Source organism: Emys orbicularis, chromosome 1 (assembly GCF_028017835.1).
Source record: "Emys orbicularis isolate rEmyOrb1 chromosome 1, rEmyOrb1.hap1, whole genome shotgun sequence".
In the NCBI taxonomy this organism is placed as follows: Eukaryota; Metazoa; Chordata; order Testudines; family Emydidae; genus Emys; species Emys orbicularis.
This window is the reverse complement of record NC_088683.1, coordinates 346,317,817-346,389,905: the sequence shown is the minus strand read 5'-3', so window position 1 is coordinate 346,389,905 and position 72,089 is coordinate 346,317,817. Positions and strand designations below refer to the sequence as shown.

Here is a 72,089-nt window from a genome sequence, read left to right as displayed (position 1 = left end):
ATAAGATAATAGGATTTCTTATTTCTTTAATTCTTTCTTTCAGATCACAGGGACTGCAGCAGTTTTCAAGATGTGACAAATTAAAATGATACGAAAGTGGTGAGGGTAAGAAAATATTTTCACCTGCATCCAAAATGGTGGTTCTGAGGCCAGGTGATGAATTGCATTGCAAACACCTGTGACCAGAACAAATAAGACAGTGAAAGTGCTTTCTGTTCGAAAAATGGGCAGCCGTGGGGGGGGGGGAGGAGAAGGCTGCAGAATCACGCAATATGAGTCATACAGCCAGAGCAGATCGAAGAACCCCAAGTAAAGAGATTATGACTAGCCATCTGACTGCCTCAAGAAGATAAGTAGGAGAGGGGAGGAGGGGGAAAAAGGTCACCAGCCTCACCTAACACTCCAAAGTGAAGATGGGATGCTGATGCCCAGGCTTAAGAGACGAGGAGTCCTGGGGTGGGGAGGGGGGTTCCTGGGTGACCAATGGCGGACTGGAGCAATTGAAGAAGGGAGAGTGAGGTTGGTGCAGCCAGCAGTTGGGGGCATTTGGGGTGATCTTTAGGGTAGATGGATTTGGGTGCTGGGAGCAGCAGAAAGGCCCCGGGAGGGATGGGGAGAGTAAGGGGTGGTGGAGTGGCAGGGGTGAAAAGGGAGGTTGGAGGGAAGGAATGGTTTGGTATGGTGTGGATAGTGGGATAGGGAGTAGGGGAGATTTTAGGAGGTGGGTTTATCAGGGAATGGGGCTAGGAATATGGTGAACAATGTGGGGAGTTTGGAGAGGATTTTGGCAAAGTGATATTTGATGGAGGGCGTTTATTTGCAGGGTTATGGGATGGGTGGGTTTATTTGGGGAGATGAGGGTTAGTGTGGTGGGGAGGTGGGATGGGTGGGGGCAGTGGCTGGAGGAGATTTTGTGAGGTTTGGGTTTATTTGGGAGGGGTTTAGGGAGCAGGGGGTTTGATGTGTTTAAGTGGAGGCTGGGTGGGAGGGTTATTTGGGGTTGGATGGGGGCTGAAGGAGGAGGGTTGGGAGCTGTGAGGGGTGAGTTGGAATCTTCTAGTCTGACCTCCTGTGTATTACAGATCACCAACACCACCCAGCGCACTCACACTAACACCATTAACAAAAATACTACAGCCCACAGACAGCAAGACCCCCGCCATGGCAGGGAAATAATTAAGTGAGGTACACCCAGGTAATCATGGCAAATGACCTGGACCCACACACCGCAGAGGAAGGCAAAAAACCCAAAGCAACCCACGGTCATTGGCAATCTGATCTGGGGGGAAAATCTTTCCCAACCATGCGTCTGGTGATCGCATGTGAACAAGAACCAGCCAACCAAGCGCTTGCTTGGTGCCACCTCACAGCCCTGGCCCTCCCTGTCCAATGTCCCATCTCCAGCATGGCCATCCCTGTGGGGTATGAGGCTATGGCAGCGTGGGTTGGCTGGAGTGGGGGTTGGCTGAGGGGCTATGGTGGAGGACTGTGCGAGCAGAGTGGCTGGAAGTGCAAGGAGCTGTGTGGTGGTGCTGATGCTGGCTGGTCACAGAAGACTTTGACTGTGTCTGCCTCCCTCCTCCACATCCCCTCTCCTCTCCTTCCTCTGTCTCGCTCTTTCCCTCGCTGGCACCAGTCCCAGCTCTGCTCGCAGGCACGGGGGAGGGATGGACTCGCTGCTGTGCCAGGGACAAGGCTGGCTTGTCCTCCTGACAGACTGCTCACAGCACCATTCCAGGGCCTCGTGGACTCACCTGTCCACCGCTGGGCTCCAGGGATTCTCCCTGTTCATCTGGCCTTGGCACTGCCAAAGATGAGGGCTTCACCTGCTGAGCTGGGCTGTGCATGCAGGCAGGAGGGTGGCTCAGATATGGGGGGTGCTGAGCCTTACCCACCCACCTGTGCTTCTACCCTGTCTCTGTGTCTGTCTTTCTCTCTTATAAAACACTTATAGAATTTTTCATTCTGAAGGATCTGAATAAATATACAATATAAGTATTTTAATCTGCTAGTGCAATACAATGGATACATAGGACCTGTCCATGTTAGGTTAGGTTGTGGCAAATAAATAGTCTGATACACTTAATGCAGTGGAATATGGGAGGGTGAGAGTGTTGTATATTACTTTATAATGGAAAGATGAAAGAAACACTATGGGCTTGTCTACATGGGGAAATTAACCAGAAAAGCTATCCCAACCATTACGTAACTGCAGATAACTCTTCTGCAATAGCTATTCTGGAATAGCTTTCATGTGAACATTCTATTCTTGAATAAAAGTGACCTTATTTCAGAAAATAGTGTTCGTGTGGAAGAGTTATTCTGAAATAGCTGGGTTGGTCAAATTTTTTCACACTCATAAAGGGGTAACAGGGCCTGCCATACAAAAGATCCTGTCATGCATATGCATGGGAATGGGGTTGGTCATTTGAAATGTCTTGGCTATCTATAACCCTCTATAGTCTCTGACTAAGAGCCGTGGCTCAGCCAGGATGACATGAAGATAATACTGAAGATTAAGACCTTCACTATTATGAAGATAATAGGAGTGGATGATGAGGAGTGAAGTGAAAGAGCATAAAGATTGCAGGGATAATATAATCTCACAACACATAATGCTGTGTCTCCCCTGGGGCAGGAGGCAGAAAAATCTATGAAACAAAAAACTAGATGCACTTGAGATTGCAGCGCTCTTAGTAGCTGCTAAAGGTTCTTTGGAGAAGCTACGTATGGGTAGTGATTTGCAGCTGTGAGGAGTGTTTCTCCAGGCTGATATTTGAGGAAGATCTGGAGATGGGCTTCTTGACTGAGTGCGAAAATAACGTCACAAAACAAAGTTTTAAAAAGCAACAAACACAAAGGACAAACAACAAAGAAATATTTTACAGAAACAAAATCATGGCCTTCACCACCACTGCCCATGCGCCATGTCTCCACAACCCTAGTGATCTCATGGATGTGTCATTTTCACATCTCTGCTTTCCTTTAGATAACCCCCTCCTGTATCACATTAGCATCTTCAGTTATGTCTTTAATCGTGTGTAATGGAGTCTCTACCCCACACAGGCCCATAAGGAGTTAATAGAGCCCAAGGGAGGCTGCGCAGGAGGCAGCCAATTAGAGAGGGCCCTAGGGAGGCTGCTCAGGAAGCAGCCAACTAGAGAGGGCCTGCGAGGAGCAGCCAATCAGGGCCTGGCAGGCCCATATAAGAAGAGCTGCAGAGCAGAGCAGATTCAGTTGCTCTCTGGAGCTCCAGGAGGGAGCACTGGCTGCCTTGCAGGAGGAAGACCACTAGCACCTTGGACAGGGCAGTGCTGAGCAGGACCAGGGGAGTAAGAGCGAGCACCGGGCTGGCTGCTAAGTCTGGCATGTTGAGGCCCAGAGATAAGGGTGGAGATGGTGCTGGGGCTGTGAGGAAGTGGCCTAGGGAAGTAGACCGGGAGGTTGGAGGGGACGCAGCATGCAGCTGCCAGATACAGGGTCCCTAGGCCGGGACTCAGAGTAGTGGGCGGACCTGGGTCCCCACCCCCACTTTCCACTGAGGAAGTGGCTGGACCATTGGACTTTGGTACTGTCCCCCAGAAGCAGGGAGCACACACTGTGGCACAGCCGGAGGGCTGTGTCCTGAAGAGGACGCCGTGGTCCTTGGAGCAACATGGGTCCAGGAATAGAAATGATGGCAGGTGAGACACCACCGAGAGTGGGCGTACCGACCTGTGGAGCTGATCCACAAGAGGACCAGCAGGAGGCGCTAGTGTGGTGAGTTGCACCCCATCACATCGTGTAAATGAGATGTTCAGATGATGCAAGCTCTGCCACCTGAACAAACCAGTCTTTCAAAATTGATAAACAAGGAGCATGATTCTCCAGACTAAGGCAAATAGAACTACCCTGGCAGTTGAAAATCAGGTTTGGAAGGTTTTCCCTTTCTCGGATTCCATATCTTCACAGCACCCAGGGCAATTATGCACCAGGATTTGCAGTCTGCCAGGTTAGCTCCCTGATTCTTACACATCATTGTCTAGGAGACCACATGCAAACAACAGTACCATGGTCCAATCATTTCTGTGTGGTTTTAATCAGATTTTTTAAACTGTCAAATGTAATGTTTTCCTTCGCACTTTCCAAGTGATTTTATTACACTCTGCTTACAAATATGCCATATGTAACACAGTGTGTGTTAAAGGTTCCGGTGATAGATTAACTTCTGCAGAACTTCTCTATTTATCTTTAAAAGGTTGGTTTGGTTGTTTGTTTCTGCAGTGAGCAGGTTTTAAAATGATATAAAACCAGTAATGAAGCAATCAAGTGCTCCTGTGTGCTGAGTTCCTACTAAATTTAATGGGCGCACTGGAGCAGTTTATGGCAAGTATGGAAAGTTTACTGCTATTGTGCTGCAGATGTTGCTTGGAAAATATCGATCTTTAGAACTGCTGTTGGTGCTTTATGGGAATATTTTATAGAAATCTGTAAAGATTCGGGTGACACAAAATAATGACACCATTATCGCCTGAGAGCAGGGCATCATTAATGTATCTCAGCAGTAATGCAATGAGCTGCTAGCCATGGTGCAGCTGAAGGGGAGCACTGAGATGAAAACTGCAAGAGGTTCTACAATGAGCATGCAGATAATGGGTGCCACAAGGGGTCCAGTCACCCCTGTATGCTAATGTCTTATTTCCATTGTTGTTAATGTCTGAAATATAAACAGAAGCTCAGGCCAGATCCTCAAGTAGTATAAACTGCCATAGCTCCCCGGAAGTCACTGGAGTTATGCTGATTTCCACTAGCTGTGGATCTGGCCCTAGATTTCTGCAAATACAGTTGAACGGTGTCTGATTTTAAAAAAAAGGGCTGCATTGGATCATCTGTAGGATTTCACAGACATTTTGTGTTTCTTAGCGATTTCTCTTTTTCTACTGCATTACATTAGAAGTACTTGTTCATCAACTACTTTACAGGATTTCTCTCAGAAACATTGATTCTCTTCCCACTTACATTCACTCACTTCCCATCAACATTTTGCAAGTTGCCATTAGAGTGGTGGGTTGGGTGAGGCAGTGAGGAAGAATCTAAAGGTCAAAGAAAAATCTGAGCTGGTCTGCTGCCTGTACGCTGTCCATCCTCCTAGCTTTATTAGGTTCCTTTGGAGTGCCTCAGGCTTCTCCAACCTAAAATTGTTTGTGTGAGCTGCAGATGTTGTAGTTCACTCTTCACCCTCTTCCCCAGATCATTAACTATATTAAATAATACTAGTCCTAGCATGGTTCTTTGGAACAACAGATTATAACCTGAGGGCTTGAGACCCAAATCCTCAGAAGTTTAAATACTGTGAGGAGCTGAGTGTGGGTCCACAAACATGGAGCTTTCTCCCAGAAGAAGATGAAAGAAAGGAATCTATAGTAGGTGTGACCCAGGAACCCCATGACACAAACTGGGAAAGGGCACAAGGGTTGTATAGGGATCCCCTGGGTCAGATATGTATAATAGTTCATCAAAGGGTGGCATGTGAGGTCTCTACTGAGAGCCAATAGCCCACTGGTCATCATAATCAATGCAAAATGTATGTAGGGATAATATTGAAGGAGTTATGTATCTATGCTGAAAATTATGTTCTTAAGGTTTTGGAATTAAGACAGGTCTCCAGGAGGTGACATACCTTGGAGATGTTCATTTCAGGCAGGAGGTAACTGACACCTATCTCCCTGCCTGGCCATTTGTGTATTATATGCATCACTCTGTATGCCTATGTGCATAGTGAGCCCTGTGCGAATTGAGAGATTGTGCGATCTACAAGAGGAAATCTACAGGATGAAATGAACTGCACAGTGGTGTCCTGTTTATGGATAAAGACAAAGGATGGGTCTCAAAAGACCCTTCACCTAGGTGGCAAATTGACAGCGTGCATGTCTCAAGAAAGAAGGGTCACAGCCTGTCTGGCTGTAAAGCACGGCAGGGATTTGCGGTAAGCAATATTTTATTAGACACGAGAGTCGCTTGTTAATGAAGCCTAGGCTCTAGAATGCGTGTTATGATTTTATGTGTAACCATTTGTTTCCAATACTTCTACTTGCTATCACTTGAATCTCTGTGCTTTGTTAATTATACTTGACTTCACTATAAACATACCTCAGTGCTGAGCGTTAAGATGAGCAGCGATCGGGGGTAGAACTGGTAAGCTGGGATGTACTGTTTCTTTGGAAGCTGCGCATCTGTTAATACTGCAAGTGTCCGGAGGAACAGGGCTGGACACTTCAAGGAGATGCTCAGTGGGATTGGGGGTTGGTGCCGACTGCTAACCTGTACAGTGACTGCAGAGCTTGCGAGGCCCAGAGGGGGGTGCTTGTGATGCCTGTGACTGGTGGAGTTGGGGAGCTGAACCACAGCAAGCACAGACAAGGCTTCCCTGTGCTAAGGGCAGGTGGTAGCGAGATGTCTCACAGCCATGGGTACTCCTGGGAAGCATCACAGAAGGTTTCAGCATAAAACTAATTCCAAAGCCACTTATATGTTGATGGCAAGCTTCCTTCTCCTCATAATATCTCTGGGTGAGAAGCGGGAGTGATAATACCCCTTAATGGCCTATGCATTAGGGTCTCCTCAAGATTTGGCTAGAGGAAAACAATCACTCCCAAAGATGGCGTCATAAAGATCCACCATACTATACTAGTAATTGCTGTACTTCCTTGTCAAAGAATGAGACATCCCATTTGTGACCAGCAAAACCAAGATGCGTAAACTATTATCATGGCCAGTAGTGTCTACTTCTCCATGACTGTAATGTTACCAGTCTGACATTGGGAATTCAGTGAACCTGTACTGAGTTTTGAGTTTCTAATGAAACCTGAACCCAGAGGAGGTGTTGATGACTGTAGGTTTGTTGCAAACATTTTCTGGAGCACCAATTATTATAATCTGTTAATTTTAACTTTAAAAAACCCAAACCCTTTGTCTTTGTGGGTAATATAGACTCATATAATGTTGTGCCTATGTTATGATTTCCATCCTGGGTCATCACCAGTAACTGAACCTAAGCCCTCTAATGTGAAAATCATGAATCTCTACCAGGGAGCTGAAGGAGTAACCCCTCAACTTGGTAACCGTAGTAGATTATATCCTCTGGGACCAGCCACTGGGGGAAGATATAAAACATTGAACACTGGGTCACATGCTGCCCAGGTTGGGGAGCTCATTCTGTGGACTTGAAGTCCATGACAAGTTCAAATTCTGGATGAACCCCTATTTGTAACAGCTACCATATATAGTCATTACTGGAAACTGAACCTGAGACCTCCAGCAGTAGAAGCATAAGCCTCTGCTACTTGAACGTAAGGAGTAACTTCTTTAACTGCTAGCAGTAAACTCTTATAATCTTATGTGGGCCAGAAACTTGGAGGAAAACATAGCCTAAAAAGAACACAATCTGGGGTTTAGAAAGCAATGAAAGTCTTAATGGCTTTTACTGTAATATATTTATGTAGTAGGGGTCTATTTTAAAAACTATGTAGCACAACTGAGAATGCCAATCTCAGGTCAGGCTGTCAGAAAACAGGACAGATGCCCCAAACTGGTGGTATATTCTATAATTAGATTTCACCAAGCCAGTAACAGCTGTGCACTCCTGGATTACTATATTAATCTTATCATGGAGTCACAAACAGTCCCCTTTAGGCTCTCTGGAGCATCTTGCCACCCAGGCAAACTGGACTAAGAGATCTAAGAGATGAAAGGTTATTCAAACCAAAAATCACCTCACATTAGGTTTTTCCCAGCCCCAAAGGGCCAGTCACTTACCCTAGGTCAACGTATACTCAGGATCTCACACCAAAGCCAACACTGTAGACAATTTCTCTAGTAAACTAACTAAAGATGTATTAGCCAAGGAAAAAAAGAGAGTTATTGAGAGGTTAAAGCAGGTAGAATACATTACAGGTGAGTCAGAGTTTGTAAATCCAAATGATTAGCAGAGGTATAATAATCTGCTGGTGTTTCATAAGTCTCTCAGGGTTACCCAAAAGGCTTTGGGGACCTCTATCCAATCACTCAGGTTTCCCTCTGTCAGAATCCATCAGTCCAGAGAAGCAGAATCGCTCCCAGGGTTCCTTCTTATAGTTGAAAACAGTGTGGCAAATGCTCTCAGCATAGCATGGGCTCTTGCTTTGTTGACTAAATGCAGACAAAGTTTGTGGATTTTCCATTGTTGACTGCAGAGACCCATACTTTGATGTTAACATGTGACTTCATTTACAGTTCCAAGGCTCCAATCCCGTTTCGTGGGTAATTATACATAATGCATTTAGTTACAGCCATCCAGACAATCTTTCATTAGTTTACAGGAGTAATGTGATAGCCCGAAACAATCCTTCATTAGTTTTCAGGAAGTTTTACATATTAAGCGAACTCACATCTAAATGCTAATACAGCCATTTGATCTAGAGCTAACTAAATACAATGTAAATCAATAAGTTTCAGATGGGTGAAGACAATAACATTAGCATTTCACTAGTATTCAAGCATTTAGGGCAAAAGTAATTATCGGGCATATGCCATGTACATGTAATGTGATAACACCCCTCTTTTACCTATCCTAACAAGCGAATCAGCTTGAACACATTATGACCTTTTCTCATTTCTTTGGTTTCTATTAGCATGCGAGTGAATTAACCTGTTGCCTTGGTCTGAGCTGGCAGCCAGCTAGGTAGCATCATACTATGTAAAACCCGTTTCTTGGCAATTGGAGGTCTACATTTCTTTCCCTGGCTTTGAATTGCTTTCAGAAAGAGGAGGTCATTATACCTCCTGCCTTGGTTATCGAAAGCATGCCAACATGGTCATGGAATAATCAAGGCGATGCTTCTTAAATAGGAAACAGAGCTCTGACATGGTGGTACCTTCTGCTTCAGTGGATGTTGGACTAATTGTTTTCCTGTTGTTGCTCAGTTCAGGGTTTCATTGGCCTTGGCAGATTTTGTAGCCAATTACAGCATATTTTTAGTGCTGATGGACAACCATCATGCTGAAAATTATTAATAAGCAATGTTATGCATGCTATTCACAGTACATGCATAAAGTTATCTTCTTGGTAGATATGAGTTAGCAGATAGTAGTAATAATAATGTTAATTATATTTCATAGAATCATAGAATATCAGGGTTGGAAGGGACTGTGACGTTGCACTCTATATGATTTTATGAAAATATGCTAATGTAACTGGAATATGCTTCATGCAAAAGGTCTCTTGTAAGGTATCATTACAAAGCTTATAATCTACTGAGTGTGATCATCCTATTTGTATAAATGTACCACTCTTGTATCTGAAACTAGAAATATGAACTATAACTCTGAGGGCCTATTGTAATTATGCAAAGTGTGGGCCATTAATGGTGGTTTGGAATCTTGATGACTCCCATTAACCAGGATAATTGACTGCAGATGGCTCTGTTTTACCTGCAAAAAGAACAGGAGTACTTGTGGCACCTTAGAGACTAACAAATTTATTAGAGCATAAGCTTTCGTGGGCTACAGCCCACTTCCACGAAAGCTTATGCTCTAATAAATTTGTTAGTCTCTAAGGTGCCACAAGTACTCCTGTTCTTTTTGCGGATACAGACTAACACGGCTGCTACTCTGAAATCTGTTTTACCTGTAAGTCTTCCTGTATACGTGTGCTGACAAGCGGGTAATGAAGTCTCACAGGGACATGTGATCATGTCACCTGAACTGGAATCCATCTTTCCATTGAGAAGGTGGGGGGGACCAGAGAGGGACAAAGGATTCCCGCCTTATGCAAGATATATAAATGGGTGGAACAGAACAAAGAGAAGGGCTATCATGAGAAATCCCCTAGCTACCACCTGAGCTGGAACAAGGGCTGTACCAGGGGAAAGGATTGTGCCCAGACTAGGAAGGCATCCAATCTGTGAAAGAAATGTATTGAAACATCTTTCAGGGTGAGATATTATCTGTACTCAATTGTATTACTCTATTAGGCTTAGATTTGTGTGTTTTATTTTATTTTGCAAGGTAACTCACTTTGTTCTGTCTGTTACCACTTAAATCCTACTTTCTGTATTTAATAAAATCATTTTTTACTTATTAATTAACCCAGAGTATGTATTAATACCTCGGGGTGGGGCAAACAGCTGTGCATACCTCTCTATCAGTGTTATAGAGGGTGGACAATTCATGAGTTTACCCTGTATAAAGCTTATATAACAGATTTATTTGGGTATAGACCCCATTGGGAGTTGAGCATCTGAGTGTTAAAGACAAGAACACTTCTGTAAGCTGCTTTCAGTTAAGTCTGCAACTTCGGGGCAAGTAATTCAGACCCTGGGTCTTTGTTGGAGCAGACGGGTGTGTCTGGCTCAGCAAGACAGGGTGCTGGGGTCCCGAGCTGGCAGGGAAAGGAGGAGCAGAGGTAGTCTTGGCACAGCAGGTGGCAGCTCCCAAGAGGGGTTCTGTGATCTAACCCATCACAGGGACCTTTCAGGTAGTTGAAAGCAGCTATCAAATCCCCCCTCATTCTTCTCTTCTGCAGACTAAACAATCCCAGTTCCCTCAGCCTCTCCTCTGGAGATATTTAAGAGTAGGTTACATAAATGTCTATCAGGGATGATCTAGACAGTATTTGGTCCTGCCATGAGGGCAGGGGACTGGAATCGATGACCTCTTGAGGTCCCTTCCAGTCCTAGAATCTATGAATCTATAAGTCATGTGCTCCAGCCCCCTAGTCATTTTTGTTGCCCTCCACTGGACTCTTTCCAATTTTTCCACATCCTTCTTGTAGTGTGGGGCCCAAAACTGGAAACAGTACTCCAGATGAGGCCTCACCAATGCTGAATAGAGGGGAATGATCACATCCCTTGATCTGCTGGCAATGCCCCTACATATACAGCCCAACATGCCATTAGCCTTCTTGGCAACAAGGGCACACTGTTGACTCATATGGTAGTACTCTCCATTTTGAAAGATTCCCAAAAGACTTTACAAACTTAGGTCATGATCCTGAATCTGGATCTATGTGCGGAGGCTAAATAGAATCATAAAAGATTAGGGTTAGAAGAGACCTCAGGAGGTCATCTAGTACAACCCCCTGCTCAAAGCAGGGCCAACCCCAACTAAATCATCCCAGCCAGAGCTTTGTCAAGCCGGGCCTTAAAAACCTCTAAGGATGGAGATTCCACCACCTCCCTAGATAACCCATTCCAGTGCTTCACCACCCTCCTAGTGAAATCGTTTTTCCTAATATCCAACCTAAACCTCCCCAACTGCAACTTGAGACTATTGCTCCTTGTTCTGTCATCTGCCACCACTGAGAACAGCCGAGCTCCATCCTCTTTGGAACCCCCCTTTAGGTAGTTGAAGGCTGCTATCAAATCCCCCCTCACTCTTCTCTTCTGCAGATTAAATAACCCCAGTTCCCTCAGCCTCTTCTCATAAGTCATGTGCCCCAGCTCCCTAATCATTTTCGTTGCCCTCCGCTGGACTCTCTCCAATTTGTCCATATCGCTTCTGTAGTGGGGGGCCCAAAAATGGACACAATACTCCAGATGTGGCCTCATCAGTGCCAAATAGAGGGGAATAATCACTTCCCTCGAAATGCTGGCAATGCTCCTACTAATGCAGCCCAATATACTGTTAGCCTTCTTGGCAACAAGGGAACACTGTTGAGTCATATCCAGCTTCTCGTCCACTGTAATCCCCAGGTCCTTTTCTGCAGAACTGCCTCTTAGCTAGTCAGTCCCCAGCCTGTAGCAGTGCATGAGATTCTTCCGTCCTAAGTGAAGGACTCTGCACTTGTCCTTGTTGAACCTCATCAGATTTCTTTTAGCCCAATTCTCCAATTTGTCTAGGTCACTCTGGACCCTATCCCTACCCTACAGTATATCTACCTCTCCCCCCAGCTTAGTGTCATCCGTGAACTTGCTTAGGGTGCAATCCATCCCATCATTTAGATCATTAATGAAGATGTTGAACAAAACCAGCCCCAGGACAGACTCTGCCTGATACCGGCTGCCAACTAGACATCGAGCTGTTGATCACTACCCGTGGAGCCCGACGATCTAGCCAGCTTTCTATCCACTTTACACTCCTTTCCTCCAATCCATACTTCTTTAACTTGCTGGCAAGAATACTGTGGGAGACCGTATCAAAAGCTTTGCTAAAGGCAAGATATATCATGTCCACCGCTTTCCCCATTTGCACAGAGCCAGTTATCTCATCATAGAAGGCAATCAGGTTGGTCAGGCATGACTTGCCCTTGGTGAATCCATGTTGACTGTTCCTGATCACCTTCCTCTCCTCCAAGTGCTTCAAAATGGTTTCCTTGAGGACCTGCTCCATGATTTTTCCAGGGACTGAGGTGAGGCTGACCGGTCTGTAGCTCCCCAGATTCTCCTTCTTCCCTTTTTAAAGATGGGCACTATATTTGCCTTTTTCCAGTCATCCGGGACCTCCCCCGATCGCCACGACTTTTCAAAGATAATGGCCAATGGCTCTGCATAAGCCAACTCCCTCAGCACCCCGATGCATTAGATCCGGCCCCATGGACTTGTGCATGTCCAGCTTTTCTAAATAGTCCTTAACCTGTTCTTTCACCACTGAGGGCTGCTCACCTCCTCCCCATACTGTGCTTCCCAGTGCAGCAGTCTGGGAGCTGACCTTATCTGTGAAGACTGAGGCAAAAAAAGCATTGAGTACTTCAGCTTTTTCCACATCATCTGTCAATAGGTTGCCTCCCCCATTCAGTAAGGGTCCCACACTTTCCCTGACCTTCTTCTTGTTGCTAACATACCTGTAGTAACCCTCCTGGTTACCCTTCACATCCCTTGCTAGCTGCAACTCCAATTGTGCTTTGGCCTTCCTGATTGCACCCCTGAATGCTCGAACAATATTTTTATACTCCTCCCTAGTCATCTGTCCAAGTTTCCACTTCTTGTAAGCTTCCTTTTTGTGTTTAAGCTCACTGAAGATTTCTCTATTAAGCCAAGCTGGTCACCTGCCATATTTGCTATTCTTTCTGCACATAGGGATGGTTTGTTCCTGCACCCTCAATAAAGCTTCTTTAGAATACAGCCAGCTCTCCTGGACTCCTTTCCCCCTCATATTAGCCTCCCAGGGGATCCTGCCCATCGGTTCCCTGAGGGAGTCAAAGTCTGCTTTTCTGAAGTCCAGGGTCCATATTCTGCTGCTCTCCTTTCTTCCTTTTGTCATGATCCTGAACTTGACCATCTCATGGTCACTGCTGCCCAGGTTGCCACCCACTTCTACTTCCCCTACCAATTCTTCCCTGTTTGTGAGCAGCAGGTCAAGAGGAGCACGGCCCCTAGTTGGTTCCTCCTGCACTTGCACCAGGAAGTTGTCTCCAACACTCTCCAATAACTTCCTGGATTGTCTGTGCACTGCTGCATTGCTCTCCCAGCAGATGTCAGGGTGATTGAAGTCCCCCATGAGAACCAGGGCCTGTGATCTGGAAACTTCTGATAATTGTCCGAAGAAAGCCTCATCTACCTCATCCTCCTGGTCTGGTGGTCTGTAGCAGACGTCCATCACAACATCACCCTTGTTGCTCTCGCCTCTAAACTTAACCCAAAGCCTCTCAACAGGCTTTTCTCCAGTTTCATATTGTATATTCATACAGTTTCATAAATCAAGGGGTTAAATAGGGACGTAGCTTAGACAAATGCAGCTCTCATAAATAGATACAGTAGGTCTCTGTTGCCACAACACAACAAATTAATAGTCTCCTTCAAACACTGCTAGGGCAATTTCATGAGCTTACATAATTCTGGTTCTGCATGAATCAGCCATATCAAGTCTTTACTAGATGTCAATATACCACATTCATCCTTTTGTTTAAGGAGTCCAAAACATTTTCTCTCTGTCACTTTAATACATACAGTGGCTGCCTTTAAAAAGTCAACATTTATCAATTATTACACACAGCAGTATTTGAAAATGATCAGTTGTCACAGCTTGAGTAATGAGAAAGAGTTGAATTTTCTTCAGTGCTTATTTGGGTTTTTATCTGCCAGGGTCATACTTATATGCCAATGGTTTCTTTACAAGACCAGCAATATGCTTAGATAATTTTAGATAGATTCTTTGTCATGCACAACATTTAAATAGTTTAAATGGTAAGAAAGCAATCATTTCTCTAGCTTTCGTGCTTTGTAGATTGGCATGTCATATATTTATACAAGTTAGTGAAACACACACTGTGAATACATTCGTACCTAGAAAAGCAATTCACTGTATCTGGCCAAGGGCTTAGAAGTAGACTCAGTGGCAGGGACTGATAATAATTAAACATGACAGCTACCCAATAGGTAGGCTCAGTGCAGATTCTGCAAGTGTCAGGAGCATGATCCTCTAGCCTTGAGAAGAGTGAGTGATGAATGCTAATCAAGCGCACTTAAAAAGTGTTTGCAATATTCATTTCTAAAAACTGACATGAGAAGAACCATCTCATTAAAAGAGTGGGACTTTTTAATTGTTTCTTGTATTTCAAATGTGATAAATAGCACACATCTTCCTACGGCACAGCAAAAGCACAGAGTGGTGATGCAAAAGTGATAAATGTCTTGGGCTCTGAGAAGCTGTCACACAGCCAGCTATGGAATAAGGACAAATCTAGCCAGATGAAGAACATTTTGTATCAGCAGGTGTGGAGGGAATGTAGCACCTTATAAGAGGCACTGAGCACCTACCGCATCTGATCCCACAGCCCCCAATTGAGCAAAGCCCTGACGCATGGGCTTATGTAACCCTTCTGCCAGGTGGAGTCGGAACCAACAAGGGCTGGGTTCAATATCTAGGAGTTCCTTTTAACAATACAACACAGAACTGGCTTGAGCCCCCACCCAGTAACCTGGCAAAACTTAACCCCATCCCTGGGTGCCTCTTTGAAACAATACTTCCCCTCTCGCGAGTGCTGAGTCGGTGTAGAACAAAGGAGAACTTTTATTAAAAGGGAAAGGGAATCAAGCATTAATTTGGAAAAACACCACAACCACATTCAAAAGCATTCAACCATAAGCAAACCCAACCCCACAATGCACTGGGCAGTGTACTTTGCCTCAGTTTCCCACCTTCCAGTGGGAAAGTCGACAAATGAATGTCCCTTTTAACATGTCACTCTCCTCTGCCTCCACTGCACCCCTCTCGCAGTTGGCTGTCCTTGGTTAGAGCTCAGAGGTGTGTTTGCAGGAGGTCACCTCCCGTCCCAGAAAGCAATGTCTCTGTGGTCACTGTATGCCTCTGCAACTGGCTGTTTGCCACCACTGTCTGCTGGCAAGTCCAAGGGTGTGCAGGGGCTGGTGGATTCTGAAGGAGAGAGAGGATGTTGCATGAAGTTAATTTGTTTTATTTTGGGTAAATCAGGTTGGGAATGTTGTTCTTTTTCAGTGAAAAATATCGATTAAAATGAATTTATTTTCTGTTACATTACCATTTTTATTGAAAATTAGAGCTGGCTGAAGCATTTCTGTTGAAATGCATTTCTGGTGGCTAATGGCTTTTTTGTGGGGGGGAAAATGGTTTTCACTGATTTTTTTCCCCACAGAATAAGCCTTTTCCCATCAAAAATACAGTTACATGGAAAAGTTTTGACTGCTCTAATTCTGAGTGACAAAGTGGTTGTCATCTGCAGTGTCAGGCTTGGCCATGATTCAGGAAAAGCAGTGAAGGTTCTGCACATGCTTCAGTCAATGGGATGCATGCATGTGTTCAAATTCCATTGACTTGAATGGGAAAACACACCCTTAAAGTTAAACCTGTACTTCAAATGCTTTCCTGAAATGGGGCCGTGGATGGTGAAGTAGAAAGGGAATTTCTGTTATTTAGCCTTGTAGTCCTAGTCATGGACCAGGACTCCTTTGTACAAAAGATGGTCCCTACCTCAAAGACCTTACAATATAAATCTGTTTTGAATATATATAGTCTTCAATCATCAGGCCTGAACAGCCATCTTACTTGAAGAATACATGATGCATATGGAATAGAAAGGTCATGTTAATAATGTTTACACATACTGTTTTGTACTGCACACATGAGGTCAATATTCACTGACGTTCTACACTGATAATTGCGATAAATTCTATTAAAACATTAAATTGTAACAAAAGATCATTTTGATGAGCATGTTGCTTATTTTGGTACAATGCTCAGGTGAGATGGTGCCTCATCTCATGCAGGAGAGGAATGCTGCCAAGAAAAATGTATCTTGTTTTTTTAGAAGTCACCTTTCCTAGGAAAAATAAATAGATGGGATGAGTTATATGTGCACTTGATAAAAAATGTCCATATCATGTAACCTTTCTCCCTAGCCCCTATTTTAATTTTTGTTCCAATATTTTTTATTGGGATAAAAAGTGACCTGTCCACCAAAATATGCAGAGAGACAACAATTTTTATATACAGGATTTAGAGTTCACTCTCCAAATGGAAAATGGTGCAACACCAAGCGTAGTGAATTAAGTCACTTAAGTCAAAACTTTCAGATGTCGATGTCTAAAGCTGGACACAATCCATATTTAGATTCCTGAATAAAAATGATTTCCAGAGGTGCTGAGCAATGTAACCTTTATGTTGCCCTTTCGTAAGACACCGCATCCACTAGTGCTCACATCCATTCTTATTCGTGTGAGGGAGTTTTAAAAGTATAAGAATTGTGGAATCGCAATCCTGATTAATTAACGAGCAAAACAAATGCACCTCCATCATAGGAGGCATAAATCTTTCCAGTATGTGAGGATTGCTTTCTTACTCCCCGGAAATGCTCACTGGTTCATTAGACACATAGGGCTAGATCCACAAAGACACTTGGGGCAGTGAGGCGTAGCGACACTGAGCATAACTTTTAACAGGTAACGGGCAGAATGAACTTCCCATCCTGTGCTGATCCCCCTCACAGAGGAAGTGGCAGGTTCATTCCCACTAGACAGGTTGTGGGGTCTCCACACCGGGGCCTAGCCCTGCACTGCAACTCCAGCACCTAGCCCAGCTGGCATCCCCACACCTTTCCGGATGAGCTCCTCCCTTTTAGACTCATAACCCACTCAGTGGTGACCCCTCCAAAGCCTGGACACAGTAGAGTTGGAGTAGTGACTTCCCGGGCACAACGCTGATGTAGTCAGGCGGATCACTGCACTTGTGGTCAAAGCCTTGGTGCTGGCAGGCACAGCCCAAAGCTGCAGCTATAATCTTACCCACACCAGGCAGGCAAGTACTTCGCTGGCAGCCTGCTCCTTGGAGCCCAGGCTAGCAGCTGCCCAACCAGCCTCATCCCCCATCACCATCAACCTTAGGCAGCTGCCTGTCTGCTCTATAGCTAGAGCAGCCTCTGCCTGCACTGTTTATGCAAGAGGCTGGGTGCGGAGCATGACCTCCCTCATAACTTTAATGTTCTATGAGGTGTGACTGAGGTTAGCTTAAATAAGGATTCACACAGCGCCACCTACTGGCTGAAGTGTAATACAGTTTAGCATTCCTCTACAAGCCCTGTGATTACAATGCTCACCTGGATCATGGGAGACATCCAGTTCAAGTCCCTCCTCCACTTGATGGGGAGACAGGATCTAAAAAGTGTCAAAGTTAGACTCAGGACTCACAGTTTGTCAGACCACTCTGTTTTATTAGCACAGCGCTCTGCTAATACATTCAGATAATGTGAGCCCCTATGCAAGACCCAAAAAGTCTTATTTATACAGATAAAAGGGCGCAAACTAAACAAAGGGACAAAGAGAGCAAAACTGTAAAATTTACCTGGGGCACAACATGCATATCCTACTTCCTTACTAACTCTTATCGATCTAAGGCTAATACTTCACCAATCGCCCTTAAGTGGAGCAATTGTTCTATCTTAATGTCCGCTTTCCTGACACCTGGATCGCAGCATTTCTCATTTCTACTTAAAGGCACATACAGCATTATTTAATTCATTCTATTTCTTTAATATAATTCATTTCACTTTCACAAGAGGGATGAGTGCCCTAGCCACTGGCTATGGTATACACAAATGTGGGGCTCCCTCAGCCTCTCCTGCTGAATTTGATGACCCAGGAGGTCCCTATCTGTCCTCCTATGGTTTGATTCATGAACATTCTTGGTCAACAAACAGGACTGTATCAAAGAACTACCTGTCTCTAAGGCCCATTTCTCCTCCTAATGGGAACAACCCACAAAGCCCTGAGTATTGGTTAACTGGTCAGACTGAAAAGCGGTAACATTATTGCCAGTCCCACAATTCCTGAAATCATGAGTCAGGCTCCCAAAAAATCCTGAGATTGGCTTAAAACTAGTAGCTTGTTTTAAATAATGAACTTTGAAATCTTTTTATTTGCCTTCCAGTTTCTGAGCCTTTTCGGATTCACTTGCTTCACATTTTCAGGCTTGAAGGAGGGTTGCAGGGGCACAAGACACCCCCAAATCCCACTGACCCTGGGAGCCCTAGAGCTGAGTAGCACAGCACCAAAATAGGACAGTGCTGGTGGGGCCAGGGTGAACAAGCTATGTGCTGATCTCGCACCATTAAGATTCCTGTGCAGCCTAAGCTTTCCACAATGGGACAATCCTTTGCGATGATGTAGAGCTGCTTAGACTCTGATGCTAGAACATTACCAGGTTTGTGATCCCTCTAGGAACTTGCTTCCATGGGGTGGAGAGTGGATTTGTTCCCATAGTTTCCTTGGAATGAGGGATATTTTGTGCAAGGGCAAGTGCTTTCCTTATCCCCATTGCTCAGCCTTCCCCCACAACTAAATTCAGTTAAGAGGTCCTGTCGGTGCGATGTGTCTAGTCCACCAGGCTAGAAGCAAATACCTTTTTGTCACGGGAAAGTATGCACAGTAAAAGATCCTTTGTGTAGATACACTGTGTTGTCCAGCCTGCCCCTGTCATCCTCATTCCAAAATTGCAACACTGGAGCAAATCAAAGTGCTTAAACTCTATTTCATAGCTGCCTGTTTTCAGGCCCGTGTCCGCTTTTCAGCATCCCTTGCAGTTGCTCCAAAATGAGCTGAAGAGAGACAGCAAGAAGAGAGGATGAGGGAGGAAAACAGGGATGGGAGGAGGTGAGAGTGATTGTCACACAGAAGCATCTTTTCAACATCCCACTGATTAGCCATACTATGTCTATGAATTATTCAGGCCTAATTTTCCACCAGCTCAATGGTTTGAAAAGAGAAACTATCCTGCACATGCAGGTAAATAAACTTGGATATCTGAAATTGCATGTCTGCACAGGAACCTTTGAAAAGTTAGGCCTACGAGATTTGTCCCAGGAGTCAGTGCCAGGACCAGGAATAGAACCCAGGAGTCCTATTTCTCTCAGTCTCTATTCAAGTTAATGGGGAGTTTTCGCATTGACTTCAATGGGTACAAGATTTCATCCTCAGTCATCTGCTATAACCATGAGAAAATGCACTTGATGCTTAAACATCTATAAAATATACCAAACATTGTATCAATCCAACAAAGGAAACCTATTCTTATTGCTTAGAACTTGAAACAACCTGTTTACAGAGAATGAGAGAACACCTCCATTCACAGTTTAATGTGGACAGAGAGGAAAACTTGTTAGAGTAATTTGATGGATACTTTAATGAGAAGGTTTGTAAAGACTCCCATTACATTTCCTGCCATGAAGACACTGTGGGATTTAAAACCTTTATGATTCTAATGTAACTTCTAACTGTCAATATTTCTTTGTATGCACTTAGCACCAAACCACTTCTGCTAACATGAGTTTCATCTTATTGAGTGAGGAATCTATTAAATTTTACAACAGTAGGTTAGATTGTAGGCTTACTCGAGTGTAGAAATATTACCATACAGATGTTTCCTAATTCTTCTTGGTTCACCACACACAAGACACGCACAGAGCAATTTTATTAGTAAAAAAACCACTGAGCTAACATTTCAATGCCATTTTGAAGATTTCCTAGGAAGAATAGAGCAGCTGAATAATTTGTCTAGGGAGTTATCCACAGTAACTTCAAAAACATCCTCTCCCTGAGGGAAGAATCAAAAACTCTTTTCAGGTAACAGATACTGAATAATTTGCCTTTTCTCTCAGATCCCTCCTTAAGAATCACTGCTTCCATGATACCCATAAGAAACAAAGCAACAATAATTATTATTTTAAAGAAGCTTTCTTAGAAGTGAGACATGCAGGTAATTCACATGCCTATGATAAGAAACCATGTGATCCTAATGCTTGTAACACTTGTCCTTCCCCAGACTCTGTTTGTTACTCTCATTCATCATGCCACCTCTATAATTAGATTGTAAGCTCTTGGAGGCAGGGCCAGTCGTGAGCTGGAGCCAGTTCACACCGGTTTGCAAGGACCGGTTGTTAAATTTAGAAGCCGGTGTAGAACCGGTTCCTAAAGGGGTGGGCGGGTGAGCAAACTCCGGCCCGCGGGACCGTCCTGTCCGGCCCGCCTGAGCTCCCAGCTGGGGAGGCTCCCTTGGCCCCTCCCCAGCTTCCCTCCCCCCCTCGCAGAGCCCCAGCGCGCCCTGCTGCCAGCGCCAGCGCTCTGGACAGCTCTGCAGCTCCTGCCGCTTTGAGCGGCATGGTAAGGGGGTGGGACTGCGAGCTCCAGCGGCCACGTGGCATCCTTACACAGCAGCATGGTAAGGGGGCCGGGCCGGGGCTGGGAGGAGGGGCAGGGAGCGGTTGGAGGGAGCAGAGGCTCGGGGGGGGAGGGCGGTCAGGGGACGGGGAATGGGGGGGTTGGGTAGGCGTGGGAGTTCTGGGGGTCTGTCGGGATGGTGGTGGATGGGGTCGGGGCAGTCAGGGGACAGGGAGTAGGGCGAGTTGGGTAGGGGGTGGAATCCTGGGGGGCAGTTAGGGTGGGAGGGTCTCGGGAGGGGGTGGTCAGGGGACAAGGAGTGGGGGGGGTTGATGGGTTGCGGGTTCTGAGGTGGGCAGTCGGGGGCAGGACGTGGGTTGGGGTCAGATGGGTGGGTGGGGGAGACAGGCACGTGGGGCTTGTATTCACCGCGCGGTTCCCTACCGGGTCTTCGGCAGCACTTCGGCTGCAGTGGGGGTGGTGTCTTCACTCACTCTGGGTGAAGGACCTGCCACCGAAATGCCGCTGAAAACACGGAGCGAGTGAGGACCCCACCCACCACCTAAGTGCCGCCGAGGACCTGGTAGGGAACTGGTTCTTAGGATTTTGGGAGCTCATCACTGGGCAGGGCCCATAACTGTTCATTCATTTTGGAGTTACTTTCATTGCATGTATTTAGCATAAGAACATAGGATTTACCATACAGGAGCAGACCATTGGTCCACCTAGTACAGCATTGTGCCTCTGACAAAAGCCCATACCTAATGGATTGGCTAATGCTGTGACATCACTGCTAGAACTACTGATGTCTCACCATGCTTGAGCAGTGATTCATTTAAATCTTTCTCCAGCCAGATCCTTAAAAACATCTACTGTTAAATAACCCATCACTTTGTCTATCTGCTTCCTGTCTCAGTCAGACTACTTGATGCTTACATGGTGTCTTCCATCCAAAGTACCATATGGCTTATACACAGAACGCTCCATTGAAAGGCAGGCATCTCTGGGGTCAAGTGCAAAAACAACAACAACAATCCGTATTCAATAGTCCAGGAAGGAAGGAGAGTTTTGATAATGGATACCCACCTAAACACCGACTTTTACCAACCATGTTATGGCAAAATTAGGGCCTGATTTTTCTAATTTGTGCATTTAGAGAGAGATTCATTCATATGCAACTAGACAGAATAAGACTTATGAGCCAATAAAGGGGTGCATAGACCTTGTGTTGGCCCTCTGGGAGGTGATGAGTTTTACCCCTAATTTGCATATACAGTTACCACAATCATCTATGCCAGCAGTTCTCAAACTGGGGTCCGGGGACTCCAGGGGGTCTGTGAGTCATGTCTGGGGCTGCTGGCCCCACTGATCAACTCCTCCCCCTCCCTCCCAGTGCCTCCTGCAGAAGGTGCTGGCAGGGAGGGGAGGAGCAGAGACAGGGGGCGCTTGGGAGAGGGGGTGGAAAAAAGCAGGGAAGAGGAGGGGCAAGGGTGAAGCAGGTCGGGAAGAGGTGGGGCAGGAGTGGGCCTTGGGAGAAGAGGTCGAGTGAGGGTGGGGCCTGGGGCTGAGCAGGGTTGAGCACCCCCGGGGAAAATTAGAAGCCGGCGTGGGACGTCCTTGGAAATTTTTAAATCAAAATGGGGGTCCTCGGGTTGTTAAAGTTTGAGAACCACTGATCTATGCAAATCCAGTATTTGCACACACATTTGTGCATCTAACTGGTCATCTAGCTGCACAACTGCACAATATGCCTACAGGACTGCAGTAACTGTACCTGCAAATTAGGTGCAAGAGTTCACAAAGTGAGACCTTTGAAATTCCTTGTAGAAGGCACTAGAAACAATAAACCAGGTAATCTGATCTGCTTTGTCCTCACTCAGCCTATTGGTATTGCATCTAAAACACAGCATGAGATTATGAGAGGAAAAGATTTCCTGGAGATGATGAAGCGTGAGCACCTTTGTTTCATCTTGATGATTATCAGTATTGCAGTTCATTATTGGAGAAGATTAAGGATGAGAATGCTCTTTGAACTTGAATGCTGTAGGTAAATTCATTAGATTCTGAAAGCTTACAATTCACATTCATTGAAGGATATGATGCTCATCCTATCCCCCTGCCTTAAATGAGTGTTGTTTGGATATGAATTAGGTGTATAATTTGGCTTTCGCCTGATGAAGAAAAAAGGCTATGTCATTTTAAATTAGGAAGCTGATTTATAAGAAAATACATTGATTTTTAGTGCCTGAGGCTTTAAATGAACTGATTATTCAAAGGAGATTAACATGTGGACATAATTTGCTAGAGGATTTCCCTGAGGGCTAATATGAGAAAATGAGTCAGATGTGTTACGTTGATTAATGCGGCTGTTGGGTCATCATAATTCAGGCAATCAATTAAATCAATGTAAAGGGGTCAACAGCATCTGTCCAAACTGCACAGAATATAAAGGGGAAAGTGAGATAGGAAGGAATAAATAAAATGCATTCACAGGAGGAACACATGCAAAGGTTGTGTCACTGATTGGATCAGTAGCTTCTATTTTTGTTTTAGACTGACTAGCCAAACAACCACGGATATATTATCACAGACTTAACACACATAAGGTTGTTCAGAAGTGCTTATACTTCAAAATGTGTGTCCTGGCCTGCAGGGGAATATTCATTGCAGTGTGTGATTATTGGCTATAACCTTTCTTCTTAGACTGAAAAAAGAAAGAAAGAAAGAAAGAAAGAAAGAAAGAAAGAAAGAAAGAAAGAAAGAAAGAAAGGAAAGAAAGAAAGAAAGGTTCTAAGCCATCAGCCATTATTGACTTTCATAGAAGATGAAAGACATTATGGTAAATGACATATAACCACCTATTACACACACACACACACACACACACACACACACACACACACACACACACACACACACACACACACACACACACTAAAGGCAACAACTTGATGGCTGTCTTCAATTTGTAAAAGGGCCTCAAACCAGATACAATGGCAGAGTAAATTAAGAACAAACCGACATGGAAATGGAAATCAGCACTAATTTATTTAGGGGGGGGAAATGTAGTTCTCAAAGATTAAAGATAAATTTTCAAGATAAAAAATCATATTGAAAAACACCCTTATAACAGTTACTATTAACTTTAGATTATTAAAACTGAAAGGATCTCTCATATCAAATCTACTTTTCTACATTTACACCAGGATATTTGGCATTTTACTAAATGTGGACTAGGAAACTAGACTGGGGAGCTTCAACTTGATTTGTAGAGAGCGTCTCTTCACATCAGCCGGGCACACCAGGTCAGACATTTAGGTGTCCTCATCCCTCCCATCTCTTTGGCATTTCATTCCTGGCTAGTTTTCCCAATCAACTTCCTGGCTTCTGAGGATCCCTTTCCTAGGCACCTAACTCTCCCCATGCATTGTATGGGAAGCCTGGCTGCCTAACTTGAAGTCAAGTATTCTAGTAGGTGGCAGATGGCCTGGTAGACAGGTGTCACAATAGCAAGGGGAACAATGCTAAGTACATTTGAGGATCTGGGCCTAAGTGTCTCAGTCATTTTTGAAAATTAGATGTCCAAGTCCCTTAGGCCTTGCAATACGGCACCAGAGCTACATCAAAGTGCTTCTAAAAATCTGGCCTAGGTGCCTCAAGTTTGGCACCCAAAATTTGTGTCTCTTAAAATCAGTAGCCAATCTGAAAATGTCCGGCTTAAATTGCAATTTAAAACTCGTGATTTTCAGATTAATAGATTTTAAGGCCAGAAGGGACCACCATGATCACTAGTGTGACCTCCTACACAACACAGGTACTGGGATTCCTCCAAGGGATTCCTGCATCTCAGCTTGTGGTCGAACTAGAGTCTCTCTCGCTCAATGGGTGAGTCACTTTTCTGTGTAATGTTTTTCTAGCTAAAGGGAAGTGTGTGCTTATAATTTGTGGCCAAAATTTCAATCCTAAATGCTTAATGTGAAGGATTAAAATCCCTGTTACACCTATGTGGAAGGCCGGATTTTCAGAAGGGCAGAGCTCCGATTGAGTTCAGTGGATGTCCTGCGCTTTTGAAAATCAGTCTATTTTCATTTAAGTACCTAACTATGGATTTAGATCATTAACCCTAAGAAATGCTGGCGTGTGTCTCTTGAAACAACCTGCATCAAGCATAGTGGTCTTAGGCCTGATCCAAAGCACAGTTATTTCAACTGAGTTCGGATCAGGCCTCTAGTTTCTCCTCTCACAAATACCACAAGTCTATATTAATCTACTTCTTTTTTAGGACTGTTGATATGCCTTTACTCATTGCCTTACAATAAAAGCTCCAGTAACTTCTCTTTGTTTCCCTAATAATTATGCAGTGTGGTCTTTTTCCCATTTAAATAGAAATAATTTTTATCATGTCATTTTTCACTTTCCTCAAGGCCCTAGTCTTTTCTTTACTCATTGTGACACATAGCTCCACTATGCTCCTGCTGACAACCACATCTGTTTGACATATGCACGTATTCACACTTGAAATTGTTTTCTTAATAAGATTAGCCATGTATGAATCTCCATTCTAAGATAATCTCTTATATGTTCCTTAACATCTGAGAGACATTTTGCAATGAATTTGTCCTCATTTGCCTTTTTTAATTTCCATTTTTTAAATCTTTTCCCCCTCATTTGCCTTATTAGGTGCTAAATCATATCCCAAATAGATTTATTGTGAACAGAGTAGGAGGCCAGCATTGAGCAAAATTACACACATGCAGTTACTTGTGTGAGTGCAATTAGGGCTATTTACACACCAAGTATCTGATTTGAAGGTGCAGTATGGTACCCAGATGTCTGTAACTTAAGTGCAAATAATTGTGAGCAAAATTGTATCCATACATTGAATACACACATACATGTGTAGCAAACATTAGTGCATTACTGTATGTGTAAGTGTGTAAATACTGTATAGATCAAACATTAGTGCAATGTTATGTGTATTTATATATAGCAAGCATTATATCATTAATCTAATATTAAATAAAACCTCAAAACACTCCTTGGCTTTCTCCTGTCATTTTAGTTTCTTCACTCCAATCTTTTACTGCACTTTTTTCCTGTGTCTTTTTTTCAACCTGATTTCCTCTCTCTCTCTCTCTTGCCATTCCCTCATTCTTTCTCTGTATGGGCTGTCTTTCCTTCTTCTGTATTTTTATGTTCCTCCTTCCTCTCCATCTGGATCCTATTTAAATCACTCCTCAATCTCTTCCTCCAGTATCTTTCAATACCCTTCTCTGAATCACCCCAGATCCCCAATTCTCACTCCCCACTCCTCCTAGTCACCCAGCTCTCACATACCACATCAGAGATGAGGAACCTTCCTCTCTCCCTAGGATAGGACTGGGTTGCCAGAAGAAACTTGACTTCTCTTCTCCCCAAAACTTCTAAATCAGCACAGTGTCCCCTAAGACCAAGAGGAAAGTGTACCAGCTACTTCTTGCCCAATAGCACTGTTCTGCAGCACCCTGGGCTTTCTTGGGTTGTCTCCCATCCAACTACTGGGCAGATCCAACAATGCTTAGTGTATAGAATAGATGAGATCACATCACCAGGTGGCATGGCGACAGACTACTTGATTGACTTACTTGTTTTTTGCCTGTGAAGCAAAGAGAAATGCATGCTGTCTCCTCCTAGGGCCTGGCACAGGGGTTGTACTCCTCAGGAGCTTCAGAAAGCCTCTCAGAGTGGCAATGCTACATGGAACTCACCTTGAGATGATGCCCTTCTGCACTGCCCCCTATTTGGGGCTTAATTGGCACAATCTGATCCCAAATGAACAACAAACCTCACAGTAATGTCAGCCTCCCAAGTCTGACAGGCAATGGCTGGCTTCTGTGAGCTGTGTGCACATCAATTTTCTAATTGGATAAGCAGTGCCTGTCAATCAACCAACCTAACAAAACAATTTCATTTGATCTGTTAATTTCTCTCTTCCTCTTGGCATTCACCTCAATGTGTTCTTCATTTGTATTCCCCCTTCATTCCAAACACAACGGATTCTGTTTACCTCTTATGTCTAAGTAGCTGCCCTCCAAAGGCACCTTGAGAAGTTGCAACATTTCAGATAGTCACTTAGGCCTAAGTTTTTGTCTGCCTTGCCTCAAAATGACCTTAGCAAAGATCCTACTGAGAACCAAATGTTGTGTCATGTGCCATAATTTCTGAACTTGCCAAGTCTTGGGTCGATGGTCAATTACTATGATATAGTCATAGATTTTAAGGGCAGAAGGGACTATTAGATCATCTTGTCTAATCTCTAGTATAACATAGGCCATTGCATTTCATCCAGTTACCCCTGCGTTGAGCCCAATAACTTGTGGATTATACACTTTTTAGTTACGTAGCATTAAAATGGTGCTCAATACATTGCAGGTGAGGAATATCTAGGATCACCCAAGTTTTCTATCTGTTGTTTTTCAATACCATGGATCACTGTGGTGCCTAAGTCTCTGCTGAGACAGACCTATTCTTCCTCCTTGGCTAACCAGTTCAGTCCTCTTTTTTTAGGAGGCGGTTTCCCCATAATCCTTCATTGAAAAGAGTTTTTTTTTTTTTTTGAAAATAGACTCCCATTCCTTATTTACCTAACAATGGGCAGACATGACTACAACAGTGGGACTGAACTACATTTCCCAGAATACTACAAAATGATTGTCAAGATGACTGCTAGATGATGAGAGGGTTCACTCCTCTGTCTTAGTTATAACCCCTCCGCCCCCAGCTTCATTCTGTGCCTTCATTATAGGGAGCTCCTGAATGCAAAGAGATATCCAGGCTAAACAACAGTGTAGCATTCACTGGCCATCCCATTGCAATAAACACCTAATCAGCTTACTGCAAACAACAAAATAAGGTACCCTTTATCAATTAATATGTAGCTCAGTATCTGTCTCTGGGTTTAATAATATAATAAGTAACTGGCCTCTTAAGTGTGTACTTTTATCACCTTTTATATACATAATTGCGTGGAAAGATTGCCCTATTAAACATCCTACTTTCCCTCAATATATTTCTTGTGTCAGAGGAAGGCCTTTATGCTTGAGCTGCAGGTCACACAAAAATGAAAGAAAGTCAGCTAGGAAAAGAAAAAAACAGAACCATAGACATTCTTTAGTTTAGAGTATATACATTTCCCCATACCCATTGGCAGTGTCCTGTGTTTTTGTCCCATGCATCCCTCCCAGCCTACCCTATCCTGGTAGGCAATGGACACAATATTTCTAGCAAGACTTTAAATCCCATAATAAGAATACCATGTTAGCCAGTCTGAGGGATGTCTTACATCCCCCTTATCTTAATGTAACCGATAGGCTACAATGAGCAGTTGCCTTTGGGAAACTTATGTCTTTAGCTTCTTCTAGTTGTCCTGCTTTCTTAGTGTATTTTTATGGTAGGGCATTTCTTAGGGCTTGTCTACACTACCGCGTGGGGTCGATCTAAGATACGCAACTTCAGCTACACAAATAGCATAGCTGAAGTCGATGTACTTAGATCTACTTACCGCGGTGTCTTCACTGCAGTAAGTTGACAGCTGACGCTCTCCCGTCGACTCCGCTTGCACTCCTCATTTTGGTGGAGTACCAGAGTCGATGGGAGAATGCATCTATCGCGCATTTAGTGCGTCTATACTAGATGCGATAAATCGCACCCCGCTGGATTGATCGCTGCGCGTCAATCCGGCGGATAGTGTAGACAAGCCTTAGTATAATGTTAGATTGGGCATTGACATCAGCAGCCTTTTCTTGCAGACTGGTTGATGGACTGTCATAATGAGGCTTCCCTATGTGCTTTGTAAATCAGGTGTGACAATGATGTTGATTGTCTTTGTAGAGCAGAAGGGCTAATGCAGAAGAGTAGGGTGAACTTGAGAGCAGAGGCCATAAACATACTGGATCAAAAGACCCAATGCTAACAGGGATGACAAAACTTCTTCACTGAATGGATGAGAGACGGAGATGAAAAAGTAAGGCTGATTGCAGGCTAAAATATATATTCATCGGCACTGCAAGCTGTTCTGAGAAATCCTAAATAAAATAGTTTATTCAAGATAGCCAACAGTGAACAAAGTCCCTATGGAAATGGGATAAAATGTAGTTCTTTATGCCCTGGATGATTCATATATTATAAAGCCAGGACTATTGTGATTATTTAGTCTGACCTACTACACAACATAGGTCAGAGGATTTCATCCAGTGATTCCTGCATCTTGTGTTTGTGCTACAGCATCTTTTTAAGGCTACATCTACACTACTAGCTAGAGCTCATGTACACATACTCATGCTAGCTTGGCAAGAACCAGTGGTAATATAAATAGCAGTGTAGCCTGGGCAGTGGTAGAACGGGCTAGCTGTGCCAAGTACAAACCTGCCAGAAACCGGTGAGGACATACTCAGCACGGCTAAGTCATGCCTCGGCTGTTGCTGCTTATGTTACTGCAGCTATATTGCTATTTATATTCGCACTAGATCAATGAGAGCTAGAGCAAGTTTGGGTACACAACTTCGGACTCGCACCTGAAACCCGTCGTGTAGATGTAGCGTTGAAAGTCATTTAAACCCAGCACTACTTTATTGCCCTTCTACTGTATTTTTAAGGCACCCTGTCATTGTAGATTATGTTTCCAGAGGTTTCGATGTCTTCCATTGTTTCCTGAGTTGACATTTGAGGTTGCCACAATGCTGCTTAACGGCAAGCCATAGTTCATAGATACTGTATATTGAGCTAGTTGCTCAGCCCAGTGAATCACCTGAGAGCACTTTGGAGCAGCCTTCTAGTAAGAGAAAACTCAATGGGAAAAAACATTTTAAGATTACAACTGATAGCTCTTTTCCCTCCTCAGGTACTGCTCCTCACATTGGTCTTCTTGGAACTCCTGCAGACTTCTTCCCATCCTGACAGTACTTCTATACTACTAGTGACACTTCCTCCCCAACCCTTAGGTTAATCCTGCTATTTGAGGACTTCTGTAATTCTAACTTCTCTTTTGTACACACTCGCTGGACCCATTATCTGTCTTCTTTGTGTGCAATCCATGGCTGAGGCCTCATTCCCAAAGAAATGCCTCCTAGTGGTCATTAACATTTGTGATGCTAGTGCAAGCCTAAAGAATACATGCACAAGTTAATCAGGAAGGTGTTTCTTTTAAATGCAAATGTAACGCTTGTGAGATATCCTGGCCTGAAAGCTTTAGATCCTCCAGCTTTCTGCAGATGAGCTAAAGTACAGGTGGGGCACAGTGCAAGCCCCCCCTTCCCCAGCAACCTTCCTGTGAGCCTATAATAGAGGTTCCATTTCTAGGGGAAATGTAGCTCATACTCTCAGGGGCTCTCAAACTGGAGGTCGGGACTCCTCAGGGGGTTGCGAGGTTATTACATGGGGGGTCACGAGCTGTCAACCTCCAACCCAAACCCCGCTTTGCATCCAGCATTTATAATGGTATTAAATATATTAAAAAGTGTTTTTTAATTTATAAGGGGGGGTCGCACTCAGAGGCTTGCTATGTGAAAGGGGTCACCAGTACAAAAGTTTGAGAGCCACTGCTCTATGTCCATTTAAACCTTGGCCAACCAAAGTGATCACAGTACTTTTTGTTGGCATGAAAACCAGCCCTCTGAGAATTGGACGGAGACATATCCCTCTCCCTCACCTCCCCCCCCCCCCCCCCCCCCCACCAGCTCATCTCCTATAGGAAAACACACAACTGTTGGAAATAACTTTGTGTCACTGTTGAACTGCAGCCAAGTCTACCAGGGCATGTTCATCAGATTAGCTTTGACACTGGTTAGTAGGTTGCTGTAGCTCTGTTAGGATTAGCTCCTTATCTTTGTAAACTGATATTCCTATATTCAAAACATAAAAAAGACCATGGACTTCAGCCCAGTAGTTACGTGCTTTATGTGCTGCAGTGGCAAATAAATTGTTTGTTGCTTTCATCAGATTAATATTCCCAAATTATTTGATGGGGCTAAGGCCTGATTTTGAGACTCACTCTAATACTGCAGCAGTGTTGCCACATGTTGTGGTTTTATCACAAGTCTCACAATATTTACTGTTTTACTTAAAGCCCCAGTTTCTGGAGTCACGGTGTAATGTGGGAATCTCAGTTTTCTTTTTTTTTTTTTTAAATAAAATCTCTAGCCCTCATGGCTGCAAAAAGCTTGAAAATACAAGCCCTAAAGGATTCAAAACCCAAAGGCACCCTACCTTAAATGTATTATTTTTCAAAAAACTCACAATTTTTTAGCCAATCTCATATTTGGAGAGAGTCAACTCATTGGCTGACTCATTTTTGTATGGTTGGGATGGGCAATAGTGCTGCAATCACAATTTTGCATTCACAGTTAATGATGGCTCCAGTTAAGAGCTACCTGATTTGCAAACCCAGGCAATGTGTTACCCATCTGAGTTCCATGACGGCATGCTCCATTCAGATTGGCTCACGAAACTGCGGGTGCCTTTATTTGTGGATGCAAAAATATGCCTGTAAAAACAGAAGCTGAATTGAGGCCATTTCAGAAATCGGGGACTTCAACTGCCTCTTTAAAATGGAAAAGATTAAATGGGGCAGCAGGAGGGAGGGGAAAAGGGAAGGAAAAGCTTCTTTCTCAAGTATATAATACTTTTATTAATGCCAAACACTTATCTTAAAAGATTAAGGGACAGGTTATATATAGTGTGTTAAAACAAGTGAACAGTCAAAAGGAAACAATTCTAAAAAGAAAATCATGAAGCAGAGATGTGTTGCATGAGAGTAGTTGAATTTGCATAGGGTTAAACAAGGATTCATGTACATTTATTTTGTTTGATTAATTTTATAGAACATACATACTCTGTGTTCTGCCAGAAATGGTTTTTATTATTATTAATTACCATGAGAACCTTCTGTCATATGCTTAAATGCAGGTGCACTAAATGTATTTGCATTAACTGTTTCCCAGCAATTGACATAAATTGCATTTCCCTGCATTAAAATATATTTGCCATTTCCATTTAATTCAGATGGACAAGTTTCTTTAAAAATCCGTGGGCAACCAAGCTACAGCCAAAAAAAAAAAAGAGGTCTAATTATTTGTAGATTTAAACCAAAAGCAATGGGCTCCAGAAACAAAATATCAGCTGTGCAGTCAATTGAGGATATGTACACGAAGGATGTAATGGCCAAAACATGTATTGTTGGGAATAAGCTGATTTCTGATTGGCAAAAGTTAAGGACAACTTTGTTCTCTGCAATCATAATGCATAAGAAGAATGAAGCCTGATTTTAAAAGGGGCCAAATGCCTGATGCTCCCATGGGAGTTTACCCCACCAAATTCACCGGGGTCATACAGGTGTAAAAGAGCCAAACTTGCCCCTCTGTGTGTAAATTTCCCCCTCTGAAATGTGGTGTTAATGATACTTATGTGCTTCTCCAAGAGTGTGTAAGAATCAGTTAGATCCTGATTGTACAGAACTCTAAAGATATAAAGCAACATAAAAATGCAAAATGACATTACCACGTTTGGCAGGGGGAAACTTGCAAAGTCTGGCACTAAAACATCAAAATGTTCCCAAAATTCTGAATAAAGAGAAAAGTCTCCTTATCAGATTTCAAGCCTGATTCTCCACTGCCTAGCAGCTTGTATGCTCATTTGTACCTGTGCAAAGATATTGTAAAAAACTAACCGAGTGGTGTATTCTAATCTGTTATCATTTTAACCCCGCTTTTGCACAGATGCCAATAACTACAAAATGTGCAAGGCACTGGAGAATCATGCCCACCCTTAGGGTGACCAGATGTCCAGATTTTATAGGGACAGTCCCGAATTTTGGGGCTTTTTCTGATATAGGCTCCTATAAACCCCCATCCCCTGTCCCGATTTTTCACATTTGCTGTCTGGTCACCCTACCCACCCTTCATTTCTTATAGCAGGGCAAGGGCATTCCAGAAGTCCAGAGTGAAAGCCTTTTTGCCTCACAATGCCCATGGAATTCAAAAGCTCACTCCCCAACGCTGGAGAGGACAAGATAATACCAAATGTATCCGTAAACACGCAAGGAAATCTCATCCAGACAGGGATTTAAACAATAAACTAAATTTCTTACTCAGTCCTGAAAGGATCTAGTCACAACGTGATCACATTCATGCATTCTCTCTGGAGTGCTTATATCCTCTCAGCATGCGGCATCTCTGTTTACCCTGGTGGTGTTTGTGCATTTCTTGTTTTATTGCAAGTGTCCTAGCAGTTACTCATCATCTAAGTAAAATAAAAACAGCGCACAGCCGTCAGGAAAAAATCTGGAATGATGTTACCTTTACACACCTTAAAGGGGCCTGATTCTTCACTGCACTGCAGTGTTTTATTCAGCATAACAAAGAGAAACTACTTATGACCACAGCACTGACGTACATGTCATGCAATCCATAGAGAGTCAGGGCAGAATTCGGCCCTGATAGATGAGGTAATGGATCTGTATCTGTCCTAAATGGAAAGTCGGGCCCCAATCTTTGATTGATCAAAAAGCACACAGCAGAACTAAGGATGGGAGGTGGGGAGCTTACCAGACATTAAGACAGCACATTAAGGGAAAGAAACTAGTTTTTCAATGTTTTATTTTTGTTTCTTTTTAACAAGGAAATATTATGTCTAACTCTTTGGTCAGGCAAAGCTCTCCCACAGGCACGTCTGGGAGGAGGTTACATTTCTGTTTCAGGAACACTGATTGGAATCTGCTGTGGACAAGTAAAGATGAGGACAGCTAGAGCACATTGATACTTGGAGACCAAGTTACAACACAGTTTAGCTCCACAATCTCATACATATTAGTTTCTGGAAAAGCAAGACATCAGATGTCTCTGGTCCCATTGAGACATCTAGTTCCTTACCTAAAGCACTGAGGATCAAAAAGTATTTAGTCCCAGGGAGTCTGGACCTCACTGCATTAACTCAAGGTATAACTCGAGTGATGATGACCTGACTCCTGTCCACATACAGAAACCTCTCGCTGGAGTTTAGCAGTGCTTTAAGCTCAAGCTAGCTGGCCTAGCAGGAGATGTGGGTTGAAGCTTGAGTGCTGCTGATGCTCAAGCTAGTAATGCAGTGGGGATGCAGCCACAGGCCAAAGCTCGAGGTAGCACAACTCATCAGCTGCTAATCCGAACAGTGTGTAGCTTGTTATTTCGCAGGGTGGCCTTTGTCACTCAAACCAGACTAGCTGGAGTGGAGAAACTCGAGCCAGCTGTTGCAGTGAAGACAAACCCTAGTTTTATTTACAGACATCAGAGATCCATGTAGTCATGCAATAGGGCAGTAGCCATCATGCTTCGCACTAATAATGCTTAGCCCTTATACAGCTGTTTTAATCTCCAAAGCACTATGCAGACGATAACCTGCCCAAAAGCCCAGTGAGGTAGGCAAATTCTATTAATTCTATTTTACAGATGGGGAAGCTGAGGCAGAAAGGTTAAGTGATTGGACCGAGGCCGCAGCAGGAGCCTATGTCGGAGGTTGGATTTGAATTCAGCAATTCCCTATGCATGACACCTGTCCCTAAATACAGACAGCACAGACTGTTCTGCACTGGCATTTTTTTGTTTTAAAAAGCTGTGACTTGTTTCTTACTCTAAAATATATTTACAATTTGAGGCTTTAAACCAAATACTAGCAAGCTGTGGTTGGTCACAGCTCCGTCCCTGGATCTACTCTGTAATGCATATTTAATAATAAGAGATGGTTCAGTCACAGACCAAAATTTAAGACCTGTTTCATAATTTAAGGACAAAATTTAAGACCTCTTTCATAATTTAAGGACACTTTGTTTTGCTCCATACAAGACCTAAGCATGGGCCTCTGTGTGTCCCACCCATTCACCTCCACCTCGGCAGTCAGTTGAATTATTCTTATTTATATTACAGTAGTGTCTAACTGCCTCAGGTGAGATTGGGATCCCATTGTGCAAGGCACTGTACAAACACATTGTAAGAGACAGTCCTTGCCCCAAAGAGCTTACTACCCCAAAAGATAAAATAGGCAAAGAGTTGGATGGGAAACAGAAATGACTTCCCCAAGGATGCACAGAAGGTAAGTGGCAGGGCTGGACTAGAATCCAGATGCTATGTACTGGACCACACTGCCACAATTCAGATTTCATGTGTTATTCATAATAGGTACCCAGGAGAGCTAGGTAAATACTGCAAAAAACATCCTATGAATATTCACTCCAGCCCCCCTTTGTTTTTACTTTCTGTCAACATTCATGCATTTAAGTTTTACTGGAAAATTATGGTTAGAAAGCACATTTCCAAGTCGTATGAGTAAGTACTTGCAATAACCAAGGAGTGATTAAAAAGACTAGGACTGTTCAGCTTAGAAAAAAGACAACTATGGGGGGATATGAAGAGGTCTATAAAATCATGAATGGTGTGGAGAAAGTGAACAGGGAAGTGTGATTTATCCCCTCACATAGCACAAGAACTAGGGGTCACCCAATAAAACTAATAGGCAGCAGATTTAAAACAAACATAAAGAAGTACTTCTTCACACAGCGCAGAGTCAACCCATGGAATTCATTTCCAGGGAAATTTGTGATGGCCAAAATTATAGCTGGGTTCAAAAAAGAATTAGGTAAGTTCATGGAGGATAGGTCCATCAGTGGCTGTTAACAAAGATGGTCAGGGATGCAACCCCATGTTCTGGGTATCCCTCAGCCTCTGACTGCCAGAAGCTGGGAGCAGATGACAGGGGATGGATCACTTGCAATTTCCCTGTTCTGTTGATTTTCTTTGAAGCGTCTGGCACTGCCCATGGTCATAAGACAGGATACTAGGCTAGATGGACCATTGGTCTGACCCAGTATAGCCATTTTTATGTCCTAACCAAATTTTAAAAATCACTTGCCTGAGCATTTCTTGCTCACTCATTTAATCAGGGAGTAGGAACACCACCATGTGACTTATCTGACCAATCACAACTAACCAAAACAATTTGAATAGTTACTATTAAAGTGAACTGTTCACAATCAATCCAAAGAGTCAAAAAATCATTGAATAATTTTAAAAAACACATACATTTGAGAAAATTGCAGTCTGCTCATGGATATTCTGTGAGCAGAAAAACAGGTTGTGTATTTTGGATAAATTATTCATTGTTAACTATTTGCTCAGCTCTAGTATCCAGGAATAGTCTGGGAGTCCCTTAGGATTTAAAGCAAGCTGAACAACTGACAATATTAGAAGAATTCAGGTGTGGTTTTATAATATCTGGTTCAATGGGCTGCATTAGATCACTCTCACTAGCAATTATGTGTTTCACCAGGCATCTGGAAGCTTCATCTATATTTATGTTTTCCTGCAGGTGAAAGAGAGAGAGAAATTAATTAGCCAAACAGTAGGCACACCATGTCGGATATCTTCTATATTCTAAGGTCAATTCTGGGCAACATCTAACGTTTACTTTCCTATAAAAGCAGACTTTAAAAATTGACAGCATGTAATAATGTTTTGTACAGATTATATTAATTAGGCATTATATACATCGTCATTCAAATATCTATTAAATAACACACAGCAATACCATTTAGCCTACGAAAATCATTGGTCATTTGTATTGCTTTATGAAGGATAACACACCAGCAGAGAGTTTCAAAAATGGGTACACCTGAATAAATAGCCATATGTTTGCACCTGCATAAGTAGCCTGATTTTCAAAAGTCTTGAGTACTCAGCAGTCATTACTGCCTTCTATCGCATTTGTGTTTTAAAATCTTGTCCATTTTTTCAGTTGATTTTTCTGCCCAGTGCCCAAAACGATACGTGATGAACAAGATCTCTGAATACGCAGATACAGAATTGAGTTTCTCCTAATACAAGTAAGCTGTAATGCAATATTTGGGTTCATTGTTTTGTCTGTTATAGATACAGAGTTAGCACCTATTGAATTCTCAGAAAGCAATATCACTTTTAGTCCAGCTTCAGAGATAGAGATCCCGATCCCGAGGAGTTAGGCTCAGAAGCCCGGCATATCTTTATACATTTGCCTTCACGTCTTTATTTGTCCTGCTCCCCTTGTAGCCAACGGCAACACTCCATAGATACAATGGAACCAGGTCTCATCCCTTTGTACTATAATAAAGAGCTGAAATCTAGGGAGCTGATCAGTCTTTTAATTGGTTCCTGGGTTTTAAAGGATTTCTTTCTCTCTCTCTCTCTCTCTCTCACTCTCTCTCTCTCACACACACACACACACACGACTGTGCTTAAATATTTAAACTTTGACCTCTAAATAATATCCCTTGATTGTAAACAAACAAATCATAACACAAGACATTTATAAATCTAACAGCTAGTATAGAACTGGGAATCAATATACACCACCTGCAACCTCAGAATTACAGTGCATCACATGATTTTCTGAGACCAGACTCCTAAATTCCTCAGCCATGCAACAAGTCATTTTCAGGGCACTGTGAAATTTAATTAGAAGACATAGCCAACAAGAAAATGATCTCAAAGCGCCGGTTTAGAAAAAAGAAGATGAAATAGAATCTCTCTCTCTCTCTCACACACACATACACACACTTCTGCCACATTGTATTTGATGTCCTTAATAAAGTGACAAACATTCCATCTACCCCCAGGCTGCCTCCCTTCTGGCGAGGCAGGACGGAGTTCTAAGGAATACTTCATCAACTATCTGAAAATTACCTAAACTCTAGTAATATTTAAAAACAGTAAACAAAACGCCTCATTATTTGTGGCTTGAAATAAGCTTCCTAAGGGGATGATAGAAGGGAAGGGAACACTGGAAATGAGCAAGAGGGAGGTGTGAATATTTCGTCAGCATAGCTCCATCAGTTAGGAGTGTGTGTGGGGAAAAATCATACCCCAGCCAACAAATATCCTGGCAAAAGTCCTGGTATAGATGCAGTTAGACTGGCAAAAAAGGCCTTTTGCTGATATAGCTTGTTTTTTTTCCGGGAATTTGGTATAAGCTATACCAGCAAAAGAACTCTATTGCTGGCATAAGATGCATCTCCACTATGAGTAGACGAGGTAAACAAAATCTGCCTGTGGTCTCAACCTTTCATGGATTCCTTCTGTGGCCTTAGGCAAATTATTAAAGGGAGTAACCTCTCTACCTCAGTTTCCCATTCTGTAAAAACAGCTGAAGACGTGCTTTTTGCCACCACAGGCATAAAGTGAGACTTAAGTAAGTGGGGGTAGAGCTAGCTCAGTGGTTTGAGCATTGGCCTACTAAACCTAGGGTTATGAGTTCAGTCCTTGAGAGGGCCATTTAGGGATCTGGGGCAAAAATCTGTCTGGGGATTGGTCCCACTTTTAGCAGGGGGATGGACTAGATGACCTCCTGAGGTCCCTTCCAACCCTGATATTGGTCCATTCTTTGAGGATGAGCATATTCCTGTGCTGCCTACTGGACACAAATGCTTAGTGAGTATGTTTCTGGATGAGTGGGGGACTGATTGCACCATCACTTATACTGGCTTTACAGAGGTGATACGCAGGCTTGTCTACATACAGCATTCCACTGTTGTAACTCAAGATTTTATTTTAAACCCAATCTGATAGATTGGTGTAACAGGCTGCATGTGTAACGTCGACAGACCCCGGTTGTCAGTGGGTGGGATCAAACGTGGGACCTCTGTAGCAGGGCCGGCTCCAGGCACCAGCTGAGCAAGCAGGTGCTTGGGGTGGCCAAGGGGAAGGGGCAGCATCTCCGGCTCTTTGGCGGCAATTCGGCGGAGGGTCCCTCGGTCCCTCTCGGAGGGAAGGACCTGCCGCCGAATTGCCGCCGAAGAAGAAAGTGGCACGGTGGAGCTGCTGCGGATCGCAATCACAGCTCCCCCCCCCCCCCCCCCCGCCGCTTGGGGCGGCAAAAACCCTGGAGCCAGCCCTGCTCTGGAGCTTAGCGCATAAGCTAAAAGCCAACTGGCTGTTAGCTAAGGCTGTAGAGCAGACTCATTATTTGCTTTCTCTCTCTCTCTAAGTGGTCTCAATGCCACTAGATGGGACACAACACCACATGCAGAAGGTGTATGGGCTACACAGGCACACCGGTTTCATTTTAAATCAGTTATTTCACTTAGATTAAGTCAATTAGGAACACATTTACGCTAAATTGAAATATGTCGATTTTAGGGTGTGTCTACACTTTGACCTGCAGAGGGGGCGTGACTCCCGGCTCGAGGAGACATACTTGCACTAGCTCCTATTGAGCTAGCATGCTAAAAATAGAGTGTCACCACAGCGATGGAGCAGTGGGAGGGACTAGCTGCCTCAAGTACGTGCCTAGCGTCTCAGACATCGACGTCTTTGGAAAAACTCCCATGGACTTCATGGATCAGACCCTAAGCTGGAGGATAAACAAACCTGCAAATCTCAGTATTATACAGCTGGTGGCCTCTTATTTTATACCTTGCACATATGCTCTAGACAGGTGGTGTATATTTTAGAGCGGTTTCATTATAACAATACATGCCTAATTTTATTTCAAATATACCATTCACACACCATCTGCCCCCATACAGCCTTTAGCCTTTTGTATCTCTGAATTCAACCAAGGCATAAATAAACACCCTGCTACTACATTCGGTGGCCTGATGAAGAGAATGAGTCCTTGGTTTTTAATCATTTAATTTTTCAAATATAATTTTCTAAACATCTTTATTAACATTTTAGTTACCACAAAATATCTCTTAAACCCCCAAGTATATCTGTGGCCCAATCTGAGCATTTCATAAACCTTAATGAATTTATCCTCATGTCACCTCTGTGAAGTAGGGAGGTATTACCTATCTCCATTGTACAGGTGAGAACTGCAGCACAGAGAGGTTAAGTGACATGCCCAAGGTCACACAGGAAGTCTGTAGCAATGCCAGGAAGTGAATCCAGTGCTCCCAAGTCCCCATTCAGTTCCTTAACCACTTGCCTCCTTATGTTTATATCACCTCATGGTGTCTGACCCAGCATCTTAGGGCCGTGGATTGATCTCTGCTGTATTACTGCTGCCTTCTGCTCTGCCTAAGGAAATATTGATTTCCACCCCCACCCCCAATGTGTTCTACAACTAAATCAATAGCCCACTAGACTGCAAAGCAGCTGTAGACAAAAGAAGGTGATCTGCTATCCCAACATGGGCACCCACAGGTTCATGGATTTTAGAGAGTCGGATGTGCTGAAAAATCAGGGGAAGGGTGTGTTCAAAGAAGCAAAAGAAAAGATAACTACCAGAGACAACACACAATAAGATGGTGATGATGGACAGGTTAGAATAATCAAACATACCCCAGTGCTGGTACTGAAACAGCTCACAGTATAACAAGAAATTACATTCATTGTCTTCTAAAATAGACAAAAAACATAGGAGGAGTAACTGACAGACTGAAGTGGTGTCTTCCCATTCTCCTCCTTTACCATTCCCTTATTGATTGCCTTTGTTCTGTACAATACAGGCCACAGGAATCCCACTTCTGAATGCAATTCAAACAAAGAAATGTTGAAACACTCAATCCACCCTTGGCTTTTCCTTATGTTTTAATCACCTTATAGTTGCATGCTGAGTATGCTCTTCCCTTCATTCTAAAGGGTGCAATACAGAACCCATCTCTGGGATAGTGCCACTTTAGATCATCATGGACCTGGCCCCACGGATACTGTAGGGAATGCTACTCCCCACCTGGGATTGCTGCCACTCCTGTTTTAGCCTCCTGTGAAGTCACCTTTATGGATGTCCAAAGAATATGGAAGTTCTAGCTATCTAAGATACTTATATGGCCCCATCACCATAGCAGAATCTCACAACCCCACAGTGAGCTAGGGAAGTACTATTATCTCCATTGACCAGGTGAGCTACTCATGCACAGAGAACTTAAGTGATTTGTCTACAGTCTAAGGTCACACAAGAACTCATTGGCAGAACAGAACTGATCACAGGTTTTCCAAGACCCAGGCTAGCACCCTACATATTCCATTCTTCTCTACTTTGCCAGGAAAGAATATAACTGTAAAGATTAGCACCTGATAGTCTTTATTTTTAATGTTAAAAAATAACAAGGAGAAAAAAAAAACTTGGGACCATTGCTGAACAGCAGAAGGGAGCAGTAAAGGGCATATACCAAATTTTAATTTGCTTTGCAGTACACCTTTAACTATAACTCCATAAAGGAAGGGATAGCACCTCTATTTGTGTGCTGCTTTCTGTGGGTTTTACATGACTTACAACTTTTTAGCCAATTGCTACAGGAAATAATGTCCCTGTCTAGAAATGTAACATTAAACGAATGAGAAAATAAACACTTTATTGAAAGGGTCTCCAAGCACTGCACAGTCTCAGTGTGCTACTTAGTATTCCTGACTTGTTTCCCTGCCCCCTTATCTGTCATCTCATTCTAACACAAATGCAAACCATTAACATCAAGAGCATTCAGTTTTAATATCTGAAATAAATCCGCTTGGACTAGACTGGCTTTTATTTCTTTACTGATGAAAAAGGACCTTTGTTAGTTTTATGGGCCTTTCACACTTCCAATGAAACATTTTATTCTTTGCAATGTGGAGAGCTTGGATTTATCACCCGGGTTGCCCTCGGGTGCAAAATTACTCCTAGATTTCTATTGTCAAGTAGCTTCTTTCTATGACTGCAAATGTGTTGCTTCTGAAATCGGCAGGGATCTATAAATGAGAGTTAGACACATGCAGGTGTAGTTGACCCCACTTGGGTCTGGCCTTTGAACTTTCAGAGGTAAGAGTACAAGCCTATATCACTTGAGCTAAAGGAACTGATAGGAAAATACCTCCCTCTAACTGCAAGCAGTAGCAGATGCATAAACCTCCAGCCACTAGATGGGGGCACAGACCCACACTCACACTCATCTAGTGCAAGTTAACCATTTTTTCCTACAGTTTCCCCACCAAACATTGGAACAGACTGACTGTGAATCAGCCACCTGGGAGCCCATGATCTCGGTCCCCACTGCAACCAGATAATACACCCTTTCAAGAAATGCAGTAGAGAATCACCAGGGCAGGGTGGCGCAGCCACCCGGCCTGTGGTCTCAACAGGAGATTTTTGCTCTTATATTGTGTTTTCAGGGAAACAGAGTCTGCAGGAATTCTGCAAAGAGTACAGCTGAAATGAAAGAGTCCCCCTTACTGGTTTGGCTCCAGCAGACAGTGTATAACAGCAGCAGCTGATACTTTTGCGATCACATGTGCTAGAAACTTCCTTGGATGAATTAAAAAGGAGAAATTAGGGAAGAGAGTGTCATGAATCCAGCCTGGCAATTTCAAATGGGACACTTTGGTTTCAATTATAATTGAATAATATAATATAATTATAATCTGTTCTTCAGTTAATTAACTGAAGAACAGATTAGATTTGATGTGACAAATACATGTCCCAGCCTAGTTTTTCTTTGTGGAAATCAAAACTAGCTACCCTGTTCCATGGAAAATCTTCGATGTGGCTTGTTTTTAATAGTCATATTTGCTACTTAGAAGCGCTTACTACTTAAATAAATAATACCTAGCTCTTATATGGCACTTTTCATCCATAGATCTCAAAATGCTTTATAGAGGAGGTCAGTACATTATCTCCATTTTATAGATGGGAAAACTGAGGCACTAAGGAAAGTGACTTGCTGAAAGTCACACAGTAAGTCAATGGCAGGACTAGAACACAGGTCTCCCAAGTCCCAGTCTTGCACACTAGCTGCCACTAGGACACACAGTATGGAGAGGAAGTGCATAACCTGACAGACAAATGAACTACCATTATCATCCCTAGTTTAGGGATGAAGAGCTGAACAATTATATAACTTCCCCAAGATCACAAGGAAATCAGTAGCAGATCCCAGACGTGAACCCAAATCACCCACTTGCTAGTCTGGTACCCTAACCACACTTCCTACTCTTACCTCAGGGGTTTTGTTTAGTGGTTAGGGTAGGGGACTAGTCAACCTCGGTATAATCCCAGCTTTGTCACTATATGAATTTAGGAAAGTTACTTAACCTCAAATTACCTATGTATAACCTCAATGGAATGAATACACACCTACTCAATGTTTGTAAAGTTCTTTGGATGAAAGTTACTATAGATATGCAACGCATTATTAATAGACTTACTGGACAACTTAGGACAAAAAATTAATTTCCTTTCTCCTGCATAAATTAGTAATGCCAGCCAGATATTATGTATATGGGGGAGGGGGATAGAGGAGGTAATCAAACTAGAACTAGAGCAATTCTGTGCAAAACAGCACACACAAAACTTTAGCAACTTGCAATACATTTTCAAGTGATTTCCGAGCCAAGACTTAAAAGTATATCTAGTTTTGCCTGACCTGGCTTGTTTCCACATACAAATCATGTCCATTTTCATTGGGAAGTGACAATGAGGCTGAAATTATTGCCCTTGCAGGCACAGTTTAAAGCCCATCTATTTGAACAGGCAATAGTGGTGATGCGTAGGTGTGTGCTGAAAGTCATGGATCTCTGTCTGATAGCAAAGCACGGAGGAGGTTTTCAGCTTTATTGGTCATACGAGGGCTATTTAAATGGTGTGTGGTAGGAAGGAGAAGTCTTGCTGCTTTGGACAACGCATCTTTTGCAACTGCTATGATATTGTGGCTTTAAATTTATGACAAGATTGCCTAAAAAATTTGGAGGGTTTTTTAGACTGAAATCTATACAACTAAATAAAATATTGGGAGATAAGCATACGTCAAAGAGAGACCAGGCCATCAAGTGAGAATGTAGCAATAAGTATCAATTATCACTGTTTTGCACTGTGTTCTTACACAGCAAAGCAACCTGTCAGAGTGAATCTCCAAGTCCTTTCAGTACCCTGAAAACAGAAACGGATTAAATATTTCCCTTAAAAATATCAAAGAACCAAAAAAAATATGAGTACATTCTGTGTCCCCAAATGTTTTGTTTTTAAGATCATTAAGTTAAGAAAAAATAGCACTAAGGAATGATACAACAATATCCTATGGTATAATTCTCCAACAGTTTCAAATGGAATTTTAAACTCCCTGGGTGCCAGAAAGATGATCGGTAAGCATATAATACACAGCCTTCTGCAATGTATCCAGAACTAAAGGGGGCATTTTTATAAATAATCACCTTTCTTTTCCCAAAAGGCATGAATCATATTCACTCTGCTCTGAAAGCTATAACTATTCCAAGCATGTTTCCAAAAAATCCTCTGGAGAGCTAATTACACCAGAATTGAGCAAAAAAGAGTCATTACCTGTTTGAACTGCTAGCTGCTGTATGATGGATTCTCAGTCAGTAGTATTCTACTTCAGAAAATAATTTGTATTCGCTATGTAAAATGTAGGTGGATTTTTATTTCCCCTACCCCTGAGTTCAATGATTTAATTTGCCCCTGGCTGAAAAAGACTAGAGTCTTTCCTGGTTTTAAAGTAATTGTAATCATAACTTTAAAAAAAAAGTTGCATCGTGGTCTTAAATTCAGAACTAAGACCAAACTGGGAAGCAATTCTGATCTCACTTACACCAGTTATACACTGGTGTGACTCTCCTGATTTCAGTGGAGTCACTCCTGATTTGAAACTTTCTAAGGTCCTGACCCTGTAAACATGTGAGTCATTTTACTCATGTGAGTAGTCTCATTGGATTTAATGAGACTACTTACATGAGCAGGTGTTTGCAGGATGAGGTCCTAAGATGAATCAATCAGGTTCACAAAGTTCAGATACAAATCCAAAGTTTATCTGAATTATTTCTACCAGCTAAGCCTGAAAAATTGGTGTGGAAATTTACAAAGAACAGCTTATCAGGATAATGGTGGCACTTCTGTGTCCAATCACAGTTGGGAGTGGAGGAAGTATCTGAATATTTCAAGACATCAGATCGTCATCCATTAGTGTACAGGTACAAAAGATAGGGATGATGTGCATTGTGCCCTCTGACCATTAAATAATAATTGGTTGTCCACTTTAACATGGCTGCAGGACTCAAAACTCAGTCATACTTGATTTCTTCCCCACCTCTACATGGTTCGAACTATGCTTTGGGAACTGTTTGACTATTAGAGATGTGGGAACTAAATAATATAAGATCTGAACCAGAGCTTTCTCTAATTTAGAATTAGCTAAAAATCCAACCTCTTTTGGTTCAAAGGAGTTTGGATTAATGCTCCGCCCATGGTATTCTTCCATTTTCATTGTCCTCTGCTCTTCCAGGTTCCACCCAGAATAACTTCCCAACATCACCCTGGCAAAATAGCTCAACTTTGCCACAGATGAACCATCCTTGAGCTCAGCAGTACATTCATGCTCCCTCAACATGACTGAATGCTGAGTTCAGAGGGCTTGCTTGGCTTCTCTGAACAGACTGCCAACAATTGGGTGACGACTGCCATGTTCATTTTTACCATGGGGACACCTGACTTCTAGGAACCAGATTAACACCACAAACTCATTTCTCACAGGTCAAACACCAGTGATCAAATGAATGACCTTGCTAACCTGAACTGGTAACCTAGAGGTTTGTAACTAAGAAAGGCAGAATAGTCTAAAAAATTATGACTTGGCTCATCCTGTTCCTACTGATATTCATTAGTAAGCCTTTTAGGTCAGGGAACTTAAATTTAGCTGCTTTTCATACTTGATCACAGACTTTTTGAGTCTTTCTTGTCTTCAGACATTAACTTAAACTTACATTTGTCTGGTCCCTAGCATGCAAATGATATGAACTTAGATTCCCAGGCACATCAGTAAGAAGGTGGAAGTAGTTGTAAGACAATTTGAGTCTATAGAAGTCTAGCATACCTCACCTTACACATCACCTTTGAGTTGGGCCCTAAACACCAAGGGTATGTCTACACTACAGGATTAATCCGAATTTATATAATTCGAATTTAGGAAACCGATTTTATAAATTCGAATGTATTCGGCCACACTAGGCACCATTAATTCGGTGGTGTGCGTCCAAGCTACCGTAGTAGCATCGATTTCCAGAGTGTTGCATTGTGGGTAGCCAATAACATCTAATTGCCAATAACATCGAATTGCGGCCACACTAACCTTAATTTGGATTAACAATACCGATTTTGACGCTACTCCTCTCGTCGAGGAGGAGTACAGAAATCGAATTAAAGGGCTCTTTAATTCGAATTAAATGGCTTCGTTGTGTGGACGGTTCCAGAGTTAATTCGAATTAAAGCCACTAAATCCGAATTAAAGGCGTAGTGTAGACCAGGCCCAAGGTATTTGGGTGCCTAAAGATGCAGATAGGTACCTAGTGGTATTTTCAAAAGTGCCTACTGCCTAATTCCCCTTGAGTTAAAACCCCTAACTCCTCCACCCCTCCTTGTTTCAGCTGCTGTTCTTAATGCCTCTTTTGTCTTTGTTTTTTGAATGCACGAGATGTGTTGTCTGGCCTCTCTTCTTTTGCCAATGTTATTGTGCAGAAGCCTGTGTAAGACATCTTCACCCATCGCTTGACTCTAACCCAAACAATTTTTATTGTTAACGCTTAGATAACGCTTCTTTTTCATGTTTTTCTTCTCTTGGTTTCCAGTCTGGCCTGGAAGTGGATGTGTCAAAATACCATAAAAAACTAGATGCTATTGAACGACTGCCACCACCAGCAGCGGTGAAACACTGGACTCTAGTGGCCAGATCCTCAGCTAGAGTAAGTTAGCAGAGCTCCACTGACTTCAATGGAGCTACACAAACTTACACCAGCTGAGTATCTAGTCCTAAGTATGCAAGAAATTTTAGCCCTGGAAAAATACTTCTAACAAGTAAGAAGACAAGCTACAGACTTTGGCCAAACTGATTCCCTTAAAGCAGTGGTTCTCAACCAGGGGCACACATACCCCTGGGGGTACACAGAGGTCTTCCAGGGGCTACGTCAGCTTGTCTAGATATTTGCCTAGTTTTACAACAGGCTACATAAAAAGCACTAGCAAAGTCAGTACAAACTAAAATTTCATACAGACAATGACTTGTTTATACTGCTCTATATACTATACATTGAACTGTAAGTACAATATTTATATTCCAATTGATTTTATAATTACATAGTAAAAATGAGAAAGTAAGCAATTTTTCATTAATAGTGTGCCGTGACACTTTTTTATTTATATGTCTGATTTTGTAAGCAAATAGTTTTTAAGTAATGTGACACTTGGGGACTCACAAGACAAATTAGACTCCTGAAAGGGGTACAGTAGTCTGGAAAGGTTGAGAGCCACTGCCTTAAAGCAGGCTACTGGAACTAGTTTTATGATCTACTTATTAACAAGATAAAGACTATGGAGTACTGAATACACAGATAGCTCAGTAAATAGCAGTGCTAACAACAGCCCAAGACTCGTATGGTGCTCCATGCCTTTCAAACAGTTCATGCCTTTACCACAAAACCAAACTCTCTCTGTATGTGAGGACCTGACAGCTCAGATCTTTCAGACTGAATACTTACAATGATGGGAATATTAGAACTGCCATAGCTTACAAAAAGGCTGTCTCTTCTCTGTGTGGGAATGAACGCGCTCACGGCATCTTTCATAAGAGGAGCTCCATTGCCAATACGCCTTCTTCCCAGGGCCGGCTCGAGGTTTTTTGCCGCCCCAAGCAAAAAAGTTCTTGGCTGCCCCCCCACCCCAGCCGTGGGCTCTCTCTTCCCCCCCCCACCTGCACCTCCTGCCGTCCCAGCGCTGGGCTCTCTCTTCCCCCCCCCACCCTCTGCCGTCCCAGTGCTGGGCTCCCCCCCGCCAGTGCTGACTCCGCCCGCTCCCCCCTCGCCTCCAGCTGGTCCGGCACTGGCAGGGTCGGGGTAAGCAGCGGGGCTCCCGGGCCGCGCCTCAGCCCAGGGTCCCTCCAGCCAGGGCTCCCGCCTTCAGGACCGGCCGGGACCCGGGAGGGCAGAGCCGGGGGACCGCCCTGGCAGGGGGGCTGAGGAGCCGGGGCAGGGTAGCCCAAGAGGGAGCGGAGCCCCGGAGAGCGGGACGCAGGCCCAGCACAGCAGCGCCGTGCCCTCCGCACAGCAGCGCTGTGCCTTCTATGGCCCTGCTGCTGCTGCTGCTTCTGGCCGCCCTGCCACAGTCCCTGGGCGGCTCGGGCCGCTTTGCCCAGCCCCGGCTGCGGCGCTGGGGGGCGGCCATCCTGTGGCACCTGCAGGCGGCTCCATGTGCCCCGCGGGGCGGCCCCCAGCCCGAGTGTCCCCCATTCGGAGCCTGCCCGGCCCAGCCACAAGGTGCGGCGCTGCTCCCCCGCGGCGTGAACCGCAGTAGCCCTAGGGCGCCCCCCGCGCACGACGCACTGCAGCTGCCGGGGCCAGGTCTAAGCTTTTGCCGCCGGAAGAAAAAAAAAATGGCCAGAATGCCGCCCTTGAAAATGTGCCGCCCCAAGCACGTGCTTGGTTTGCTGGTGCCTAGAGCTGGCCCTGCTTCTTCCTCCCACTGTTATGCATATGCTGTGCGTCAGATACACATCTTAGCAGTGGCTGCATTTCAGAGTGCTGCATGTAGCTTCTAAAGTGCTTTGAGATCCTTTGAGAGAAAGCTTCAATATAGATTTACATTCTCTTCAAAAGGTGTTATTGTTTTTTAAAAGTGCGTCCGAAGGTGTTATTGTTTTTTAAAAGTGCGTCCGTTTACCCTTCATTAATTCAGCAGCGATAAGAGCTTTGCAAGGTACACATTGCAACTGAGTAACCCATTTTAGTAGTTAATGTCTCTGCATTTGGGGAATGCTTCTCACACATTTGGTTTATTAAAAAAGAAATGTAATTACCTTAGCCGATGTTTCAAACCATCCCACAAACCCATTCTCCTTGCAGAACTGGTCCATCTTGAGACCGTTGTTCGTAAGCACATCTTTTCCCTGGTCGCATTTGTTTGCTAAGAGAACGGTCGCCACGGGTTTGCCATTCGGGAGAATCAACTTAGAGTCCAGATCCTCTTTCCATTTTGTCACCGCTTCAAACGTCGCTGGTCTTGTAACGTCAAAGACAATAAACGCTCCCATGGCTTCTCTGTAATAGACCCTTGTCATGTTTCCAAATCTTTCCTGACCTGTGATGATGAAGATGGGAGGGAAAAAAATCATTTGAATCATCACTTCCAGGCTGAGTCAATATTTCACATGCCCGTGTGTTATCTGGCAGAACATTATCTAGCCTGGAGTTTAATGCTGTAAAGCTGGAAAGCTACAATTCATCTAAACAATAATACAGAGTGATAGACTCATTTGTGTGAAAATGCCAGTGAGTGTAGAGAGCAGAAAGCGTTTAATAGGGCTAGAGTCTAAGGAAATGTAATAACTTTATCATAAGCTCAAATATTAGTAGTGCTAGAGTCCTATTAAGCCAGTAGGTTTCTAGGCCTATGGGAAAATACCAAGGATCTTAGCAGGCTTTACAGATATTAATACGTCTCACAAGGCATATAAATGTTATCCCCATTTTACAGATGGGAAAACAAAAGTACTAGAGAAACTAAAGGCAAAATTCTAGCCTTACAGTATAAAATGCACTGTGAAAGGTAGAGCAGCCGTGGTTAACCAAAGGGCTGCATGGTTCACATGGGCCCCGGGAGCAACATGGTCCATAATAAAGCCCCTGGTTACTGCTCCAAAAAGGAGTAATATGCACCTCATGACAATAGGAGCATATGTGCAAGACTAATGCCTGGCCATGCTGCCAAATTGTTTGTTAATGTTCATTTGGAGCTCTGGAGTGCTACTGTTATAATAGCCAAGTGTTGTGGATCCACAGTATCTGTGCTTTTAGACAGTCTCTTGGAAGAACCAAGAGGATTCACTCTTCCTTCAGGGTAGGTTATACAACCCCACTGCCTCCTAGACTGAGATACTGGGCTCCCACATTCCTTGTTCACACAGTGAGCTCTATCAATGAGTCCATCTGAGAGAGACTCCTGGTAGAGACTTGTACATTCTTCGCCTGCACCCCAGGCAGTGTTTACAATGACACCCCAAACTGTTTTCAAAACAGAGTAGGGTTTTTTAGTCAGGTGGAACACAGCATTGCCAGTGCTTAGGTTAGCAGAGAGAAATAAAGATTCAAGTATAGTCCATTCTGGTCAGCTTATAGCAATTCACCACCCAAGATGTGGTAAACTCCATTTGCAGACTCTGAGGTTCTCTAGTTGGCATAGGTAATCCACCTCATCAAGAGGTGGTCACTAGAATTCTTCCATAGACCTAGCACTGTCTACACTGGGAATTAGGCTGGCTCAACTATGCTGCTCAGGAGGTATGGATTTTTCACACGCCTGAGTGACAGTAAAGCTGACAATTTTCTAGTGCAGACCAGACCTTAGTCACTTCCAAAGTCGGAGAGCCCAAGCTTCTTCCAGAGCTCGCACTTATCCTGCCTCATTCCACCCAGTCCTTTGTTCTAGAGCTGGGATCTGTATTTAGCTTCCCTGATGAAAGGTGGAGAAATCTTCCTCCCTCTGGGTTGTTGGTTAGTTGCTCCCATTGTCTTCTCAGATTTTCCATTGATATGGGTCGCCCTCAGACAGCCTTTTTTTTTTAACGACACATTCAATCCACTCAGACAGCTAGGTGACACACACATCCCTCCTCTCCTGGCAGAATGAAGTTTGTTTTCAGGGCATGCTAGTACCCCACCCCTGGGTAGGAATGCAAAGTATGGGGGGAAACTGAGGCACAAATAGGCATCATCAAAATGTTACAAAAAAGTCCTGCTTCGTCACACCAGAGCCCTGCCTAGCACTCAGAGGAATGCTCAATCTAATCTGCCCTGCCCCTGTTGCATGCATCTGAGGGTAGCATGGGAGCGCATGGAGCCTCCCTAGCTCTTTGCTCCTACATAGAACAAGGCAGAATTTTGCATGAAGGGATTTTGTGAGCACACCCAGCACTAGCACATGGAATTCTGAGAATGTGTATTACGCAGATAGTACCACAGATCTGTGATATTTAGCTTTTGTTTTCTAGGTTAACATTCAGGCTAACAAGGAGATCTTCATTCACATGATACAGAAGCCAAGAGTGAACTTCCATCTTTTCTAAATTAGTCTTGGTTTCATACACCTTAAACAAACACTGCTCTGCATTGATGGAAGAAGACATGGACATATCATTGCTGGAAAACATAAGGTCATGTTGAACTATTATTACGGACATGTTTTATAATAGTGTCTTATGATCTCTCTCAATGGGCTAATCAGATGAGTGGCTAAGTCATGTGTTATTCAATAATCTACTTGTTGGGAAGATTTTTTTTCAGACAAAAGTTAATTTCTGTCCAACAGTCTAGGATCGACAACAGCAACAGATATAAATAATGTCCGCGTATCATGGCTCAGTAACACTTCCTATTTTTCATGGAAGGCTCTCAAGGGGTTGACACTGGTGATAAGCATGAAATAAAAACTAGATCAGTAAACTTGTGCCTCGCAGTGTCATTCTGATGGGAGTAACGATTGTATCCATTTTACAGATGGGTAAACTGAGGCCCAGCCACCTTCAGAAACTTGCTAATGGTCATACTGCAAGTCAATGGCAGAGCTGGGAATAGACCGCACCGATACACCAGGCTCATGGTCTCTTGCTCGCCAAGGGCTAGTCCTTGCTTTCCTTCACATGGAAGTAGTCTCCCTGCCTTCTATGCTCTCTACTTGGCTGAGTAAAGACTGCTCAGACTGCAGTTCTGGCCATGAGGGTGCATGCCAGATAATGCCCCTTGGCACTAAGTTAGCAGGGATGAGACAGAGAGGAGAATGATTTAGAGGACCCCTGGTTCCACCCTGCTCCCTGCACTCACTGGTCAGAGTAATTAGCTGGGAGCACAGGGGGGCAGTAACTTCCTTCCTCCGCAAGCAAGGGAAGAGGGGAGGGACTGTGCCTCCAAGGCACATTTCCTTCCCAGGTCTCCTCCTGGGGCGGTGCAGATACCTCCCCACTTCTTACTCTGGGCTGAGCCTAACAGTTCAGTCTAGCCCTGATCAGTGCAGTATATAAATAACATGCCTCCAGTCCCAGTAGGACCTTGCAAATCCACTACTGTGCTTACTGCCGATCTCACTCACCCCCAGTGCTGGCCTCTCTCCACCTTCCAGTGAGGATTTCACAGCAAGGTGCTGCAAGGAGGGAGGCCCCACGTTACTAAATTACGTTTGCAAAATATACTGCAGAACCTTGACTTGTTTACCGGGAAAAAACTAGTAATGCAAACTGGACCACGCTGGCCGAAGTGAATGAATGTGCATTGATGCATCAAGGGGTAAATAAGGCCTCATTGATCTTTAACACTGGGGTGTTTACCGTGCCCTTCACAATGAACCTCTCCGGCCCTTGCATTGGGAAGCTCACCACGATGGCCCTACAGCTCACCACTATGACTCTTCTCTGGCTAGCTCAGTCAATGTCACCATCATGGCCATTTGCAAAGAGGAGCCTTTCCTCTCCTCTGGTACAGGCTTCTGTGTGGCATTCCTATCTCATTCCACCAGCCTCACTAACCTGGCTGGACAGAGAATCTACACTGGCAGAAAGCCTCTCACTAGCTCCCTGAGCAAGGGTCAGAAATGGAAGACTAAAAAGTTGTCCTGCAAAGCAGGAAGGGTGGGACAAAAAAACCTGGACTTGGGAGGTTTTTTCTGCTTCTTTCTGTGGGATAAAAAAAGCCTGAAAGGTTTTTGGCTATGTTTCAAAGTTTTATTTTCTGCTTGTGTTTTAACATTAAAATTTCCTGGAAAACTCTCTGATTGCAGAACGAGTGGAAGGATAATGTCACAGTAACCTAGTGTGTGAAAGCTGAGCAAATGAGAGAGGGAAGGAACTTTAGTCAAGGCTGCCTAAAATTTTGGTTAATGAACATTTTGAAGATGTGGAGACCTTGTTAAAAATTCAGCACCCTCTCACCTCTTCAAACCAGGGGTGAGAGAGAACAATTTACATCCTCTGAGATCGTCTCTAATAAGTCAACCAGCAAAACTAGGGGAGACCAGAGTTGAGCTTCCTGATATTTCTAAGATAGAAACAAGCTTGTCAGGCCTACATTAAACATCATGAGCATAAAGAGGGTAAAAGATCAATTTTAAAAAATCCTTCACAGGTCACCTTTAATAAACTGAGGTCATCTCCAGACCTGATTTCAAGTCATTGGCTACCATTTCAGAAGCACATTAGGAGACTTACTGTGGATAAGACATGGACCACCGCCTGAGGCAGGCATTCCCCCTGTCCACGATGCAGGGATGCGGCCTTTTGGCAAATGGAAGGGGGGTGGAGTGGCCAACGTTCTAAAATTGGCCAACGTTCTAAAAAATGTGAGAATTCCAGACCAAGAGATTTACTCCCTGGTGTGTTAATTTTGATGGAATAAAAGCAAGTCTAAGCTGTTAACATGATCCTGTCACCAAAGAATAATAAAAAAGTCAGCCCTAGTTCAGGGGTTTGAGTACAGAGGCTTTGGCCTACTGGGTCCCCCCGCAAACTAAACAACGCATTTTGAAATTGAAACTGAGTGGCTATGCAAAACAAACTTAATCAAAATTTATCAAAGTCCCTTTTTCAGATTGAGACTGTCAGTTACAGTCCCTTACTCTGTCAAGCAATCCTTCTTAGTGGGGAAGAAAGGGTTAGTTCTGTTGATTTTTGAGATGACCGCTGTGAATAGTGGTTATTTTTCCTGCTTTTGACAAAACAGACAGACACAAAACAAGAGATAGTCTAGTTAAGGTGGGAAAATAGGGCTATACAAAGTGGCTGGTCAGTCATGGATGGTAAGCTGCCATGACAACTGTTGCTCTGGACCCTGCCTGATGTCCCCAGTCTGGGATGCCATTTGGCTGGCCTGACCGGGTTCCTCTCCGTCACTGGTCCTTGCCAGGCTGGGCAGACTCATCCCATTGTGCCATTGCTGTGCAGTATAGGTGGTCTCAGGATCAGGTGAAAAGCCAAGAGAGAGGACCGGAGGAAGTTGGGGGATAGAAGGGAACACGAGGGATGGGAAGACAGAGCAGGGTTTCACATGTATGAGGCTGGGGTCTTTCATGATCCAGTGGTGATGGTCAAGCATCCTCACTGGTGTGATGATGGTCTGGGCATCCCAAAGAGGCTCACCAATGAAGGACAGAGTCTCTGGAGCGAGGCAGAGGCCTGGCAGCCTTTCTGCAGGGAATCCCTCATGAATCTGTTCTTCCATTTCCTTGAAGGCAAAAGAAGACAAACACATGCAAAAGGGGAGCAGCAAAGACAGAAAATGCAGCTTCTATCTGGCGCTGACTCTAACTTACAACCTCATTGCTGGAGAAACACAGGCACAACACATGGTCTGGTCAGACACGCCAAGACCTGCCAAACTTGTACCAGCACTGGGCTGCTTAGGGCATTGTTTTTAGCTGCCTGTCTAGTCACAGGCTCACAGCAGTGTTGCAAAAGGTGCAGTCTTGGCCAGCTAAGCCAGGTGTTCATTAAACAAAAGGCAAAAAGAGAGTTAGGGGAAAGAGAAGAAATAAAGTGGGGAAGGAAAATGACACATGAGGAAGGAGGTGGAAGCAGGAAAACCAAGGCTCACATTCTAGGTGTTCAGGATTTAGCTGACGCTGGTGGAGGTGGCACTGTAATCTAGGTCCCTCTCTCTGGCCCAGTCTGGTCAGGAAAATGAAGGCCCAACAGTGTCATTGGTGGATCCTTGGGTCCCAGGAGATGGTTGGCGTGGCAATCATGATGGTAGAGCTCACTGGTTTTCGTCCCACCTGTCCTCCACATTTTGTCCCCCCCCCCCCCCCCAAAATCTCTTTTTTAAAGACTCCAAAAAGGGACAATGGGTGGAATGGTCCCTGCCCTAATTTTGTTCACCAATTAGGCCTAATTTCTGGCGTGCCATTTTGGGCCATTAATTTCCAGTTCCAGACTCTTGTTTACTGGTGATGTTCTTAACACCATCCTTGGGTGGGATCAGCAGACATTTTTGTTCAGACTAATCTAGTCTGTCTTTTAACTTTTGGACCTTTTTCTAAACAATGTAATACAACAATGTGAGCTGGACTTTTGTTACCTTGGACAACTGAGAGCACAGGTCTGTGCATAATAACCCACTCCGTCTTTTTGAAGCAGCTACTCTGCAGCCACTAGCCAAAGTCCTTTTCCTAGCAGACAAGTTCCTCCTGGCAAGAGCATGTAAGGTAGTATGCATTTTTGTGTCATAAAAAAAGAGGGTTGTCCTTCATCTTTCATACAATCACATTATTTCTTTAAAACAAAGGTGGTCACCAGCCTGTGAACCAATGGGCAAGAATTGTGTCCTAGGTATCCAAACAGTTTGATCATATACACAGAATAAACCACTTTCACTAAACTCCAATTATTTTCTAAGGACACTATGAGTTAAATATTCTGTACACTGTAAAGTACTGCACCGTGACTGTATCAAGTCACTGTACCAGTAAACTGACAAGTGTAACACTAATGACTGGTAAATTGGCACAAGATATACTCTGTTCCTGTTGCGATTGTGTAACTAATGGCCTCATTATTCAGTCCAGTTGTTGCATGTATTTCAAAAACTTTGTTGGGATAAATCACTGACGTTATGGGCTAAATTTGAAAACTTTATTGTAGTTAATCCATTATGATCTATTTGTGAGTAATGCAGTTGCAGCATAAGGTTGTTTGTCACTGTGATGCTTCCAGGGGCTACCCAGGGTTGTGAGGCATGTGGTTACTCTTGTCCTTAGTATAAGGAAGCTGAATCTGTCAGCTCCCCAATTCCACTGTCCGCAGGCAACACAAGCATTCCCCGCTAGGCCTGGCAGCCCCACCGTCACTCTACAGGTTAGCAATTGGCACATTCCAACCCTCGATCCCTCCAAGCATCTCCCTGGAGTGTCCAACCCTTAGACACTCGATCCACTTCTTCCAAAGAATCAATACACCACCGCTTACCAGTTCCAACTCAGATCTCTGCTCCGCTCAACACACAGCACTTAGATATGTTAATGGTGAAATAAAGTATATGATTATTTAACAAAGCACGGACATTCAAGTACTATAGCTGCAAGAAGTAGAAATATTGGGAAAAAATAGTTATATACAAAATAACACATTCTAGAGCCTAGACTTAATTAAGAAGATACTCTCATGTCTAATCTCATGCTCACCCCAAACCCTTACAGTGCTTTACAGCTAGACAGGCTGTGACCCTTCTTTCCTGAGACATGCACGTGGTCAGTTTGCCTCTTAGGTGAAGGCATGTCTTTTTGCACTCCAAGATATACCACGCCATCCTTTGTCTTTATTCATAAATGAGATACCCCTCTGCAGTTTGTTTCATCCTGTAGATTTCCTTCCTTGTAGATTTCACAGTCTCTCAGTTTGCACCTGGCTTAGGATGCAAATAGTCATACAATGTGAGGCATACAATACACAAGTGGTCAGACAGGGAGATAGTTGTCAGTTACCTGCTGACTGAAAAGAAATCTCAGAGGTATGTCAGCTCCTGATGACCTGCCTTATCTCCAAGACCTTAAGAGCAAAATTTGCAGTATAGATATATAACTCCTTAAATATTATCTATGCATACGTTTTGCAATGATTATGACGACCATTTGGCTATGGACTTTTGGTAGAGACCTCACATGCCACCCTTTGGTGAGCTATTACGCAGATATCTGACCCAGGGAATCCCTGTAAAACCCTATGCACCCCGCTGTATCTGCTGCTGGTTGGCATCAAGGGGTCCCTGGGTCAAAGTCACTAATAATCAAAACAATTACTTAATGCAGAGGCTCTCAAAGTGTGCTCCATTCACCACTGGTGGTCCCCGAAGAGCTGGCAAGTGCTACAGTGTTGACCCTGCCTCCTGCTCCAGCTGCTTTAACAGATGTCCAAGTTCTTCATTGCAAAGAAGAGCCTGGATGCATGTGAAAGCAGCTATTCACAAAGCGGAGACCACATTAGCAACCTCATTACATTAGGAGGAGGAGAAAAAGAAGCCGTGCAGACTTGGAGCCAACGGCTGAGCAAAGTAACCAAGACCCAGATCCTCAAAGGTATTTAAGCAACTAGCTCCCACTGAACGCAATGGGAGTTAGGTGCCTAAATACCTTTGAGGGTCTGGGCCTAAATTCTTTCCTGATGTTCTTTTTCCAATTACATTAGATGCCGTAAGGATTTTGTATAATTGTGAATGGGAAAGGAGGTTCTCCACAAACTACACATGTGTTTTATTAAGATGTGATCCTCATGAAGGAAAAGTGATCCCTTGCATTAATGTTTGTATGGTGCTTTGAAGTGGTGTTATAGCTAAAGTGCCAGCCAAACTCCTTTACCCCAAGGATTTTGACCTATACCAACTAATATCTTACTCTGCAGGTATACCTAATCCCAATTGGTGGGATTACTCATGGAATACAGTCCCATTCATTGTGAGTGTAGGTAGCAGAACCTGGCTTTATAAGTGGGGAGTTAGACACAGACAGTGCAGTGACTGAGTTAGCAAACAGACCAGTCATTATGCACTCAGCAGTATCTCAAACACAGCCTTGAACATTAGAATCTGTTTTACTGCAAGAGGGAGTGTTGATCGAGACACCAGGATTATCTCCTGCTCCTCACAGGATCTTTGGTTTCCTCCTTTACAGGGATGCGGAGAAGGGGGCTGGGCTGTAACTTGTCATCAGAAGCAGCAGAAATTTAAGGAATACTTGTTTGTTTGGCTCATGGGTACAACAGTGCATCTCTTTCCAGATCACACAATTTATTTATTTACGGCCAGATTCAGAGTACCTTCACTCATGTATTTTACTCTACAAGTGACCCCCAATGAGCTCAAGGTACTGAAGTAAGGTCACATACACCATGAGCAATCAGGATCTGAATACAACCTCACTCCACAAATGGTACCACTGGTCTCAGTGGAACCACTAGTGAGGCGTAAGGTATCATTCGACACAAGTAAAGATGAAGGACACCAAAATCTGGGCTTTATTGATTTCTAAAAATGCACCCTACATAATCTCACCAGCAACCACATCATAATTTATACTGCAACCATGAACATGTAGCTGACCAGTTATACTTTAAAAACTACCTCTGTATCTGCTCAGAGTCTGAAAAATATAAACCAAAAGTTAAAACTAACGCTTTCTGCTCCACAATTCTATCGCGTATCTGGCTAGAGTCTGTGGAACAGGCAGGCTTTGCACCGTGCCCTTAAGGCCATCACTTGAGCTATCAGCAGTGGAGGAAATTAATTCCAGAATTGAGAGCCCTCCACTAAAAACACCCTGCCAGCCATTCCCAGCCATTTAAATCTAGGTCAAGCGGTGTAGTTGATTTCGGCTGCAACAGAAGATCATGAAGAGAGAGGTGACTTCTTGGGGAGATAGTCATGGGCAGAGTGTATACCGCTGGCTCAAGGAGGCTAGTCCCCAACCCCGCCCCTTCCACCAGAGCCCAGAGCCCACCCCCCATGGCCACCGGCCCCTGCCCGAAGCTAGTGCCCCCAGCCCCGGAGCTCCAGGAGGGCGGGTGGTGCATGCAGCCCCAGCCCCATCCCAAGCTGGGGCCATGGCACAGGGGAACTAGGAAGAGCCAGAGTGGGAAGCAGGAGGGGGCCTGGGAGCAGATCATGGGCAGGGCCACACCTGGCTGTTTGGGAAGGCACAGCCTTCCCCTACCTATGATACCTGCTGCCCATGGAGATAGGCATGTGCTTTATAAGTCACTAGCACCCTTTTCAATTTCACCTGGAAGTGAAGAGGAAGTCAAATACTGGAGGACAGATATTTCCCTGCAGCCAGTTATCAGCATTCCCATATTACGTGATTTGAGCTTCAGTCAGCTCACCCTCATTCAAGCCCCTATATCAAATGCCCTTGGAAATCAGGGCCACTACACCACCCAGTTTTATTGTTGGTGGTGGTGTTGGTGTAGGAGTAGAAGTAAAACTGACTGGTGTCCACATACTAATGAAACTGCAGCCCAAACTACCTCACTTCCCTCCTCCCCCCACCTTCCACCCAGCTGCCTCATATGTATGAGGAACAGGGGAGATAGAGAACACATTGGGAGGGAAGGTTCGCTCCCTGGTGCAGTATAGACCTGCCCAGCAGGTCAGTGAAGGATGGCATTAAAGTAGAACTTCACCCCAGTGAGGCAGTGTGGAAATAGGACATGCTCATAGATGGGAACGCTAAGGATGTCTAGGGGACAGTGTGGCCATTGCAGGTAATAAAAGTGACAAAGGGTCTTGGAGAGAGGGGTATATTCTCAAAAATTACCATAGTTCACTTGGTTGTAACTCCTGGGGGCCTCTCAATAGGGATCCTGTAACCTATGTTACATCCTGTATGTCTCAGAGATCTTTGTCTCTTTGGTACCTAAGTTACATGGGTAGGCCTAGACTGGGCACCCCTGACTCACACTGTTGAGCATTTACTCCCAGAAGTAGTCACCAGTGGGAGTGAGTGTTCACCAGTGCGAGGTAGGGTTGCACATTCTAGCCTGTGATGTTCGTGTCCCCTGTGCTGTGCAGTCTTTCAAGGAATCTGTCAGCCAACAGTATGCAGACTGCCCTGCAACAGACAGGTTTGGGTTCATCTTTGTCCCCAGGATAAATACTTTTTCAGAGAATCTCCATGGCTAGGAGATTGTGGAAGGTTAAAAGCCAGGTCACAGCTGAACTGATCTTTCCTCCAAAGCTACCTCCACTCACCCCATTCTCTGTCACCGGGGCCACTATCCTGCTTCTCAACCAGGCCTGGGCGCTGGGAGTCATCTTTCACTCCTCCCCCGTCTCCCCGCACAATTCCAGGCCATATCCAAACACCGCTGCTTCTTCCACCATAGCATTTCTAAAATCTAACCCTTTCCTTCAGCCCACACAGCTCTTTCAAGCCATCATCTCCCATGTTGATTATGGCAACATTCCGGCTTCCTTCATATCAAGTATAAAGCTTTTTGTCATCACCTTCGGGGCCTGTCACAATTCTGCTCCTCCCTATTTGTCCACTCTTGCCTCTTATAACATCACCCCATGACCCTTTTTACTCTGTCAACGATGCCAGCCTTGAGCACCCATTCATTCGCTCTTCCCACAAAGCTCTTTCACATGAAATACCCTTCTTTAATTGAGCCATAAAACTACTCTCCCCCCCTTTTCTTCAAATCCCTTCCCAAGAGCAAGTTCTGCAGCACCTGTTGATGGCTACACTGAAGGACAGTTGAGGGGAAGTCAATATTTATTTGTATAATTACAACAACAACAAAAGAAAAAATGGAAATACTTTATAGGCAGAGCTAGTAGTGCTGCCTATAGTTAAGGTTTCCTGATAGTTACTATTCTAAGATCCTGTTTTCAGTTGCCTATGTTTTTGCCAAACTTTAACAGTTTGGGCTGAAATTTCACATACAAGGTGTCTGCATCAGGCTGAATTTTCTTGTCAAGTTTAAGCAAAAATGGTTCAGCCATTTGCGAAAACAAGATTAGGGACTAATATGTTGTTTTGTCCATGTTACAGTACATTTTTAAATCACTTCACTGAGAAGCCTCATGCTAGGTCATGGACATTCATTCAGCCTAAGAAATGCCCATCCCTCACATTAGGATATTGGGGGGAAATGTGGTTGTAGTGTATAGGAACCAGGTATTACCCCTTTAAATTGTTTGTGAGGTCTCTGTATTCAGGAATTGGGTAGTATCTAATTCTTATACACTACAACAATGGCCACATTTTCAAAGCCTTTGAAAGTCCACTTTAAATTTGGGTATTGGGCCTCCCCTAATGAACAAGCTAATGGAAAGTCAGTGGGCTAGGGAGCGAAATGTAAAGGGTCACTGACTGAATGTATCAGACTTTCCTGGTTCAGACAACTCTTGTTCCTGTCACCTTGTGAGAGGCAAAGGGTCCCACTGATTTGAAAATAAAATGGTTGGTGATGAAGGGAAATAGGAATCCCCTCCCATGGACTCTAGGGTAATGTGAGAATTCCACCCACAGCTTAAAAATAGTTGAGCCCACATTCCCTTTTTTGCCCATATTCTCTGGTGACTGGGGCGAGTGGGGGGCAGGACATCTCCTTCTACCTCCACTTTCAAGTAAAAATTAAAACAAAAAATCCAGTCCAAAACCAGGCCCAGATCCATCTGCTTGCCCACCAGGAGCTACAAGAGATTAAATGAATTCCTCCATCCCTATGGTTTAAGTAACCACCAACCTTTGCTGGGAGAATGGACAGGGTCAAGAGCTTTCTTTCTTCAGGGAGCTCTGAAACCTCCATACCCCTCCCCTTCCTCCCCTCTCCCCCCATTTCCCAGTGAGTAGCTTTCGGTCTGGGACTTTCCACCTCAAAATGGCCTTTCTCTGGTTATGGGGAAGACTCTGCACCATTTAAATCAGTGGGAATTTTGCCATTAGCTTCAGTGGGGGCTGGACTGGACCCTAAATTGGCATGCAGTGGATTTAGTCTCTGCCATCAACTGAGACTTGGGCAGCTTGGAAATCAGGCTGCAAATATAGTGTGCTGGCCCAGGCCCATAGATGATGACAGATCACATTACAAACCACAGACAGTCTCTGTGCAAGAGTGAAAGAAGAAGCGCATTTAAGGACATGGGACTTCTTCTTTATGACTGCAGAGCAGTAATTTCAAGGGAGCTTAGCTGAGAAATCACCGTGACTATCTTCTTTGTGCATATGACCCAAAATGTTTGGCATCCTTCTAAGGGCATGATCTACTGAGGACGTAATATGCTCAGCATTAATGAAAGGCTAGTTTGCTCATGATAGAGCCTAATGCTGTTATAGACTTTACAGCTTTTTAAACATTTGAATAGTATCTGTGCGAATGTGTCTGTCTCTGAAGGTGAAAATGGCATGGATGGGAAACAAACCCGTTTATAATACAATGCTGCTGTCTTCAATATGAGGGGCAGACACGGGCAAAAAGTAACAGGAGTCGATCCAAGCTAGGAAAATGCAAACCAATATATCGGAGAAAGCAATAATCCAACATGCATGTGCTCAGTGGGACAGGGAAACCTGGAAGCTATAATTCTGAAAGAGACCTAGGGAGTGATAGTGAACAGCAAATTAGACATGAGTTTGCAGCATAATACATTGTGGCTTCAAAACAGTTCTGGACTGTATTTGCCAAGCATACCACTGCAGGCCAAGTAGATAATAGTGTCTGTCTCCAAGGCTCTGATTCAAACTATGCCTGGTATTTTTGGTTTAAGGTTTAGGCACCACCTTCCAAAAGTATACTGACAAATTGGAGGGAGCTCAGAAAAGAACAACAAAAAGATAAGGGGCATGCAGGGACTGGAAGATTAACAGAGCTAATTATCTATCTCTTGGCTAATCAATAGCTAAAGGAGGATTGGATAACAGCCTACAACTATTTGAAGGGTGTGAAATCCAAGTTGCAAGAGTATTTATGTAGGGACATACTCTGAAATATAACTACGAGTAACAGAATGAGGTTAAGATAGGGAAAAGGTAGGCTGTGTATTAGGAAAAACTTCCTGAGTATTGGTTTGTGGAATACCCTCCCCATGGATGTGCCGGAAACACAGTTGCTTGGAATTTTTAGAACTTGCCTTGATTAAAACACTAAATTCATAGATTTTTTTAAAGGCCAAAGTGGACCATTATGCTCACTTAGTCAGAGCTTTTGTAGAAAACAGGCTGTACAGCGTCACCAAGTAATTCCTGCATCAAGTCCATAACTTCGCTAGAGCACATTTTTTAGAAAGGCATCCAATCTTAACTTAAAGACGTCAAGTGACGGAGAATCCACCTCATCCCTTGTTAAATTGATCTAATAGTTAATTACCCTCCCTGTTTAAAGTTTGTGCTTTATTTCTAGTCTAAATTTAATCCAGTTTCAGCTTCTAGTTATTAGATCTCATTATGCCTTTTTTTCTGCTACATTAAGAATACTAAGAGATATACCATCAGGGATATTCCTGCAGTGGCAGGGGATAGCACTGAATGAGCTAGTTTTGTCTTTTCCATCTCTTACTTCTATGTCTCAATGAGCTATTCTGTGCACAAACACCTCACTGGAAAGTATAAATTCATTCTAGAAATAATGCAGTCACCAGGGGCTCTAATCTTCGGTGGTGCTGTAATAGCAATTGTCAATGCTCAGCACCATTCAGAATCAAGCCCCATGCTACTTTTTCTGCTGAGCAAATTATGGGCTCGATCCTGCAATTTACTACCGTGTGTAGCGCCACTGAAATGGACAATTGTTCTACTCATACGAGTAAGCGCTATGTTTGGTAGTACATTCAGTGACCATTGAAGTGGGGAGCATATAAGAACTCAGACTGATAAATCTGCAGGATCTTCTGCTTTTAGTGCTGCCCTAATTCAAAGCCAAACCTATCCATTTGTTTTGTAGGATAAAGGGCATTGCTTCCTCTGCAAAGCTAAGCATTACCTTACAAAGATATTTTCCAAAATAGACCCAGAGCAGCTCTGGAATTTCATTTGTCCCCTCTTATACTTTGGATATTTGTATTTTGCTCGCAGTGGTTCTTGGCAGTCAGAATAAAAGAAACAAAACACTGCTTGTGTTCACTGCCCGTCCCCAATCAAATTTATTTCCCTCTGATTTTCAAGCAACGTGTTTTTCACACCAGCCAGCTGCCTTATTCATGGTAGCTTTAAAACCAGAATTGTGCTGGTTTGAATTTAAAGTGTAGCTTACAGAAGTTATTTTTTATTTTACATTGGTCAGCAACTAAAACTCCTTAGAAGCCAGACACTAGAACTCAGATGGTAACTTCTGTTTGTTATTGAGCACTGTACTGACCTTCATTGAGATTTTTGGAGTTTAGCAATTCAGTTTAAGTTTAAGTACTGTAATTCTCTCTGTCATGTGTGATCACTCAGAGATTGTACTAGCCATTGAATACTACTGCTTGGTGTAATTGCTTTCAAACCTTCTGCTGCCTGACTGAAAGCTACATCATATGATCCAACAGCACATGATTAGCAGTTTAATATAGTCTCTGGAACAAGGCATGCAAAAGAAGTTTTTAAAAACTGTGAGTACATGTCTCATTAGAGATGCTGCATCTGTTTTTAAGGATTTAAATAGTTTTAATATTGTGCATACACCATCTTCTGTGGTGTGTGTAGTTTTGATAGTACAGTGCCAAATTCAGAGCTCAGATATGAGCTAGCTCATCTGTCTATGCCAAATACACAAGTATATAAAATCCCCTTATTCAAAAAGCATGCTAAGAATTTTCTTATTTCACTGGCCTCAGTAGGTGTAATTCTAGAGTAAGTCAATAAACCTAAAATACAGGTCAGAAGTCAGAATGTAAGTAGAGCAGATAAAATTTTCTCTGAAGTTCCTTACTTGTAAAGGTAACTTCTTAATTCATTTGAATGAAAAAGGCCTTCCTTTGTGTTATAGTAGTATAAAAAATTCTGAGTTATAGTAGTAGTATTTAAGGTTCCTCTCTTATATAGACTAAATGAAAAATTGGTACTGACATGCTAAATATGCTGTTGAGACATATTTACATTTTGCACACTGAAACCCAATTAATGATTATAAAGAGAGACTGTGAAAATGAAAACTCATGATTTTAATTAGAAGCAAAATATAGGACAGTGCAAAAAAAGAAAACTTTCTCAAAATATCTATTGCAATGATGTGGCCTTATTCTGTTTAAAAAATGGAAATAAAATAGGCATGATAGGATGTTGTTCCTTTTTTATTCTTTTTTTCATGATGCAGAATAATTTACCAAATTTTGCTTTATATTACTGTAAAATGTCTAGGAAATATTAGTAAACTATTTATTGACAAGTGAGGTTATTCCTCAAATAGAAATAGTGATTTTTTTTTTTTAAACGGTGTGAATAACTCTATTTGATTGCACTGGGGGGGGGGGGAGGGGGGAAGGGGAGGAACAGAAAGGAAAAAAATCAAAGAAGTTTGCTAAAATAACCCAACAATAGCTTTTCCTCGGTTAATAACTACAAAAATCACATTAACAATCCTGATGAGCCTTTTCTTCCTCCAGAAAATGCACAATGAGGAGACCATTTTTCCCAGTCCCACAAAAAATAAACCAACCCAAACCCCAAAACCTCTTAGGATTGTCAGGCAGGGTGGGTGAGAACAATTTGAATGAGAGGGGGAAATCATAAAAGTGATGAGAGACTCTGTCAATGTGCCCCTGTCACAGTGTGCATGTACATGGCTGGGGAAAAAGATGAGCGAGACTAGACAGAACTTCCTTACCACTGAATCCCCAAGGGGAGGGCGTACCCTCCCTCCCCCACCCTTGGGGGAGCTCTGAAGTTTTGATCTAACCTGAGGGGTTCTCTCCTAGGTCTCCTCCATTGTTTTTAAAGCATCAGTAGTTCCCAGTTCAAGGCTTGTTGCTGTTTTGGGTTAATACTTTGTGCAATACTAGACAGATGTGGGAGGAAGGGAATTGGACACCTCCCTCTGTCACATCCCTTCCCCTCTGTACTAACCAGCAATATCCCAGAGCTGCAGCCGTACCACCGTCTCAGCATCCCAGTTGAGCACCTTCAAGGCAAAGTCCACCCCAATGGTGGCCCGGTAGTGAGGGGAGAAGTTCTGGTGGACGTAGCGCTTGATGATGCTGGTTTTGCCCACACCTAGGTCCCCAATCACCAGTAGCTTGTAGAGATGCTCTTTCTGACTAGGCTTCTGCATCTTCCCTGCTGCTGCTGCTGCTCCCTGATTGCATGCTCTGCTGGTAGGATCCTGCCAGGCTGAGGGGGAGAGAGGGAGTGAGGAACCAGGGAGGGAAGAAGTGAAGGGAGGTGGAGGCTCTCTCCCCTATCACAGAAGCAGCAACGCCCAGATCCAGCAGCCAGCCGAGCTGGAGGATGAAAGAAACATGAGAACAAATCAAGCAGGAAAAGTCTTCCAACAAAGTTTTTTTTTTTGCAGAGTTTAGTGTGAGGTGTCTGTGGGCTAAGTAATACCACAGGGACTAAAGGGTTTGCATGGAAGACAATGCAATAGACAGCCCGGGCCATGTTTCACTGCTTGTTGCACCGAGAGTCCCTCATGTGTGAATTAGATTTAAGGCAATTTTTAAGAACACTCATCCTTTAATAATGGATATTTTCCCCTCTGTGTGTTTCAACAAGCACGCAACATACCAGGCATTAAAAAAAAGAAGAAAAAGAAATTTCCTTTCAGATCATCACAGCTTGGCTAAGGCCTGGTATACACTTAAAAGTTTTACTGATATACCTATGGTTAAGGATGCAAGGTTTTTTTAGCATAATTGTTATACCAGTAAAAGCCTTCATGTGGATGAAGTTATTCCAGTACAAAGGTGACTTATTCCCTTTCCCGTATAGGAATAGTTACGCCAATATAAAGCATCTTTAGATCAATATCACTGCTTCCACATTAGAGGATTTGTACCACTTTAACTATACTGGAATAGTTAAGATTGTATACCATTTAAGGGTAAACAAGCTCATAGCCACTCCACACAACTGATTTAGTGTTGTTCTTCCTGTTCATAGAACTGGAATCTAAAATGAAACATGATGCACACCAGTTCCAGCAGCGTTTTCCTGGAATGCTGATAAACTTCACTCATGAGAAACAGGACAGTATTGCAGAATATGGATGTGGGTGGTCATTGCTCTGTTTGTCAAAATCAAAAGCCCCAACCCTGCAAAAACATATATGTATGCTTAACTTTACACAGTATGAGTGGTCCCATTTGCCTAGGCTAGGAGACCTAGGCTTTCATTTTGAGAGCTATCATGGTAATCAGAAGTTAGGAATTGTAGAAAATTGATAAGGGAAGCCAAGGGACACAAGAAGATCTCTATGACCAGCAGTGTTAAGGACAATAAAAAAGAGTTTTTTAAGTATATTAAGAACAAAATGAATCCTGGTCCATTAAAAGATGAAAAGGATAGAATGATCAGTAATAATGCAGAAAATTCAGAAGTGTTCTGTAAATATTTTTATTCTGTATTTGAGGGAAAACAGATGATACAGTCTTATTATATGGTGATTATAAAACTCTTTCCATTCCACTAGTATCTTTGGAGGATGTTAAATAGAAACTACTGAAGTCAGACATTTTTAAATTAGCAGGTCCAGATAACTTACATCTAAGAGTTTTATAAGTTGCTGAGGAATTCACTGGACTCTTAATACTGATTTTCAATAAGTCTGTGAGCACTGGGAAAGTTCTAGAAGACTACAAGAAAGCTAATGTTGTACCAATATTTAAAAAGGGCAAATGGGATATCAGCCTGACATGGATCCCAGGCAAGATAATGAAGCAGCTGATACGTGACTCAATTAACAAAGAATTAAACGAGGGTAATGTAATTAATGCAAATCAACATGGTTTTATGGAATACATCTTGTTGAAGTAACTGATATTTCTTTGATGAGATTATAAGATTCATTGATAAAGGTAATAGTGTTGAAGTAATATACTTAGACTTCTGTAAGGCATTTGACTTGGTACCACACAACATTTTGATTAAAAAACTAGAATGATATAAAATTAATATTGCACAGTCTGTAAGTACCTACATGGAGAGCAACTATTTAATAATGGGCTCTTCAGTCTAGCAGAGAAGGGTAGAAAACAATCCAATGGCTGGAAGTTGAAGCTAGACAAACTCAGACTGGAAATAAGGTGTAAATTTTTAACTATGAGAGTAATTAACAAATGGAACAACTTGCCAACGATCGTGGTGGATTTTCCATCATTGATGATTTTTAAATATGGTAATGGATGTGGTAAGAGAACTTAAATAGGAAGTATATTGATAGAGAATATTTATAAATATTTAAATGGAAAAAAAGTTTTGAAGTTATTTCCATTTTGCCAAGTTTGAACTAATCCATTTATTCTTTTTTCAATTTTTTTACATTTTTTCATAGAAGTTTTTATCCAAATGTTTATTTAAATGATTAGTGAATTTTTTCATTTATTAAAATACAGGTTTTCAGTAAACAAAACATTCCAATAACCATTTCAATAAGATTTTTCATAAAAACTTCTATACCCATTGAATTTAAAAGTTTTGCAAAAAATTTTGTGAAAATGGAAAATTTCAAAAAAGTCAATAGTTTTTCTTAAAATTCTTTTGTTTTTAAAGATAAAATAAACCCTTTATTTCAAAAAATTTCAATCCACTCTTGTTTGTAGCCCTTCTATGTGGAACAATGACACTGATAGGCTACGGCTTTGTCATGGAGGTCGCGGAAGGCACGGAATCCGTGACTTCCAAAGACCTCTGTGACTTCAGCCCTGGCCACTGGGAGCTGTGAGATACCCTTGCCGCCTGAGGCAGCGGGCCCCCAAACTTTCAGCCGCCAGGGGCAGTGGGGGTACTCCACAGCTCCCAGCTGCCGCAGGCATGGGGGGAATCCCCACAGTTCCCCACCAGCCATGCCAGCAGGGGGCACCCCAGTAGCTCCCCAGCCACCACCCCGGGGCAGGAGGACCCCCACAGCACCCCACTGCCACCATGGGGCAGGAGGACCCCAGCAGCTCTCCACTGCAGCAGTGGCAGGGGGATCTCTGCAGCTCCCCACCACTGCAGCAGCAGCAGGGGGATCCCTGCAGCTCCCCACCACCGCAGTGGGGCAGGGTGACCCCTGCAGCTCCCCTGCTGCTGTGCGGGGACAGGGGGACCCTGCAGCTCCCAACTCACCCCGTGGCAGCAGGGGGACCCCTGCAGCTCCCCCCTGCGGCGGTGGCAGGGGGATTCCCGCAGCTCCCCACCTCTGGGGAGAGGGCAGGGAGATCCTGCAGCTTCCTTCCACCGCTGGTGGCAGGGGGGACCCTGGAGCTCTGAGCCCCTCACGGTGGTGGGGGGGCCCAGAGCTCCCAGCCACCCCCAGCTGCCTAGCCCCTTCCCATTTTATCATAGATATTTTTGGAAAAGTCAGGGAAAGGTCACGGCTTCTGTGAATTTTTCTTTATTGCCCATGACCTGTCCGTGACTTTTACTTAATATATGCATGACAAAATCTTACTGGCAGGGTATGCCCACCCTGTATATTGGAGGTGTGATTGAGCACATGTGGCATACCTCTCTTTAACTGGGCTAGCTTGCTAAACACAGCGGTGAAGCCATAGCAGCATGGCATTAGCTTTACAAGCCCGCCTGGGGAACGTCCCTGTGCTGCCTTGGCTTCATTGTTATTTTTTGTGAGCTGTCTCAATCACGGCTTGCTTGGGTATGCCTTCATGTGCTGGGATCACACCTTCTCACTGTGTTTTGGACACACCCAGAGTCTAAATAGCTGCTATGTTGACTGTAGCCAGCCAGACTGAAATGGCAACAATTTAGGGGAAAAGTCAACATACTCCATCCAAACAGTTGTTAACTTTGGCCCGATCCTGTGTTGTCAAACCACGCATTGAATTTGCATTGTTATCTTTGGGTATACAACATGTGACTCTTATTCCTGCATATCTCTAGAACACAAATAAATTGCACTTATACAGCATTTACCAGCCAAGGATCTCCAAGTGCTCACTACACACCTGTGAGGAAGGGTGTATTAGTGACCCTATTTCACAGACGAGAAAACTGATGCAAAGAGTGGTTATGAACATAGGAAATATAGGAATTTACATATTGGAGTAGACCCAACATCCATCTAGTCAGTATCTTATCTCTGACAGTGGCCAATACTAATGGCCAAAGGTGCAAGAAACTCCATAGTAGGTAGGGGTAGGATAATTTGCCACATATTAATGTCTTATCCCAATCCCTAATAATCAGAGTTTGGCTTAAACCCTGAAGCATGAGGTTGTATATCCCTTTCAAAATTCTTGTTAGTATTAGCTATTATAATGCTGGATATTCCTGTTCGTCATAAAAATGTCCAATCCCTCTTTGAATCTTGCTAAACTCTTGCCATCAGAGACCTCTTAAAATAATAGACTCAAAAATGATAGAATCGTAGGACTGGAAGGGACCACAAGACAATCTTTTCTCTCTATTGTTGGTGCATGACCTTATTCTATACATCTTAACTAGTCCATCAGTCTATTTCTATGAGATCCAGGGAATAAGCATACTGTAAACAAAATGTCAAATTATTTGGTACTTTAATGTTCAGCTTTTAATAATCTGTGTCTCCTCTAACAAACACATATAGACTAATTATTTTATTGTCAATACAAATTATTTTAAAAATGAAAACGTATGTGACAATAATAGTTTCTCATATTACTTTACCTTTGTAATCCAAGTACTTGCATCCCCCATTCTCAACCCATATTTATTGTCATCTCTTGCTATGCTACGGGTCTGTTTCAGGTATAAAATCCTTGTGGTGGGAATTTGTCACTTTTAGTGGCCTGGTAGGTGCTCCATACACGCCAGGCATTCTATAAATAACAAGAACAGAAAGCTGCAACAAACTAGATGTAGTAGTTTGAGGGAAGATGTGTAACCCTGTCTACAGTAGTGTTTTTTAGGATTGCTCTGATATCAGTGCCAGAGATCATAGACTTTGGGCCAGGGACTATGGATGAAGTTCTGATCTCATTGAAGTCAGTAGTAATTGGGCCCAGGATTTCATCACGTCTTTGTACAGCACTTAGTACAGTAGGGCCTCAATCCTCATCGAGGTCTTTGGTTGCTACTGCAATACAAGTAAATAATATTTTCCTGGGTGGTGCAATGGCTTTATGCAAAAGTAGTTGGGTTTCCATAGCTTTAGTCAAAGAGGCTGATGGGGACTATGAGAAATGCATGTACTCATATGCACTTAACTATCTAGGTTTTTATACAACATCCATCAGTGCATTTCTGATTGCTTCACATGTCTTAGATGGCATGGACTGTGCTCTCAGTCAAACAGTATACAACAGAATTTGCATTATATAGAGCAGAGAAGGAAGTAAAATAAAAAAGATTTACACAAAACTCAAATGACACCGTACTATTTTGTACTTTAGATTTTTCTCTTTAAAAATAATATGAATTATAGAAAAGAAATTTTAAGCCTAGGCTTCTGCCAAACTCTGAGATCATAGATTATTTCTTATGCTGTGTCTTGATATCTGTAGCTTGCTAAATAAGAGAGAGAGAGTTCACCTTTCATTAACAAATTATCTCCTTCACTTGTCATGGCACATTCACTGACTCTGTTATGGGGGTGCTAACACATAGCAGAAACATCCTTTTACCAAGAAATATACTGTTTTAGGGAAAGCTGTGCATTTCCTTCCACTTTTCTCCTTAAGACAAGAAAGATTGCATTAATTTGGATTTCTCTCTATTTCCAAAGTTCTTCTGATGAAGACATACCTTGGGGTGAATTGACTATTGACTCATCAAACACACCTGTAATGGAATGGCTGTTGACTTACCAAACACAGCTATAGAGCTCCATTGATTAAATTATTGTGTTTAAGTTATAATTAACTTTCAGACAGACATTTTATCAGAAAAGACATTTGCATTAATATGCAAACAATCTCTTGTGCAATCCAGAGAGGTAGCTATTAATTTGTTCCTGTGGTCAAGTGTCAAAGGTTATTATTCTGAAGAAGGTTAGAATTTCAACATGCATTGGTACTAAGACATTGAAATCCCAGTCCATATGACAGTTGAAATTATGTTATCAGAGGTGTGGCTTGGATGAGTTTCCTCCCCTGAATTATGTTCTGACTTTGTTACTAAAACAGGCTATAGACAATTTTTTAGGGGGAGTCTATAGCAAGGTTTATTTAACCTCAGAAACACCTCTATCCACAATGGTTGGGAACATTTTTCTAGCACAGTTAAGTCACAGTATAGAGAAGGACTTAAAGTGACTTAATACTGTAGCTTGGGTCCTGATCCTGCAATGAAGGGCTTGTAGGTAAAATCCTGCCCCTGCATGGAACTAATTGATATCAGTGGGGCTATGTGCAGGGGATCTTCCCACACAGAGCCAAACATCAGGTGGAAATAGATTCCAAATTTTAAAATCGATTAGTGCATTAATAATCCTATTTTAAAAATGAGAATTAAAAGCTCCCTGATACAAACACCCATTTTGATGAGAGGACTTCACTTAGCTACTCAAATCATGCCATAAAGCAAACACTTGTATGGAAGGCCATGATCCATTGTACTTTCTACATGAGTTAGAGCAGTACATCAGCAAGACACTACCATTAAGTTAAAATCATGCTTTTTTTTCTGAATACAAGTTTATATCAGCATTAACCATCTCCTCTTTTCCTAATGCTGAATTATTTATCGAGTTCATAGGTTGTTCCATGTCTGAAGGGCATGGTCCTTTTTTAAAAATTATCACAGCACTCAATTGCTTTTGAAAGAATTCCATGCAGTTGGCTTTTCTGAAATAAAATGGGTAGAATGAAGATGCTTCATTTTAGGCATTGGTCAGATAATATGGTGATGATTGCTATAGAAAAGCCAATCAATTAATCAATCAATAAAGTTAGTGAGTCAACAAGTTACATGACAGTAAATGGGTGT

General features: G+C 43.2%; 1 protein-coding gene across 1 annotated transcript; it reads right to left on the bottom strand.

Moving 5' to 3' along the window:
• Positions 1-35,786: 35,786 nt before the first annotated feature.
• RAB38 (RAB38, member RAS oncogene family) lies at positions 35,787-65,295 on the bottom strand. Its single transcript, XM_065423321.1, has 3 exons — positions 65,091-65,295; positions 48,376-48,656; positions 35,787-35,939 (listed from the first exon to the last, which is right to left on the bottom strand). Exons 1-3 carry the CDS (start codon positions 65,293-65,295, stop codon positions 35,787-35,789), a joined length of 639 nt encoding a protein of 212 aa, XP_065279393.1.
• Between the last annotated feature and the right edge of the window lie 6,794 nt (positions 65,296-72,089).

Bases quoted from the DNA above. Each gene is read 5' to 3' on its own strand.
- RAB38 (XM_065423321.1), bottom strand. From the start codon at position 65,295: ATGCAGAAGCCTAGTCAGAAAGAGCATCTCTACAAGCTACTGGTGATT. The intron at 48,657-65,090 runs GTTAGTACAGAG...TCATCATCACAG, and splicing joins GCAGCTCTGGGATATTGCTG to GTCAGGAAAGATTTGGAAAC. The intron at 35,940-48,375 runs GTAATTACATTT...TTTCACCTGCAG, and splicing joins GGTTTGAAACATCGGCTAAG to GAAAACATAAATATAGATGA.